The sequence below is a fragment of the Haemaphysalis longicornis genome, unplaced genomic scaffold (assembly GCF_048455015.1).
Source record: "Haemaphysalis longicornis isolate Haplotype H1 unplaced genomic scaffold, Haemaphysalis longicornis Haplotype H1 scaffold_6, whole genome shotgun sequence".
Taxonomy (NCBI): Eukaryota; Metazoa; Arthropoda; class Arachnida; order Ixodida; family Ixodidae; genus Haemaphysalis; species Haemaphysalis longicornis.
The window spans coordinates 88,603,770-88,675,858 of record NW_027526407.1 but is presented as its reverse complement, the minus strand read 5'-3'; the positions used below and the strand labels follow the sequence as shown (position 1 = coordinate 88,675,858).

The window sequence follows — 72,089 nt, the reverse complement described above, 5'->3', positions numbered from 1 at the left end:
CTTTTTTCCGTGCTCCTTTAGTTGCCGTTAAATATGTTGCTAGCTTCATATTGTCTTGCAGTTCGCGTGCCATCGGCTTTATGCTCCTACATTCGTTGTGTACTTGTTCCGATCGCTACTTGCATTCCAAGCCTTGTATTTTGATTCTGGCGTGAAACGTGTTACGTGCGGATCAGTTTTCCAGCGCTTTGCGCCGTGGCTAACGAGGTAGCTGACTTTAATGACGTGATAACTAGAGCAACGCAGTGTCAGCAGCGTCAGTGTGCACGAATCAAGTATCGTCAGGTAGCGCAGGGCATCGTCGAACGCAATCCGTCCTCGCATGTAGCCTGTTCTGCAATTTTTCTCGCGGTGCACTGCAAGAAACGTTACTACCCCGCGAAAGGATCCGTGCACGCTGCATGCAGGGAGCGCAGCTCCACTTTCGTGGGTGGCCTGGTAAATGGGAGAGCCCAGCAGCCGCCCGTCCATGGGCAGCATAGGTACTCAGCTATCGCTGAAACCAGCCGCTAACTGGCTGGCTTCCTGTGCAAGGAGGCTCAAGCTCCAAATGTGCAAGTTTGGGAGAAGTCAAGCCGATAAGATCGCCGTTTGTGCCAAGCTTGACACTTGTGTTAAATAGTGCTTTCAAGTTTGGTGTGCTCAAGGTAAACAAGTGGCTCTTGTTGTTCATCTATGTTTTTCGAATTTGTTGCTTCGAATAATAGTATTGTGCTTTCATGATACGCAAGACTTCAAATGAGCTGCGAATTCTAAGCAATCTGTAGGCAGCCATTATTGAATGCACAGGAAACAACGTTTTGTCTACCTTGAAATTTTCTACATAGGGTACGTGGAACTGCCAGCTAGCAAGTTTAATGAAAGGTTGTTATCTGCTCAATTTTAGTAAAGAGGTAGCAAGGGATAGATAGGATAGCCCTCCCTCCTCACCAGCTGATCGTCTGGCAGCGTCTCATAACTTCGTTCACAATTACCGCATGGATTTTATTTCCCTAACCTTCGCCTTACTGCATTCTGCCTTCTTCAACCCGGTTAGTCAACAAACTTCATCCTGCATCTGTTTGGTTGACTGAAAAGCTCTGATAAGATCTCTGCACACACGACAGCACCTGCATGAAATCGGGGTTCTGATTATGTATTTTGGTACGCTAGTTTACTCGTGTTTGGCTTGGAAGTCAACATAACCAACAACAATACTTTCATGCCCACTCAGTTGGATGGCCAGTAATGGTGAGAGCTTCTCTCGAAGGCTTACAGAGGATTCACGAATTCTGATTGACTGTGACATCAATGTACCCATCCGGAGCACCCTGTGGAATTCAACTTGACGTTAATACTTGTGTTGACAGCTGGTAATTGTCTGCTCTGTGTTTGGGGGAGGGGGGTGAACAGTAAAAGTTTCTAATTGCAAGGAGATATTTCATGTTCTTTTGCTTTTTAACTCAGTGCTGTGTAAAAAAACTGTTTCGGCTAATTGCTTAAGTGACTATGCTTAGTCGTAAGGGCCATAATGCAGTGTCCCATATTTTGTTTGCAACGATGCATACCCAGCAGAGCCGTACGGGCTCCTTGATCACACTTTACGGGTTCCTTGATCACTAGAGTGTGATCAAGGAACTCGTATGGGTTCTGAAATGTCTCTTGTGTTTTTCACCTTGACTTGGTCAGTGACCGCATTTTGTCCTCATCATGATACCTGACCAGATGAACTTTCGTCGAACTCTTGACTACATAGAAAGCACATTCTCTGGTGGTGGTGACTAGCTTGAAAAAAACAGGGCACTGAAACTATTTTTTAAGCTAACAAGCCCAAAAAACAGGTTATGGAGCACATCTACAAGGGAATGGTTCTTGTACAGCTTGGCATTATCCTCTCCCGAGAGTACTTAATACCTTGTGCAGGAACTGGAGCCGAGGACACCTATGTGGACGTGAATGTCTTTATTGGTGTTTGTGAATATTGCAGTACAGCTGAAAGCTGTATGTATCCTGGAAGGCTTCAACAATAAAATGACTCCAGTGAACGTACTTCTGCTTTGGTGTCAATGGGCAGCATGTGAGCATTGATAAGTGCTTCGCTGTTGACATTTTTGTTAGACAAAAACAGGCTTGATCAGGCACTGTAGCAAGTCTTCATGAAAAAACACAGGAAAGAAACTGGACAAAAAAGCTGCGAACACATGGACACTGTTCATCCCAGCACCTTTCCTTGTACTTCAGTACTGTTATTGTCGCTGTATTTTTCCCCAAAATATAAACCAACTCTCCCAGATTCACACCTTCAGACAGAAAGCAAACATGGTGTTTGTCAATGACAAGTGATTCTACCAAAATTCCGTGGCTGTGAAAAAAGTCAGTGAGTAGCTCTACTTTTTCTGCACAGTCTGTGGTATGAAGTTCCTTTTCCAAACAAAACGCAAGGGTTTCTTGACACAATACACAGAAAAAATGCCAAATAAGCAAGTGATGCCTTCTAGCACTACACTACAGTCCTGCAGGAAAGCAAAACAACCAAGTGATCTTTTTGCTTGAGTGCAAAGCTCTGCAGAGAAGCCAAGAAAGATTCCTTTTTTGTTGACACCAAAGCGCTGCTGGAAAGCCAAAACGTGTGGCTTCTGTCACTGCTGATTTGCTCTAAGACGGGCATGTGAATGTATTGCAGTAAGGCATTTGTTGTGTACATGTCCTTCATACCTAGATAAATATGAACCAGGCTGGCTGTGTAGCAAAAACGTCAAGTGAGGTAACAACCAAATGTTTTATGTAAAATGTTAGAATACTGTTTGTTATAAATAGCAATTAATGTTTTAATATGGTTTCGACAGTAGTTAAGTGACCTGTTGGAAATCATAGGCTAAAACTACACAGAAGCAATGTTTCATACAGCTGCAATCGTGTGAAATAGCAAAAGAACGGTTTGGGCCCTAAATTCAGCAGGCATGTTCCAGCTGGGAATGTGTTTGTAGAGCACAACAATAATAAAGGCATGGGAAAAAAGGGTGAGCTTAGTTGAGTTACCCCAAAGTATTGGTAAACAGTTAGAATGCTTACAAAAATTTATAAATAGTTTGGATACCCTGAAACAATAGGGGAAACTTCACTTGCCCTGGTTTTAAGTTTATTAGTACTGAGCTTAATGTGCCCCACACAACACCATTGAAGAATGTTACGCCTGCATGGACACAGCAGCGTTTAAGGTATAACACAGTTTTATTTGAGCAGAGGTAAATAAGAGAATATTCCATAATCAATCCATTTATACGTAAATTACAAAAAGTAGGGTTTTTGAAGTGAAGCTCGGAAGCATGCTAAATGAAAGGGACGAATGGCGAGTTGATGTTGTTACTAATCACAAATTTCAACTCAACCACCTTGCCGGAAACAAACCCCTTCCATGGAGGGAGTGTGTGTAATCGCAAGAATTTTTATAGAAAAGTTTGTGAATGCACTGTACACGTAGGCCAGAAGGTATTTTGACACCCCAGCCGAGGACTCCTAGTCATCAGCGCTCTTTTCTGCTGTTTTGGTGATCAAGGGCTGTTTGTTCAGGAACCGCCCCCTTTTCTCCCTTTGGCCACCATCTTTCTCATTAACTGCATTCATGTGCTTGCTGTGGGAGCTAGCAAACATGAGGACCACCTATAGGCAGGATTACCTCAGGCTCGCACAATTGCTGGAGAGGCTAAACAATGTTTTCAAGATTCCCAACTGTGAGCTTGCGCTTTTTTTTTGCGAAAAAAACAAAGACATCTAGATAGGCCTTTGAGAGCTGTCTGAAATCACAAAAGTGAGTATTATGTGCCCAAACTGGCCAGCTAACCTCTCTAGTCGACCCACACGTTGAATGCCTCGCATAAAAATTAAGAGACTCACTGCATTGGCTTATTGCATGGCATTGTGTGGGTGGGCTTCTGGTTTCCACCTATGAAGCCTGTTGGTTGTGTTAGTGTCCAGTCCTGCTGTCAAACTTCTTTTGAGACTTGCACTGCCCTGGAGTGTACCACTGTGGATTCCTTGGAATTTATGTTGGCCATGAGAAATCCTAGTAAATTGTTACAAGCCCCTGCAGCTGGCTGGCAAGTGGGCATTTGTTTAGCGACCACTGCTTAGGGGCACAGTAGGCAGGCTGTTACAGAGGCTACGAAGAAAAAATACAAGGTTCGTTCATTAAAAAGACTTCTTTGCCCAAAAAACGAATGACATCAATTTTATTGTAAACTTCAAACAAATAAGATAGTACAGAAAATGTGCAGAGCAGTGGAAGTTCCATACACACTTTCCAGCTATTTCTCTATGACATCACAGAATCTTGTTCGTGCAATTGACAGCCACCAACCTAACCCACCGCAAAAAAAGCATAACTGGGCAATTTCAGTGGGGCAATTCCGTTTGATCGTATCACTTGAGTGCTAACGTAAAGTTAACACACAGATAACTGCATTTACAGTGCACGTCCATATGACGTCACTCGTGCCCATATTACATCAATGCAGTTTGAAATTGGGATGTTTTTCACCATTTCTTTTGGTTAAACTCGCACCATTACAGCCTTGACCTTTGCCTATCAATTACATTTGCAGTGTGCTCGCTGCTCATACCCATGGACACAAACCATCCGCTGAGGTTTTCACGTTCCAGGCACATCTTCAGATTCTCTTTGACGTTGACTATTGAGCCTGCGTAGAACCCATGGGTTTTCATATGCTGGAGACATGATGGTCGGCCAAGTGTATACCCTTCCTGTTACCGTCTGTACAGCTTCTTCTCTGACCCTATCGGCTGGGTGTCCTGAATTAAGTCCCTTTGCATGAGGGGAATCGGTAAAATCTGGCCAACATAGCCACATATACAGAGACGTGAAGGTTATGCCAATGCAGCAGCTATGGCATGAAGCGCATAGCTAGTGTACCTTTTGGAGGACCCAGTTTCTAATTTGTCGTAGCATCATGTGTGTACCAATTTGAGGTGCTGAATGCATGATGGAAACTACCCAGCCACAATCTAGGCCACGGGATACGAGACTGCCAATGTTCTCACTATTTCACTTCCTTTGTATCGCAGATGTATTTCTGCTACATTTTACTGTAGTGAAATGGCTCACCACTACAGCTGCAATAATTTCTTCTGAAAAATCTTTTCAAGCTCTGAATACCATGCATTTATGATGCAAGAAGCTCATGATCACCAGACTTTTCCGCGCACAAAACGTATTTCGGGTAAACAATTTTAAGCCACAATTCAATCCACTCGAAAATATATACAAAAAACGCGACAAACTGCCGATTTTCGGGTCTTTTTTGCTAATCTCCTTAAAGGGGAAACTTCTGTGCTGGGTTGTACGCGGTACATGTGTGGGAACACCAATGATTACCTTTTCTAGCTATCCGTGGTTTGCACTTGTAATGTGCACGTGCGACCAGTCAAATATCAGTGGCCGCGTCTAGCCTACGTCCTGAGCACTGTAAGTTCCGCGCTGCTGTCATTTTGAAAACAAACCGCGATTTCAGGCCACCCATTTAGGCATTCTGAACTTGCCGTGGTGCAAACTGTTGATAGCAGATGCCGCCGCGCGGACATGCCGCAGCAGGCTCACATAATCACGCTCGGACGGTGTCTTTTCTTGCGTGGGTTTTTTCGGTGTCTTGAAGACGTGGGTTTTTCGAGCGGGGCCACTCGGCTGCGCGATGTCGTAGATCTAACGCAGGTACCACGGGTACCATCGGCATACAGCAGGCGGTCACAGGTCAGCATTACTCGAGAGCGGATTTCGCTACCGTGTGGAAAGGCTGGCTTGGTCACCGCATACGGCAACGTTCTCGCACATTCTGATAGTGCTTCTAACTCTATCAACTCTGCTTCATCTACGTTGCTGACCCAAGAAATTCAGGCATTCGGGGCTTTCGGCACTTTCGGATACGCCATACCGCCAGCAGCGGCAGCATCGGCGGCTTCCGCAAGAACGAACAAAAAAAATTATTTTATAAAACTTCTAACATATGTGTGGCTTCCTACTGTTTTATTAAAATGTAAAAAAATGTGCTTTTTGTATTCTACTACGCAATATAATAGCAATTGCTGTTAGTATGACGTCACTATGACGTATTTATGACGTCACGCGGGGCAGGAGCCGTTGCGAGGGGGCTAGATCTCGTGCCCCGCGCGGGGTTCCAGACGCTGCCTTTTTTTATATAGTGTAGGGGGAGGGGTGCGGACAACGATGGTGCGGACTACGACGGACGTCAACGCGGGTGGCATCGTGAGTTACTGAAATGCTCTGCATTTAACACAGTTTGTTTTTTATTTGAAAGATTTCGTGCTTCATAGTGCCCCCAGCACTTGTCCGGAAGCAAACGACGTTTTATTCGCTGAGAAATTAACCAATTTAAGTTACAGTTTTGATTCTACCGCCACATCGTGCGTTTTCGCAACGTCTGCCATGGAGTCACAAGGGCGGGTATATTGCGCCATTAGGCTCTGCACCCGACTGCGGAGCTTTGTTTACCGTCAGCTCTCTTAGATGGCGCGACCATAGTGCGCTGGGCCGTTTTCTGCCTTTCAGGGGTGAGACAGCTGCGCATATTGCGCGGTTTTGATACACATTTGTATTCTTGCGCAAGGCTTCTCCCAGAGATTGAAAAAAGCAAAAAGTGCGCCAAACTGCTCCAAAACAGTCTGAGAGCCAATGATTTTAACGCTGTTACCGTGGGGAAAAATGCCTACTGATGGAATAGTTTTCCAGCACACCCCTAAAGTGATGCTGTTTGTAAAGGTTTAATTCATTGATAACTGAATAAAAACCCCGCATAAAATTGTCCTCGAGATAGTTTTTTCGAAAGTCAAAATGTCGGGTTGCACATGTGAGTTTTTAAAGTTGTCCCATCAGAAAAAAATTGCAAAAAGTGTGGTAGAAAATGTACTTATGTGTACTGATGTGGCAAAGTACTGTGCAAGTTGAAGAAAAAACGGCAATTTTCGGAGTGCCGTATCTCCGGAACGATATCACAGGGCGCCACCATCTTGGTGTGGTGAAAATTAGAAAAAATGGCAGATAGAGACATAATGTCTTGTGAAGATGTTTTCTAGTAATTGTGGAGACATAAAGGAAAACCTCTCACAGCAGTTTACGCCAGCGGCATTGTAGCCATCTTGCTATCATCTTATTAAGATGTCATCAAGACGACTCTTATAGCTCTCTTCCTGTTTTACGCCCAGGGGTATATAGAAATGTGGTTATCAGAATAAGAGTGCACATATATAACTTATTTCATCTAAAACAACTTTGATATTGTATAGATGGGACGGCATAACCACATTTTACTGCATTTCGTGTGGCCTGACAAATCTGACTGAGCTAAAGCGTCTAGACACACCTTAAATGCAGCAATAAGCACACTGAGCAACTTTTGCAAGACTAGCAATTTTATTATTCAAAATACACATGACAAGTCAAAATAGAATAAAAGGTGGCCAAAAGATGTGGGAGTAAACAAAAACTTGATATGCATAACAGGCAAAAATTAGAAACAACCCGTTCTATTTGGCTGCCATAGCAATTAATACATGCTTATAAAAAATGACTAGATACTGAATGCCTTTCAGCCTTTCAATGTTATAGCAAAAAAAAGTCAACTGCAAGAACTAAAAAGAATGATCATAAAAAATAGGTTAGGGATCACCGAAAATATATCAAAACATGTGCATTACAGTGAAAACCTATTCAAAGTGGCCGAGTCTTGATGATGTTTGAAGTGCTGGAAATCCAGGTAGGCTGATCCAATGACGGAGGGTTAACCTTCCTGCGATGAGGTAAACACACTAATCTGAGTATACACAGACACGCACCCAAATGAAACACCCGATGGACACATTTTTGTGTAAGGAGACTTTTTTAGACCACAAGGCAGGGCAAAGGTAAATGATTAAGGTAGCTACTATTTTACAGGTAACCAGTGAACTCTTGCTGAAAAAAATTTTAATGAACCATTCTTTTGATACATGGAAGGCCATGGGTAGGGGAAGTCAACAGCGACTGATGATAGGGGAAGGGGGCTAGTGGGTATACATTTAAGAGGCTTCAGAGTGCCACTTATGCAAGATGCCAATAATATGCCCAATATGACAACGTCAGGTTAATAATCCAAATTAGTTGTAGGAAATAGTAAAACGTTGCTTGACAACTATTTTAGGCAATATAAAGCAGCATAAAATCATTTCATCAATTTCCACAATAATAAAGCAAATTTAGAAGAGGGGCAACACAAACACAGGGGGTGTGGAATATTGTCTGCATTCTCTTCCAGGCTACTACCCACAATAGAACATTTTTTTTGTGGTGGACATTTGGCAAAATTGTGCATCTTGCAATGACAAAATATTAGGCTTGTGCGAATAGTGTTATTTTAGTTCGAAGCGAATTCGAAGCAAATAGTCCTGGGCTCGAATGTTTTCGAAGTGAATTCGAATAGTCGCGCAGAAAACCGGGCTAGTTGGTACAGATTCATCTTCGCAGCGCACAAATGACAGGACAAAGGGGAGGAAAGGCAGGATACATCTTCAGCGCTTGTCCAGTGTTTTCCTCCTCTTTGTCCTGTCATTTGTGCGCTGCGAAGATGAATTCGAATAGTTGTCAGGTGTCCGAAGAACAAAACAACAGTTCAAGTTGTTCTATGCAAAAGTTTTTATTTGTGAGGTTGGAACATACAAAGGCATCACAGAGAATCCTGTGATAACATGATAAAAAATCGCGCCAATCCACCCCGTGAATGTGGTTGGAAAGCAAAGCTGTAAACGGCACCCATAACGATTACCCATGCGACGTCACTTAAATTCACTCACATCGCTCTACAAATAGCAAAACCAGAGAGAAGTGAAATGCACTTAACCACACCATTTATTACTTCAAAGAGACATTCTTGTTAAAGTTAAATCAATGCATGAAGCATGAACGGTGTTTGGTTGAGTTGTATTGGTCTAGCACAAGAGTGGAAACTTTTTTTATAAAATTAAAGTAAGCTCCAACCCGGTGTTAGACGATCTGTCTTCTCCGTCTCTGCGCCGCGGACGGAGGCGACGAGATTTGCGGCAGAGAAGGAGCAGGGGGAAGAAATACTTCTGTTCAGATTTCTGAACGGCCCAGAGTGCAGCCCTGGGGAGTGATTCCTTCTTCCGTGGGGCCCATATGCAGTCCACGCGCCTGTGTTCTGTCCACCCACTGAAGCTGGGTAGGTAAAGAGGGCCAGGAGAGCAGCATCTCCCATTGCTCTGGTTGGGTAGTTGACGGAAAGAGAGGAGGGTGCTCAAGGCTAAAGCCGCACACCCCGATTACGGGGCGGAGTGTTCCTACTTCTGAGCAAAATTTACATTCAGCGTCGTAGCGATTCGAATGCGTTAAGTGAAGACGCGTTGGCTGTGGGTAGGAGCCCGGATTGTATAAGCCGTAGGGTAGTTTGTTGTTCTCTGGAAAGGTCAGGGTAAGGCGAAGGTACGGTCTGTCTCAGAATGCGATAATGCTGGGTTATCTCCCTGAACGTGACAAGCGGGTGAATGACCTCGTGCAGCTCCATAGCATGGGAGGTAAAAGCACAGGCTTGTTGGGTGGGCGTATTTGTTGTCCTCCATTGAAGTGTGAGGGGGGTGTCCAGATGAGCTGAATGAAACCATTTGGGGAGTGGTTTTTTAGCACGCGCAGTGCAGGTCAGGACACCCAACCCTACTGGTAATTCCAGTAGGTTTGCTGGGAATCAATGACTACCCTCCGAACCCCTGGTTGAGCGAGAGCCAAGGTGATGGCTGCCTCTTCTGCTGGCGTCATTTCTTGGGTCCTAAGAGAGGTACACGCAAGGAGGTTGGTTCTGAAGGTAGCCACGATAATGGCGTATCGCTGCCCTCGATGTTTGGAGGCGCCTGTGTAGATAACTGCATGATTCCCATCGAGGGTGGTGTTTAGCGCTTGAGCCCGTGCTTTTCGGTGACCCTCGTCATGTGAGGGGTTCATATTTCTAAGCAAAGGGAGCATCTTTAGTTTTACTTGCCAAGAGTCTGGGAGTACGTCAAGCGGAGTGACATTCTGGGCTGCCCAGCCAATCTGGTGAAGCATGCGGTTACCCATCGCAGTTCTGAGTCGGACCTTATGGTTAGAAAGATGGCCTTATATCAGCTCTTCCACGGTGTTGTGGAGCCCCGTGCTAAGCAGCCTCTGTGTGGACGCACTCATAAGAAGACCAATGGCCTGCTCGACCGCCTTTCTAATCATTATATAAAGCGTCTCTATGTCTTCCTTGTCTAGAAGAAGACAGGGGGTTGACGTAAGTAACTCTCGACAGGACAAAAGCTTCAATTATTCGAAAGGTACCGGATTCCTTTAAGCCTCGCTTCTTGGTGGCAACTCGCCTGATCATGTGTATGATTTTTTAATGCTGTTTTTGATGCGCTGCAAGGAGACGTCACTCCTGATGTTAGCCTCGAGATGTAGGCCCAGCTAGGATCTTGATGCTGGGGCTTGGAGTGATGGCCTGGCCATCAAGGATTATTTGAGTGTATTCCTTGGTTTGGCGTGAGGGCGGATGACAAGGAGCTGTGATTGGTTACGTGAACACTGGATGCCACAGGCTTTAGCACATTGGCGTAGTAGAAGTGAGATGTCATGCATTGGTGTGAGCTTCCTTTAATTTTTGTAACTCTTAGCACATGAGTAAGGTGCGCACAGGGCCGCTAGATGGGCGTGACTGGTCGCGTGACGCTTTCACGTGGCATTCAGCGAGAATGCAGGGGGTAAACCCGTAGATGTGCTTGGTTAGTACACCACCTGTCTTCCCAGTCTTCGTGTGGGCTCGTAGCTAAATCGGTAAGACAACGGGCTCTCGCTTTGTGAGTCTATTAGTTCCAGGTTCGATTCCCGGCGTTGCCAGTAAATTCTTTTATTTGTTAGCTGGAGTTTTCTGGTGACACCAACGGTCGCGAAAGAACCCTTGGGGGGTAGAGGTAAAAAGCTTTGCTTTAAAAAAACTTTGCTATAAAATGTGTCGACATTATACCAACGCTGCCTATTTGAAGATGAAACAAGGGTACATATAGACGTTCAGTTTGTTTTAAGGAATAAAGAGTTTTCCCGCCTGAAAGTGGACCAGCTTGAGAAAGCAGCTTGTCTCGATTAAAACGAACAGCGACTGCTTTCGTACGGGTACGCCGTTGCAGCGCAGCGCAAAATGTTTGTGTGGGCGTGTGTGTAGAGAAGGGGAAGCACTCTGCACTACCTCTGCACCAAGCCAGAATTCTTACGCCATATGCATACGTCTCGAACAATTTCAGAGCTTGCCTATTGGCCACTATTGCAAAACGCATCTAACATGCTCAAAATAGGGCAAAATTATTTTATAGAGCACCGCCCAGGCCTAAGCGACGCGCAGGCGGAGATTTGGAAGAATAATTGTGCGGTAAGTCGGCAAGCTTTACGCCAATTCAATCCGTACGCGTGCGAGCGAGTACATGTGATAGCAATCACTTACCCCCTACCTACATGCAGAGCGCCGATATCGATTATAGGCTACTGTTTCGCGATTCCAGTGCTTTGGGGACGTAATGATTTGGAGTAGATGCACCTAGCACTGAAGGTATCAGCCAAAAGATTGCGTGCAAATGCCTCCTACGTGCAAATCACCGAGATTCTAACTGCGCCAGCGCTGCGCTCCTCTCACGACAAAAGCAAACGTGCAGCGAACTTTCGCAAAGGCGTAGCGACGACTTGAGCAATACGTAGCGGTGCGCGTAGTTTGTCAAAGCACGCATCTTGGGATCCAAAGCAAGCGCAATGCCTGAGAGCCTGAGACGCCACAGAAGGACTGCTTTCAAATGGGCGCCGCCATTTTGGCTACAGCTTCAGTGGAAGTGACGTCGGTGACATCACGATGCTGGGGCGCTATTTAGGGGGGGGGGGGTCGGCCTGGTCCCTTACGGGATATGGTTTGGGAATACGCTGCCGGGCGCTTACGGAAAGGGGTGTGGTTTGACCTCTAGCGCGCAAGGGCAAAACTGGTCACCCCGCGAATACTGCTCGAGGTAGCGTAGAGTAAAAACCAAAACCAAAATGCTTAGACGAGCCACGGCATGAGGGAATAAGCGCTTTGTACGACAGATAGTGTCGCCTTGTCGCTGAAACTGACCAAGATCAAGCAGCCGCAACCTTCACTCCCACATGTTCAGCCACACAAGCGTAGATGGCGTCTGTTATTTGTGTGTCAGGGCAATTTAAAACCATCTTGGCTAACCTTCGGTAACTGGAAAGCAGAAATTGTAAACGCAGCAACTCCCTTCTAAAACACCCATTCGGCGTCAAAGTAACGCTATCGCGTCCAACATGTCACTGCAACTATTTCTGATGCAAAAATAACTGTCGGATGGTCTTCTTGATCCTGATCGATAGCAACGTGGTGTTGGAATTGCGCCTAACTTCATTAGCTTGGGCAGACGTTAGTGGGACTTCTTCTGTGGAAATAACAATGGGACACACGGCGTTATCACGCGCATTTGGAGGCTGCTGTGAGCGGCCTCTGATTCTGATGCGCATGCTTCCGTTCCATCACCTATGTGAAGCCCGGCCGCCGGTAATGGCCGCGTTTTTCAGTTTAGGTTCCCAAAACACCAATCTTCACGAGCTGTTTGCGTCGCGCGCATTCACACTTCAAACGCAGTATATTAAGTGCGAATGCACTTTATAAGCGACCCCAAACCATCCACCGCCGGCGGCGGCGGCGTCCGCAGTGCTCCTCTATATTTAAAAACGAAACAGCATCCGGCGCCAGGTTTCGATCCGAGGACTTTGCGGGCCGCAGCCCGACGCTCTACCGAATAAGCCACGGACGCGAAGCTGATATCGGTGTCAGTAACGCGCCTTATATCTTTAACGCATTCAAACTACGTCGTCAGCGGCGTGCGTTGGCGACTCAGCGGCGTTATTGGCGGTGAGCGCGAACACAGGCGGCGCTGCGACGCGCGCCTCCGTGACGTTAGCTTAGGGATTCTCGCATTTGTCGTCTGCTTCACTCAGGATCGCTCTCCCTGCTGTTTCTTTGCGCTCGGTCAACGTATGATGCTTGTCCGCACCAGAACTGGCGTGTGGGTAACTTTTTATCATAATAATAGGCTTAAAATCGCATACACTAGCTCATGGTGTCAATTAAAGTATAGTTTTGGATACCGCTACGGGAGAAACGTTGCCGGCGCCACCCCATTCCTTGCGAAACCGGTCCGGTGCGGAGCGCGAAGAGTCGGAGCTAAGCGTCAGCTTCTCATGTAAGCATTCGAACAAAAGGAACAGTCAGCTGTTAATAACCGAGAACAGTGAAAATGGAAGACCAAAACAAATTCTAGGCTTTCAGGGCTGTCGGCTTTGGCAGAAGGCATCACGATTCCCGGTAATTATATGTAAGGCAAAACAGTTTTTGCAACCTTGCCGAACGCTCGAACGCGTTTTGTCACATCACTTTACGTTCTCAAGGAATGAAAGTTTGCCGACATGCACTATAGACTGCAAAAACTGTAGGTTGAGTTCCAAATAACCCAGTGTGTATATACGCGCGTGCCGATTCTATACCAGGCATCTTACCAGTATGGAGGTTTAGTGAGCAAAACGAGTCACGTCTTCGTTAAATTTATAGTAACACATTTATGTTTGTTAAGACCTGGAGGGATATTTCGGAACATTTTGCACAGCCATATCTTCCCGATATTCGGATATGCGTTATAGGAAAACTGCAGTCAAGAGGAGGAGGAAGAAGAAAGGGAGTAGGGGAAAACTTTGTTTATCAATTAAATCGATCTGGTAAGTGGGCCGGGTCATCAGTACAGGACAAGGGAGTAAAAGTAAGTTTCTTCAAATCATAGAACGCCATCCCGAGTAGAATAGGATTTGTTCTTCGCTCCTGGAAGGGTTTAAAAGCAATAAAGAGCTACTTGGAATTCTTCTTCGGTTTCGAGTCTTGTAATATATGCAGCTATACTATTTATTACGTTAGTTAGCGAGTATATCATGCCTTCAACACCGTAATCATGTCATCATTGTTCGACTTGAGAGTCAGTTCGTTATGATAACGATATAATTACGATAGAAATTCGGAGCACAAAAGCCGCCTTCGAGTACTGTGGACCACGTTGTTTAGGGCGCGATCGCGGTGGCGTAGCACAAACCTTCTCATTGTATTTGCATGTGAATAAACAAAGCACGCTGCGGATATGCACCTTGTTGCACGCAGCCGTAATGAAAGCCAATTTGTGAAGAAGGGAATGTATGCCATACAAAATGAAGGAAATATCCACACGACCTTTGTGAGGCTCCCAAACATCCCGAAACCTCCTAATAAGAAGTTGGTGACGGCGCAGAAAAATTAATGCGTTGGGCAGAAAAAAAAAAGCAAGAAACATTAATCCGATACAAGACAACAACGAAAGAAGCAGAAGAAAGCAGCTTTATTTCCTGCTGTGCGATGAGCGTGTAGAGGCCGCTGCTTGGTACGTAGTATTAGACTGTTGAGTCTTCATAGGAGCATCTCAAAAATACTGCAGGGAAGCCTACGCATTTTGAATACTTAACGAGAAGTTCTGATCGCTGATCCTCGCGAATAAGCAAGAAAGAACGTGTTACACACGATCTTCTGACCGATACTCTGAAGAAAGTTGTTCTCTATCTCTTCGTGTGTTGCAAACTTGTGGGGGATACAGCTTCAAATTATTCAGATGCGTCAGAAGCTGGCAAAATAACTGAGTCGCTAGAAATACGCTTTTTAACGCACTACAGCAACGAAGCGGGGGATTTCTAGCCCAGGCACTGTTGCCCCTCACAAGCGGAGTGTAGCAGACGACAGCGGCGCGAATCCCTAAGCCGACGTCAGAGCCAGGGTTCGCCACTCAAAGATCTCACCGCCAATAGCGGCTTGATAACTGCGTGGTGTACACGTGATACTACAAACCCGATGGAAGAGATGGAAGAGAAGGCGGCGAGGCGGTGGGCTGCGGGGGCCGAGCGCAAGCGCCGCAAGCGGGCCGACAACCGTGCATTCGCACTTTCACATTCTCCCCCTCGGGGAAATGCGGGGAAATTTTTGCATGTCGCACTCTTTTTATTGGCCCTGTTGGATGGCCTTATTTTTACGCCGTCGAAAATTTGAGTGCAGTTGGCCTTTAGGGAAAAGCTTCAGTATAACAAGCAGCGGGACTGCATGCTTTGTTAGGCAAGCGGATGTTGGATTAGCAGCAACGATGTTGTTTTAGCCCACTCCCTCCTCTGCTTCGTTTTAAGTGGATTGTCTTCGTCGTACGCAATCCCCGTAGGCTACTTCTTCACTAAACGTCTAACGGGTAGTCAGCTTCCCGAGCTAGTGCTCTTTGTGATGAAAAAAGGAAAAAAACCTGTGGTTGCCGCATAGTGCAACTTGTCACCGACCACCACCGAGTCAAAATGAAGATGCTGGACCAGGGCACTCTGGCGTTTGAAGTAGAACCCCCGTGCGACTGTAACAAACCTGTACTCCTAAGTTTCGACTCCTGCGATGTGCTGAAGAATGAAGAACGCACGCTCATGACGTAGGACCTAAGGGAAAATTTAGGTATCTTACCTAAAGTATGTGTATGACCTGCAAGAGAACCTGACGGTGAAACCGGTCCGTTATCTACACCGAAAGCCCGTCCATACGAATAATATCGAGAAGATGAACGTGAGAAGGACCATTCAAGTTCTGCCTCCGGCTTTGACCGCTGCCTTATAACACCTAAAAGAACAAGCCAGGCACACATGCAGCCCATTGTTGGCAACTGCAGGCCCCACCATCACATTCATGAGGAACTTCTATCAGGAGTTCATACTTCTGGACATGAGCAATACAACCCGGCACCTGCGCCAAAAGTTCCCCGATGTCCGGCACTACGGCGATGCTGACTATGACAGGCTTGAGTGGCTGGAGGTTACCATGCCTATGTATTTGGAAGATGTTAAAAGAAGTTGCGGCGATCCAAGCGAGTTCCTCACGAAGGAGACGTATGAGGAATTTTCTATCACCACCTACTCTAGTGTTTCCTGCATAAGGTACCTTCTGAAAACCGACAGCTTCCTGTTCGTGCATATACCGAATAGAGAAACGGAGCGAGAGCCCGTTGTCTGACCAATTGAGCTACGAGCACACGCAGATACAGGGGAGACAGACGGTGTATTCACCGAGCACAGCTGTGGGTTTACCCCCTGCGTTCTCGCTGAATGCCACGTGATAGCGTCACGCGACCTCTCGCGCCTCTGTGCGCTCCGTCCACGGCACGTGTGGCGGCCGTGTGCACCAGTGGTTTGGCCAGGTAGACCTCGAAAAGTTTGGACTCGTGTGCAATACCGATACCAAACAACCGACTACCATACGTGGAATGTGCTTTGAGTTAACTTTCACGAATAATATAACTGCGCTGAAAACGCAAAGTCTGAGTGCGTATCACACCGGTCATCACTCCGTTCTGAACATTGTGCTGAAGTGAAATAATAAATAACGTGTTACAGGTACAGTGTAACGTGTGAATAACGCAACCGGGCCGTAGGCACCCGTGGTAGGTGGTGTATAAAGCGTCGCTTTCGAAACGCCCTCCACAGGGTGAATTGGCCCGCACTTTTTTTGGAACGCAGTGCATAACGCAGAAAAGTCTTGCGAAAAGAAATATGCTCGGTTGTGGAATGCAGGCACAGAATTGTTTACAAAATCCCGCTGTCTTGTCAGGACGTTGCATTGACGATCGCCTGCGTGACTACGAGAACTTTCTCAAAGGGTCATGCTAGCAGTCAGCTTGCTGTGCATTGGAAAAAAAAAGAAGAAAGGGCACGCGTGACCCACGAGGCTTTCTGTATCGCACAATGCTGCGACGAGTGTATTCGTATGCCCAGTGTCTCGCGTGAACGGAAAAGGGATCGCATATCTTTCGAATTGATACGGGTTTCCTACCATCATTGTGTGCTTTAATAATTCGTACAGCACCGTCGCCTTCTTCTATTTGTTATTTATTGTTGCGCAGATTTGACTCTTTCGTACAAAGGTTGCGCCCTAATGCAATAAAAAAGATGTGGTTGATAGTCAGTGCACATGTTTGTCTCCTCCTTTCTCGTGTCCCGTCTTCGGGCTGTTGTAATCGCTTAGTTCGTTTTTTTTATTTTGCCACCCTCTGATTGGCTAGGTAGCGCACAAAATAGGCGTCGCTGAAGGAACGACGGGCATTGTGTTGCTGGAACTACGTGCGTCGCCTCCCTTCTTGGGCAAGCCGGCGGTCGTCCAGGCAGCTGGTGGCAGCGGTGGCGACGGAAGGGAGCGTATACGTCGGCGTTGGCCTTGGCGTCGGATTTGGTGAGAGCACGGTTTTATTATTATTATTATTAGAGTACCCTCAGGGCCTTTACGGCGTTACAGAGGGGGTGGGTACAGTGCATGAAAACAGGTAACAGTGTAGGAGTACAGGCAGTATGTAAACACAAGCATATTTCCGGAAACCAGGTTACTGCATTACATGTACAGAAAGTGCATTCTTGAATGATGCCGGATCTTCAATGGACACAATGTGGTGGGGAAGGTGGTTCCATTCCTCAGACATTTTGGGGAGAAATGAATCTGAGAATGCGTTGGTGCGGCCAGATGGAACGTTGTTGCCTTGAATGGATGGCCGATTCGGGATGATATGTACGTGGGCCGTGAGAAAAGATCGCGTCTTATAGATGGGTTATGGCAATAGATTTTGTGAAACAGAGAGTCGTGACATTTTTCTGCGATGGTGCAAGCTTGGTAGAACCAGGTTATTTTTCATTAGTGAAACACTGGAGGTACGGGAGTAGTCGGAAAGTATAAATCGAGCTGACCGGTTTTGTACAGATTCCAGAAGAGAAATTAGGTTTTGTTGTGCAGGGTCCCAGATTGCCGAGGCATACTCTAGTTTAAGGCGAATTAGTGTCCGATAAAGTGTTAACCTGAGGGGGGATGGATCATGAGAGAAATTACGGCGAATATATCTTAAGGAACGGTTTGCGCTGCTGCAGACATAATTAATGTCTGTGTGCCATGTTAAGTCAATGCTGATATGAACACCTAGATACTTGTAGGATGTAACGTATTCGAGAGTGGCTCCGGTAATTTTGTAATTAAAGGGCTGCTGGGGATAACGTTTGCGCGTAATGGTCATGCTTTTGCATTTGTTTGTGTTAAGTATCATGTGCCATTTGCTGCACCATTTAGAGACAGTGTCGAGGTCGGCGTGTAAATTAAAGTTGTCCGTTCGGTCACAAATTTCGCGAAATTACGCAATCATCAGCGAATAATTTTATGGAGGAATTTATACCATTAGGAAGGTCGTTAATAAATATTAAAAATAGCAGAGGACCGAACTCCGAACCCTGTGGTACACCGGATTTAACATCAGTAGGGAGAGAATTGCATTCGTTAGCAGTCACGAATTAGGTGCGATTGGTCAAAAACCATTCTATCCGCTTAACCACATTAGGGTCAATGTTTAGGGTACTGAGCTTAAGAAGTAATAATTCATGAGACACTTTGCCAAAAGCTTTTTGAAAATCTACGAAGATGCAGTCTACAGATGAACCGCGATCCAGAGCTGATGCAACGTCGTGTGTGAATGTTAGAAGCTGAGTTTCGCATGAGTAATTTTTCCGAAAGCCATGTTGAAATGGGCTGAAAAAGGAGTTGGATTCCAGGAATGATAGAAGGTTAGAATAAATGACGTGCTCTAAAAGTTTACAGGAGATAGACGTTAACGATATTAGGCAGTTTTAGCATATCGTTACCGTGTTTGCGTTACCGTTTACCGTGTTGCCGGAAGCGCTGACGACGGTGAAGCCTGTGCCGGTAAGTTGCCGTTCGCGGCAACTCTCGCGCTGCGCAGTCTTCTCCCGCAAACACGGTAAACGGTAACGTAAACACGGTAACGATATGCTAAAACTGCCTATTGGCCGGTAATTTAAAGGAGAGCTTTGGATACCGGATTTGAAAACAGGGACGACCTTCCCCACCTTCCAATCAATTGGCACAGCACATCACTGAAGGGATTGAAAAAAGATGTGTGGCAGGATTAGTGACGAATAAACTTCGGTGTTTTTTAAGAGCTTGGGATTAATTTCGTCTACGCCACAACTGGAAGGTTTAAGGTCATGAATCAGCTTCATCATTCCAACAGGATCTACTACAATAGGATCTATTGGAAAAAAGTTGTAATCGCATAATTGCCGCACAACATCCGCAGGACAATTCGAAAACGACTTGGCGAATACTTGATTCAGAACGCGACAACATTCGTCACTGCGCATGACCTGGTTGTCAGCATATCTAAGAGATATAAGTTCTTTTTTATTAGGTCTAATTGTCTTCCAAAACATTTTTGGGTTACTTTGGAGAAGCGAGGGGAGAGTGTTTGTAAAAAAGACGTCCTTTGCTTTTTTTATGGCTGCACGATAAGCGTCGGAAATATTTTTGTAAGCAAACCAGCGGGATGTCTCATTTTTGCGTTTGGCTACACGAAATGAGCGTTTCTTTAGGCTTTGCAGTCGTTTTAGATCAGATGTGAACCAAGGTGAGCATTGCTTGCCAGAAATAACAACTAAAGGAATATATTTGTTAGTCAAAAATGTAACTTTTTCTTTAAACAAGTACCAACTCTGTTCAACCGTGCGATCAGAAAAGCCTACCATGTAGGCATCGATAAAACATTCGAGTTCTGTATTAATTGAAGCGTAGTCTCCTTTGGCGTAATTTCTCATTGCTTTGCTGTGTGTTAGCCGGCGCGAAACCTCAGCTTCTAAGGTAAATTGAAACAATGAGCGCTTAAACCAGGAAGGAAAATTAGGAGTCGCACAAGATCTGGAACATTTCTCAGGACCAGATCTAGTATGTTAGCGGACGTCGGACCCACTCTGGTTGGTTTGTCAACTAGCTGAGTCAAATTAAAGTCGAGACACATGTTAAAAAATGTAGTACTATCTCCTGATAGATTACTGCAAGCAGAGCAGGGCACTGACCAGTTTATTTTGGGGAAGTTAAAGTCCCCGAGCAAGAACAACGGCGCATGTGGAAATTTCAAGACCAGGTTGTTAAGAACGTCATGTATTTTGTCACAAAAGTCAGATGTAGCATTGGGCGGACGATAACAGGCGCAAAACAGGGCGTTTTGATTATTTTAGTGTATCGAAACCACAGATAATTTCTAAGACTGAATTTGTTATCACCATACTGGAAGTGAGACAATCGGCTGCAGCGTTCAATACACCACCACCAGGTTGATTACAACGATCAGCTCGGTATACAAAGTAATTTTTATCGCAACAAAACAATTCCGAGTTTGCCTACTATGTCTGCAGCGCAGTCATCAAAAAGGGAAAACAAGGCATCGCGCTTGTTAGTGACGCTGCGCACATTTGAAAATAAGACTGACAGGTTCTTGTCGTTATTTTTTGGGCGCGGGTCAGATGTTAGGATGACACGGTATCTGAACCCCCGGACGTATCATCGATCTGCCTTGGCTTGTTCATTTCCAGTTCGCATATGCTATCGGTAGCAGGAGAGTAGACATAGCACTTTTTGTTCAGGTAAAGCTTGTTATAGCGAATGGTAAACTGCTGGCCGCTATCCTTTCCGTACTCGTACAACTTTTTTCTCATGCTCCTCGTTGCCCTGAAAAAATCTTCGTTCACGACCACGTCAGACTCTTTCAGCTTTTTTTTGGAATTCAAGATGCTGTTTCTTCATTTGGATGAGGAGAACTTTACAATAATTGGCCGACATTTACCAGGAATGAACTTGCCTAACCTGTGGGCGCGAGATATTCGGTCGTCGCTAGTAGTCAAGTTAAAGTTCAATACGGAATTTAGAACTGCACAAACCTTTTCTTGTGGTTGTGCCCACGTCTCGGAAGAGCTGTCTGCAAGGCAATGAAATATTAAATTCTCCCTTCGTGAACGATCTTCAAAGTCATCTAGCCGTTGGTTCAGCGCCATTACTTGTGGTTGATAATTTTGCGTGGGCAGCCCTTCGGGGCAGCTGACATGTTTTTCAACTTCCGAAAGCCTATTATCGAGATCCGTAATCTGTTGCTCAAGGGATGATTGCGCCTCTTTCACTTCATTAATAGACTCCATCAGTTCATCGTGCTTTACATATATCTTGTTATGCAATGACTTAATAAGGGAAAGCAGCTCGTTGTAGTGTTTGTCAGGAACATCCTTTGGGGGGCCGGAGTTTGATTCAATATCGCCAGACATGATCAGCAGTTTTACAACATGAACACATTCGCTTGTCACAGCAATCATTACACAAGGGCATGGAAGCAGCAGCAAGCAAACATTGTTTGATCTTTTGCTATAAAGGGAAGGAGCAGAACCCACCCGCACAAGAAAAGCGAAAGGGTTGCTGTAGACTCGCATTGTTGCTGCACTTCCATGCCCACTGAAGGCGATCCTCGGGCGTCAGCTGTCGGGTCCCAGTAGAGCTGCGGTGATGCGTCGGTTACTTTGGATGACGGCGGTGCGCAGAGGGCCGGGGAGTCGTTCCACAAAAACGGTTGCTGCGCTTGGCAGTCCGGAGTGTTTACTGCAGAATGCAATGCCTGGAAGCCTTGTCCGCCGAGTTGCGCAGTTGGCTGCAGTGTCTTAGCCGGGAGCGGAAGAATTTTCCACGAGGCAAGGAAGGTCAAAATCTGCACAACACAAGCGAAAGGGTCGCTGTAGATGAGCATCGTTGCTGCACTTCCATGCCCACTGATATCGGCTTGTTTGACTTCATGTGAGCACTAACGCAATTTGCTTGGTAGTCGAGGATTTTTGACTTTTCTAGATATAAGCAGTACATCTAAGAGCAGAACTTTTGTTATCTGCAGTCATGATGGAGACGTCGGTAACAAAACCCAACCTAATGTTGCTCACCGAAGGGCTAGGTATCACACGGAGAGAGCCCACGCGGGAGACAGACGGTGCACTCACCGAGCACATCTGCGGGTTTACCCCCTGCGTTCTCGCTGAATGCCATGTGATAGCGTCACGCTACCTTTCGCGCCGCTGTGCGCTCCGCTCACGGCACGTGTGGCGGCCGTGTGCGCTCCTTGTGCATGCGCTACGATGCGGTTATATAAATATAAAAGGAATCTCACAACAACGCATGGCATCGCACTTCTATTTCGTCTCTGCCACCGATCCTGTCGCCTCTGTCGGAAGCGACGGAAACAGAAGTGAGATCGTCTAACACCGGGTTTGAGTTTCCTTCATTTTGCAAAAAAAGTGTCCACTCATGTGCTACACCGATACAACTCAACCGACCACCGTTCTTAAATCCTGCATTCATTTAACCTTAACAAAGAACATGCAAGAAAGGGTATGGTTAAGTGCATTTCACTTGTCTCTGGTTTCATCTTTTGTAGAGTCACGTGTGTGAATTCAAGTGACGTTGCATGGGTAATCACTGTGGGTGTCGTTTACAGCTTCGTTTTCAAACCACCTTCATAGGGTGGATTGGCGGGCATTTTTTGCCCACAGGGATCGTTTTTGCTCACGTCGATGAAACCGTTGGGGGGGGGGGGTAGAGGTATACAGCTTTGCTGTAAAAAATGCCTGCAGTATGTGTTGTATTCCACTCCATGCCCATGATTCCACTCCATAGAGCCAGTAATGCGCAACGGCTCCTGGCGTCCCTGGAGGTGGTACCTACATTTATTAATTGGTCCTTTCTACAGTGATGTTTTTGTACCTATAATAGTATATCACGGCTGTGATAGTATTGTTTCGCGTGCAGAGTATGTTATCCCAACTACAAATTCAGGCCGACCGATTACAAGCAACTTCTGAATAGAGTAGTTCCATACGACAAGTCTCAAGCTATGAAAGCTTTGAATATGGGCCGTTTGATTATCCTTGCTCCTTATTTGTTCGTATGCGTGCCAGCACGAATCGCTGCGTAGTTTATGTAACTTTTGCTGTGCTCATTCATACCAGAATTACAGAAGCAATAGGTGCATGCGTCCTCAATTATGGCGCGGCCTTGATAGTTTCCGCGGCACAATACGTTTCCCCATTACATTTAGCACGCGCCTTCTTACAAGTGCAACTCATGGTGCATTAAAGTGAGGCGTCTTAAAGGGACAGACAACCGATTATTGTCGAGTATATATTCTCTATCCCAAACGAAAGGGCATCACCTAAAGAACCTTGACGAGAAACGGTCTTGCTGATAACGCCCTAGAACTTTTTAAATCGAAATTTTTAGATCTGCGAATTTTGAAAATGTTTAGAAATACATATACAATTTAACATTGTACAAATACTTGTGTTGAAAGGTTTTCAATACGTACATAAACGTTTCAGCAGTTACAGTAGCTGCTAGGTTTGCAGGTCGGCTACCGAGTCGGCTTTCTAAGTAGAAAGCCACAACGCATTCACAAGGCCCACCTTCACCTGGAACCATAAAACACACTGGCGACGGGGATGCGTACTGGGATCGCATTTTAGTCGTGTGTATTATTCCCATCCAATCCCGAATTTTAATTTTAAAAAATCTGAGAGCTGACACTATAGCTGATTAGCGATCGCAGTGACATAGTTTGTCTCGGGTGTCTGCTAGTTTCTGCATAGTGTGTCTACTAGTTTCTACCTTTAATTTTATGCGTGGTGAATAAAACTTCATGTAAAGTTCATTTCAATAGCCAACACGCCCCTTCACCAAGTGTGTAATCATTTCCTTAGCCGGTGCAGTATTGCATTCTGGGTCAATTTTCCTGCTTGGAACTTCTGATTATGCTAGGTGGCAAGTTGAAGGTGAACTTGAGTGAGTTTGTGTTGTGGGTGCCCAAGAGTTTTTGTGAGGGTGTAAAGGTGGGCAGTCGAAGGGCCGTTTTGCAGGCTTTCCATTTAAGGAAACACTGGTTCCAGAAACATCTTTTTTTTTTTTGCTTTCCAACCGATTCTGAAAACTTCATAGGCTTGTTCAGTTTTTTTAGCTGATTTCAAATATCTAATTAGTTTTGATGTGAGGCAACTAGTTTCTGTGTTCATTTAAAAGAATTCGTTGGTTGTCTATGAGAACAGTAGAAAAAAAACTATTCAAGATTGCCAGCAAGACATGAATAGATACCAGAAGTTGTGGAGAATGAAACATGGGAAGCAGTTTTTTGTTTTGCAATCACATACAAGTTTACCCCAATTCTAACTTCTAGGTTTGAACTACTACTGCTAACCAATTAAAAATAATGCTAATTAAACAACTACTGAAATGCAAGATCTGCTTCCCTTATCGCATGGTTTACACATTCAGCTTCACAGTGCGAAAGAAGTGATCATTTCTAGTTGCACTGCATGCTGGGATGTACTGTCGGCATCAGATGGAACGCGAACATGAAAATATGGCCCAGAACGTGCAGAACCAGAACGGGCTAGGGCAAAGGCCAGTTCTTCGTCCTCCTTCGGGTGTTTGGTTTGGGTGGAGCAGGGGTCAAGAACTTTGCTCGAGCAGTCGGTGGCGGCTGAAACCATAGCTCCTTGTGGCTGTGTCAATACAAACAACGTGCAGATTTCCTCGAGTTCCTGGACTCGCAGCTCTCTCCGCAGGGGTGGAGATCTTGTCGAAGGCGGTCTTCTCATGTAAAATGCGGAGGCTGTCTAATAGGTGTCTGCTCGCGGTTATCTTGGTGAGGTGATCCAGGTGCGCAGTGTGTTGCACGGCTTGCACCTTGATTTGTTCCTCGAAAGTGTTGCGCGCACCCAACGCGTCATATTTTTCGTTTGGAGCGTGCATGGGTATTCCTAGGGCTTAGTCATGCTCATTTCTTGATGAGGCTGCTTGGTTTGCAGTCATTTTAAAATATTTACGGAATTGTGGAGTTGTTAGGGGTTTGTGTGAGGGAGAGGCTGGAAGATGGGTACTTGTTGTTAAGGGGGGATATGGCGATCCACCCGCCCCAGTTGACTGAATATTGCTTCACTACAGTTCGCAAACTGGGGTCACTTCAAATGTAAGCTGAATAATCTTGCGCAAACGCTGTTGGGTAATGAAATTGTAGGTGTAAAACTATATTATGACCATTGATCTAAATTCCTGCGTAGGCTAAATAAATGGTGGGAAGCGGCAGCGTCCCGCGGTGTCCTACGGCTGCGGGTCGAATATGACAAGCGTTAGGTCGGCGGGGGAGCGGGGGCGATGCTACGATATGAACTAGACATTCTAGCTTCACCGTACTATCAGATCCGTTCGCCCCTAACGAGATCCGCGGCTTGTTTGGTTTTAATAATCAGTATCCTGGAGTAGCTACCTAGCGATGATAAATAAGAGTATCTAAACAAATGGCGTAAACATGCACAAGCAAACCGCGGTATGTACGTGCGTTGCTTAAAATAAGCTGCCGACAGTTTTTACCTACGATTGCCTTTGTGCAGTCGCGCGGGCGCCGGCTGGCAGCTTGTTATGTAGCTTTGTGCTTTACACAAATATTGACGCCCAGGTGCAACATACGACGCGGGGCGCTACGCGTTTCTCGCGCAAGCACGACCATTGCCCAGGTCAGATTAGTTTTTCCAGACTGCTCTCACACTATAGTTTGCGTAAATCCATATCGCGGCCTCTCAACGCCGAAAGTGCACAACAAACGTCTTCGAATCGAGCAGGCATTAATAAAAAAAAGTAAAAGCATTGCACGCACGGCATAGAACTCGCCGGCCAATAAGATGGCTCTAGCGGCGCCGGAGTGCGCGGTGTGCCGGAGCACGACCGGCTTTATAAATAGCGACCTGCGCACGCGCCCTTTTCCTACGGGGCTACGCGGTCCTGTTTTTTCCCGCCGTATACATTTTAGGGTTTGGACAATTTATTAGGCTTTGTTGACATTAACAGAGCGATGACAATGCTGACAACCTGGCAGTTGTCATTAGCATCGCGCCACAAAGGCGGTGCGTTCGGAGAGCTATTTTTCTGCCCTACACTGAAGGTGCGGGGAGTTTCTTTGTGCAGCTGAGCCACCCAGGCTTGGACCACATGATGGAGCGTGTTTATGCTGCTGACTACTGCGCCGGACGACGGGTCGTCTGCAGCTGGCGAGCCTGCTGAAGTGGCGTGGTGCAGCCTGGCCGAGGGAGTCGGCAGTCTCTACTTTGCGGCCACGGGCCATCACGGATGCACCGCCACCTTAGCAACGCTTGCTTGGGCTGGCTGGTGCGATTCTTCACGGATCTACCTGCCTGCAGACATCAGCGGGTGATGACCGCGCCTGCTGGAACACTGCCAGCGGTGGCATTGGACAAGCGGAAGCCGGCGTAGGGAACGGTATGCAGTGACTTACGATTTAATCGACGAACGAACTTTCCGTCGCCTCTAGTCCTGTAGTCAGCTCTCGCCGGCGTACGCAAGAAATTTAGGAGGGAGGGATGTGGGGATCGCGACTTTCACGCGAACCCCTTTCTGGCTAGCTTCCCATCGCGGCTGGCGTTGCACAATGCGCCTCACTCGCGCGACGGGAACCATACGAGAGGGCGCCAGCGACCGGAGTCTTCGTTGTCGCCAGGGTGGAGGCGTTGACCCTTTTCCCCTCTGCCTTACCTGAGAACCAGTTCTTCCTCGCCACTAGCGCCACCAAATGGCGAGGTCTGGTGGGTTGTCGCATAACGAGAGGACGCTCTCTTGTCTTGGGGATGCGGTGGCGCGCGGACGTTTCGGCGGCCAGTCCGGACCTGGGAAACGCGCCACAATGGGACGTGTCCGGGCGAGCTGGGAGAGTGCAACCGCGCTCACACGCGCAGCGCTCCGCTGCTCCGGTATGCCATCGGTGATTCAAACCTTCTCGATCTCTAGCGTTGTTTAATGCCACGCTCCCAGTGTTACCGTTATGGCCTACGAGTAGTCTGTATGCAGTATATTTGATTTGCAATTTGCAATAAATGCTGCCATATGGTGTTTTGCCCTCTCCGCCTCCTGCCTTTGTCTGCCTCCACGAACAACGGACCCGTACGCAGCCGGCGCTCGCAAGGCATGTTTTCTGAGCGCGGATGGCTGCGGGGTGGGAAATAACTAGTGTGTGAAATGTAGAATCCTACTATATATATATGTATATGTATGTGTATATGTATATATCTATATGTATATATATGTATATGTGTATGTATGTATATATATATATATATATAACACCACGTCCGATTCTCAAGACGCAATGTTTGTTCTCCCCAGGACGGATTCCCCGCTTCTTCCTTCACTTCCACTCGGCGGCTGTCCTCCTCGGTTTGGTAGTGGATTGGCCGGTGACCTAGGTCTCAGCTTTTTGCTTGATGTTTTACGTCTCTACACTCGGCCACACTGCAAAGAGGTGCACCACCGAGCTGTTTGCGTGGGCCCCTGGCTCTGTCTCGACAGACCCACGAAAGGCTAAAGAGTCCGTTGCAGGTCTCTTCCCGTTGGTTATGTCTCGTGGTTCGGTTCTCTTTCTTTCTGGCCAGTGCTAGAGCAAAGCTTGTTTCCATTGATGAGGAATTCTTCACTGCATGTTCCAGAAAGATCCTCTCCGGCGTTTCTAAGCGGCGTGTTCTGCTGTCAATGCTGTCCGTTTGTTTGAAGGTATTCCTCCCTCTCATGGTCATTTGGTTCTCGTTTTCATTTATGCGTAAGTCCGTCTTTTGTCCACGTGCTTGCCTTCAAGATTTTTGTTGTCGGTATCGGTAATTGTCGCAAAAGCATCCTTGTCTGTAGCAGGTGTATCCTTATGTTCGTCGTGCTTTTCATCTTTCGTTCGGGCGTTTGATGCTACCTCGCCGCTGGCTTCGGCCTCATCATTTTTAGCTGAAACGATGTCCTGATCCTCAATGGATTCTTCATAAACGTTTGTGGATGAGTTTCCCAAGATGTTGGTATCGGTCATCTTTTTGCCTTCTGGTCGGCACAAGATTCTCTTCCTGGGGTAGTTCATGTTACCCATCGTGGTAAGCGGAATGTGGTCTTTCACCGGCACCTTGGAGTTGTTGCAGGGCTCCATTCCAAGGCTCACGTTATCTTTGTTCAAGGATGTGGGCGTCGTGATGTCTGAAAAGTGGTAGGACCCGTCCTCACTTCGTTCTCTGGGCGGGGTAGGTGTGAGCGCCACCACATGCGGCTGCTGCTCCGCCAGACGTCTTGATTGCAACCGGGAGAGCGAAGAACGGTGAATGGTGCTCCTCACATTCATGTCGTCGAGCTGCTGAGCTGTGCCCTGGGGATGCTGCGGAAGGACCTCGTCGCCAACGAAGCTGTTGACCGACGGGGGACGGTGGCATTCCTGGAACAACTACAACTACAACTACAACTACCTTACGTAGCTGTCTTACTGTGGGTATGGTTGAAAGGCAGCTGCCGCCTTCGTGCCGTCCTGCGGCTGGCACTGCGGCGTAGCTGTCTTACTGTGGGTATGGTTGAAAGACAGCTGCCGCCTTCGTGCCGTCCTGCGGCTGGCACTGCGGCGTAGCTGTCTTACTGTGGGTATGGTTGAAAGACAGCTGCCGCCTTCGTGCCGTCCTGCGGCTGGCACTGCGGCGTAGCTGTCTTACTGTGGGTATGGTTAAAAGACAGCTGCCGCCTTCGTGCCGTCGTGCGGCTGGCACTGCGGCGTAGCTGTCTTACTGTGGGTATGGTTGAAAGACAGCTGCCGCCTTCGTGCCGTCCTGCGGCTGGCACTGCGGCGTAGCTGTCTTACTGTGGGTATGGTTGAAAGACAGCTGCCGCCTTCGTGCCGTCCTGCGGCTGGCACTGCGGCGTAGCTGTCTTACTGTGGGTATGGTTGAAAGACAGCTGCCGCCTTCGTGCCGTCCTGCGGCTGGCACTGCGGCGTAGCTGTCTTACTGTGGGTATGGTTGAAAGACAGCTGCCGCCTTCGTGCCGTCCTGCGGCTGGCACTGCGGCGTAGCTGTCTTACTGTGGGTATGGTTGAAAGACAGCTGCCGCCTTCGTGCCGTCCTGCGGCTGGCACTGCGGCCTAGCTGTCTTACTGTGGGTATGGTTGAAAGACAGCTGCCGCGTTCGTGCCGTCCTGCGGCTGGCACTGCGGCGTAGCTGTCTTACTGTGGGTATGGTTGAAAGACAGCTGCCGCCTTCGTGCCATCCTGCGGCTGGCACTGCGGCGTAGCTGTCTTACTGTGGGTATGGTTGAAAGACAGCTGCCGCCTTCGTGCCATCCTGCGGCTGGCACTGCGGCGTAGCTGTCTTACTGTGGGTATGGTTGAAAGACAGCTGCCGCCTTCGTGCCATCCTGCGGCTGGCACTGCGGCGTAGCTGTCTTACTGTGGGTATGGTTGAAAGACAGCTGCCGCCTTCGTGCCATCCTGCGGCTGGCACTGCGGCGTAGCTGTCTTACTGTGGGTATGGTTGAAAGACAGCTGCCGCCTTCGTGCCGTCCTGCGGCTGGCACTGCGGCGTAGCTGTCTTACTGTGGGTATGGTTGAAAGACAGCTGCCGCCTTCGTGCCGTCCTGCGGCTGGCACTGTGGCGTAGCTGTCTTACTGTGGGTATGGTTGAAAGACAGCTGCCGCCTTCGTGCCGTCCTGCGGCTGGCACTGCGGCGTAGCTGTCTTACTGTGGGTATGGTTGAAAGACAGCTGCCGCCTTCGTGCCGTCCTGCGGCTGGCACTGCGGCGTAGCTGTCTTACTGTGGGTATGGTTGAAAGACAGCTGCCGCCTTCGTGCCGTCCTGCGGCTGGCACTGCGGCGTAGCTGTCTTACTGTGGGTATGGTTGAAAGACAGCTGCCGCCTTCGTGCCGTCCTGCGGCTGGCACTGCGGCGTAGCTGTCTTACTGTGGGTATGGTTGAAAGACAGCTGCCGCCTTCGTGCCATCCTGCGGCTGGCACTGCGGCGTAGCTGTCTTCCGAAGCATAATCGGTCCGCGCGTCATGAGCTGCGCTTTTTTTCTCGACTATTGTGTTTCTATTTGCTTTCGTGTTTGTGTTCCTATTCTTGCCACTGTTAAGCCAGGTTTCCCGTTGTAAATTTGATGTACATAATAAAAACAACTACACAGAGGGACCTGGTGATTTGTTTCTGAATTGTTTTGCAAGTCCCGTAATTGCTTCGCAAAATTGATGCATTTTGTTTATTGTGCCTCGCGGTCCGATTTTTGTTTTATAGATGCATTGTACAGGAAATTATTTAACGAGTGCGCACTAAATAAATGAGTAACGTTAAATAAATTCCTGTTAAAGGGCATGTATAAAGCAGAAATCGGGCAGCGAGGCATCCCATAAAATAGGCATTGGTCATAAAGACTGGCCATAAAGCCAAAAATGTGCATGAGAATTCACGGGGTGCACCCATAGGCATTATCATGGCAACATACTTTGCCAAGATTTGTTCAATATTGGCCTTCCAGAGCTTGGCCATTTGTTGGCTTGTCAACTTTCCCAAGCGCCAGCCAATAATGGCGGCCGAAGTATTGCCAAGCTCGGACACATTGGCCACTGATGATTTGCCATGCTTGGGCTTGGCAATTTCTGCTGCTTGGGAACGTCTTGTACACATTGAGGTTCGTACGTCTTATAGTCATCTTAGTAAAGATGACTTATCAACATCTTACGGAGCTCAAGACGTCGGAGATCTTGCACAATTGTCTTGTAGATATCTCTCTTAAGACATCTTTGATACATAAAAAATAGACGTCTTATAGCTAACTCGCATAGTGCAAGATGTCTAAGACCTTGCAAGACCATGGTGGACATCTATAAGACGTTTTGTGTTCAGTGGGCTTTTAGGCCTCCAAAATTGTGCTGGGCAAGGTAGTGTAATTAAGTTACTGCGTAGTTACTACAATATATTTTACTTATTTCTTGCCTAAATATTTAGCGCGTGGGCAAATTCTATTTTGCAATAGGCAGTTTTAGCATATCGATACCGTGTTTGCGTTACCGTTTACCGTGTTGGTGCACAGCGCGAGAGTTACCGCGAACGGTAACTTACCGGCACAGGCTTCACCGTCACCAGTGGCTTCCGGTAACACGGTAAACGGTGAAGAAAACGTGTTGGAAGGACCCTTTAAACCTAGTAGAGTTAGAGTCAATTGGCGGTGAGATGTTTGAGTGGCGCCCCCTGGCTCTGACGTCGGCTTAGGGACTCGCGCCGCTATCGTCTGCTACCCTCCGCTTGCGAAGGGCAGCAGTGCCTGTGCTAGAAATCGCCCGCTTTGATGCTCTAGTGCATTAAAAAGCGCATTTACAGTAATTCAGTTATTTTCAGTGATTTTTGCCACCTTCTGACACATCTGAATAATTTCAAGCTGTATCCCCTACAAGTTTGCAACGCACGAAAAGAGCGAGAACAACTTTCTTCAGAGCATCGGTGAGAAGATTGTGTGTAACTCGTCCTTTCGAGCTTATTCGCGAGGTTCAGCGCTGGGAGCTCCTCGATAAGTGTTGAAAATGCGTAGGCTTCCCTACCGTACTTTTGATATGCTCTTATGGCGACTCAACAGCCTCACGCTACGTACCAAGCAGCGGGCCCCTACGCACGCATGGCACAGCAGGAAGTAAAGCAGATGTCTTCCTTTTCTTTCGTTATTGTTGACTGGTATCAAATGAATGTTTTGTGTGTGTGTGTGTGTGTGCCCAATGCATTGATTTTTTGCACTGTCACAAACGTCCTATTACTATGTTTGGGCATGTTTGGGAGGCTCACAAAGGTCGTGTGGGTATTTTTTGCAGGCTGTATGGCACACATTCTTTCTTCACAAATTGGCTTTAGTTATGGCTGCGTTCAAGGAGGTGCATATCCACAGCGTGTGTTGTTTATTCACATCCAAATACAATGAGAAGGTTTGTGCTACGCCATCGCGATCGCACCCAAAACAACGTTGTCCACAGTACTCGAAGGCGGCTTTTGTGCTCAGTATTTCTATCGCAACCATCGTTATCACAACGAACTGACTATCAACCCGAACAATTATAACGTGATTTCGGTGTTGAAGGCTTGATATACACGCCAACGAACGCAATAAATAGTATACGCCCGCATATTAGAAGAATCGAAACGGATGAATATTTATAAGATGCTTTTCATTGTTTTCCAACACTTCCAGGTTTAAAGAACAAATCCTGGTCTATTTGGGATGGCATTCTATGAATTGAGGAAAATTACTGCTACTCTGAGCAGCCGGCCTACTAACCACGTCGATTTTTTTGTTAAGCAAAGTTTCCTCTTCCTCCCCCTCCCCCTCTTGAGTGCAGTTTTCCTATAACGCATATCTGAATATTGAGAAGATTTGGCTGTGGAAAATGTACCGGAATATCCGTCCAGGTCTGAGCAAACATAGTGTTACCGTATATTTACCATAGACGTTGCTCGTTTTGCTCAATAAATCTCCATGCTGGTTAGAAGCGTGTTATAAAACCAGCACGTGCCTAGCTATACACACAGTGGGTTATTTGGAACTCAACCTACAGTTTCTGCAGCCTATAGTACATGGCGGCACACTTTCATGCTATGACAACGTAAATTGATGTGATACAATACTTTCGAGCGTTTGGCAAGGTTGCAAAAACTGTTTTACCTTACATATGATAACCGGGAATCGGAATGCCTTCTGGCAAAGCCGACAGCTCCAAAGGGAATTTGTTTTGGTCTTGTATTCTCTCTGTAGTCGGTTACTTGCAGCTGGCTCGAAAGATTGCTTAATACAGAAGCTGACGCCTAACTCCGACTCTTCGAGCTCCGCACAGTACCGGCTTCGCAAGGAACGGGGCGATGCCGTGAATGTTTCTTCCGTAGAGGCATCAAAAACTATACTTTAAATCACGCTTTGAGGTAGTGTATGCGATTTTAAGGCTATCATCATGATAAAAAGTTACGCACACGCAAAATCTCGCGCGGACAACCATCACACGTCAACCGAGCACAAAGAAGCAGCAGGGAGAGCGAGCCCGAGTGAAGCAGACGACAAATACGAGAATCCCTAAGCCGACGTCACGGAGGCGCGCTTCGCAGCGCCGCCCGTGGTCGCGCTCCCCGCCAATAGGCAGTTTTAGCATATCGTTACCGCGTTTACGTTACCGTTTATCGTGTTTGCGGGAGTCCACTGCGCAGCGCGAGAGTTACCGCGAACGGTAACTTACCGGCACAGGCTACACCGTCGCCAGCGGCTTCCGGTAACACAGTAAACGGTAACGCAAACACGGTAACGATATGCTAAAACTGCCTATTGACTCTAACTCTACTAGGTTTAAAGGGTCCTTCCGACACTTAAGCTCTACAGGTGATGGCTATATTGTCAAAGCAACTACAGTTATTGTGAACGCTTCACCCGAAAAGTGAAATATTCCAGCTACTTTAAACAAAAGCAAATAGATATCAGCAAAAAAAATTATGCGTGATTTGCTTTGACACTAATTCATCAGATGTCGCTACTTGCGCCGCGGCGGCCGAAATACGCAAACCGCAAACGGTGTGCTAAATAAAAGAGAGTTTTAGCATAGCGTTACCGTGTTTACGTTACCGTTTACCGTGTTCGCGGGAGTCGACTGCGCAGCGCGAGAGTTACCGCGAACGGTAACTTGCCGGCACAGGCTTCACCGTCGCCAGAGGCTTCCGGTAACAGGATAAACGGTAACGCACACACGGTAACGATATGCTAAAACTGCCTAATACATGCCGTTTTCAGCGGCAAACGGAAACTCCCGCTCCCGGTAACACGGTAAACGGTGACGCAAACACGGTAACGATATGCTAAAACGCTATTACAGACGGATAACTACCTAAATGTGTGGTTTTGCTTTTCCACGCACTGCGTGCCCGCTTATGTATTACCCGTAAAAATACACGCAAGAGAAAACGGCTTGGGGTACGTGTTCTTAACGCCTGGATGAAAAATATGTGCGAACCGTTTCCTCCGAGGAAAAATTTCAGCTTTAGACTTCAATGGCCATTCTTCTACAGACATTTGCATATAAAGTGACCGTTAGCGACGTACACATTAAAATGGATCGTACCACCATAGCTTGGCCCTTTCTCGCTTTCGTAAAATAAGTTTTTTCTGTAGTTAGTTAAGATTTGGTAATAATATTTCGCGATATCTTTTTCCTGCAAATAAAACAGTATACCTGTACTACCCCTAATAAATTAATAGTTGCATTTGTTAAAACCCCAACTTCATTCTTGAGAAGAGCTGCGGGCCCTACAGACTGGCACTGCGACCGCGGAAAGGTTCTATTTTGTTAATTCTCGCTCTTTCTTTTTTTGTGTGCGTTGCATATAAGTGCATTCGTTTATGCAACCGTACGGACTGGCACCATCACCGCTGCCGCGGCGTACGCATGCGAGTAACACGTTCCAGACCGCGCTCGACCAACGCAGAAGCAGACGGAAGGTGTGCTGTACCGGGTCGGACGTAACGCAGCAACCTACGTGTTGTTTTTTAATTGGCGCCGCGTATCGTAAAACGGACCATTGCAAAAAGATTGCAGGTTCATAGGGCGTCTTCACACTTTGGCTCCGCCAGCCGTAACGTTATTTTACGGTGAAATACGTTTGACGTAACTTCAATTTAATTTTCAGGTTACGACGGGCGCAAGTTTCTGACTTTCGGTTACGTCGAACGTAACTCAAAACATGAGGTTAAAATACAGTCGGACGCAACTTTAATTTTAAAAATCGCACGCCTCGGTTCGAGTCACCTGAGTCGAAACTGGGTGCGTTATTCCGGGAAGGGGCTAAATGGGAAAATACGAAACGGGAAGGGCGTTTTGTACCGGGTTGAAGCGGCAGGGAACAAACGAGAAGGTTCAAATGGGAACGGGTTCAAATGGGAACAGGGGAAATGGGAAAGGCGAAGAGCTCTGATTCTCATCGTTTTTTCGCGTTCGTTGTCATCTGCATGCAATTTTCTGCAGCCAGAGCACCGGACTGGAGCTCGCCGGAACATCAAGAGCGCTCGAATAAAAGGGCTCGTTTTGGGGACGCAGGGTGCGCTGACGCTTCGTCAGCTGTTACATCTCGCTCTATCCCGCTTCCGTGTGCTGCCACAACAGAAACCCTGCCTGACGACGCCCCCGTGGGCACGCTACCAGATGGATATTCGGGACAGCCTGGAGCGGTGATCCTTGAAGACAAGCATGATGGAGGTGTTTATGTTGACAGCAGATCGGCGTCAACCTTGTTGACTACAGAAAAAGTTAAGTGGAAGAGGAAGGAAAGCGACCTCATGAGTCAAATTGTGCGACTAAACCGCTGCAACAGCTGAGAGAGGATTCCTTCAGTGCGGACCTTTCGTACATACGGCAAACGGCCGCTGAAAACGTGTCTTCCGCATTATTCTTGCTTGAACAAGTAAGGAATTTTAAGAAAGTAAGGCCGACATGGTCCGAGGAAACAACTTTTCGCTGTGTTGTTCTCAGCCCCATATATCTACAAAGGCATATGAACGTATACGAGGTGAAGCACTTCTGAGGCTGCAATGCAGAAGTGCTCAGTCCGGGCTTATCTGCATCCAAAGTGGCGATATGGGCTTCACAAAACTGGTTGCAGCTCGCCTTAAGACTGAGGCAGAAATCCTAAGCAAGCCACAATCAATGGGTGTAGCCCGAAAGAACCCACTCCCGTTTGACCCCTTCCCGTTTGAACCCATTCCCGAAACGCCCTTCCCGCTTGACCCGTCCCGTGTGCGCCGGTTCCCGAAACGACCTTCCCGTTCAGCTGGTTGGCTGCCTAATAGTCTTACTATGATGTCTTCTCGCTGAACGTCTGAAAGGCCCTTAGAGGTAGTATTCCCGCGACAATTTTAGGTTTCTCTAGTAAAGAAAATTTAGGCTAGAGACGACCCTGCGCTGCTTAAGTTTTTGAAGGTTTGCCCTACTATGCAAACTGAGTACGCCAGAGTGACGGGAATAAACAGAATCAATAAAACGCAAAGCTAAGTTTATATTTTTCGCCACTTCTCATGACTGCGATTTTTTATAGCCAGATGTGGCATATGTATCCAGATATATAGGGTTACTTTATTTTTATACATCTTTTTATCTTTTATAGTTTTCATCTGTTTCTTTTCGACATTGATGTACACTTGCGCTATTATAACGATTACATGTGTTAGTCCGCCAAATACGATTTCATTCAAAGTGAGGGTGTTTTTGCGATTTTTTATTTGTGCTTCCGCGGCGCTTTTCTGGGCTTTTTTATTTTATCATTTTTTGGTTTGTTAGTTTAAGACTTCTGTGTTAATTTAAAAGATTTGTTTATTAATTTGTTAATTGTTACTTTGTTTGTTAGGCTTTGTTAATTTAAAAGATTTGTTAATTGGTATGACGAATTGTAACCAAATGTCATCGTCTCTAGATTCAAAAAGTGAAGCCCACGTTTGAAAAGCAGTCAATTGAGGACTCTGGATGTACTGAGCATGCTATCGCAGCGGCTGTGAACAAACGGAAATAAATGAAAAACAATATGAAAATGTTTTTATAACGTTTCATAAACTGGGTACGTTATTCCGGGAAGGGGCTAAACGGGAAAATGTGAAACGGCAAGGTTCTTTCGCCCCGGGTTGAAATGGGAAGGAACAAACGGGAAGGTTAAAATAGGAACGGGTTCAAACGGGAACGGGCCAAGTGGGAAAGGGCGAAACGGGAAGGTCGTTTTGCGCCGGGTTGAAACGGGACGGAACAAGCGGGAAGGGTGAAATGGGAATGGGTTCAAACGGGAACCTCCCCGCTCCATAGGTGTAATCTGTCACTTGCACGATAAACGACGTACGATGTACGATGCAGTGCTGTGGGTTGGAATCCCAGCTGGGTTGATGGATTTTTCAATTAAATAATTCATTTTTTTATTTACTACAACCTACCCGCCGTTGTCGCTTGAGCTGCGCTTCACGTAGATAGCGCGCTGCGCTCGCGCTCTGCTTCCAGAAAGACTCGTTTCCGCTCCGTCCGATGCGCCGTTCCCACTTAGGGTCGGTAGAAGCGATAGTATAGCTACGTCATCTACAAACTCAGCCAATCTTTCTCCCCTTACTTCTAACTCCTCTCCAGCCTGTATTTCTTTTTTAGCGTATGGCATGCGGTTGCGCCGGCGGAGTTTTCTGCGTACACGGCAGCGCCGGATGTTCCTTTCGCGTGTCCATAAAAAGCTTCGCTTTAACATGTCGTGTATGACCAGCATTTTTTTCTTGCTTTTATTGTAGCAAATCGAGGGTTCAACACGTCAAGTATTCATCTTATTCTCCGTGCGTTTGTTTTTTACATCGAAACTGTATATCGCTAGGATACAGCAGGTCGTCCCCGTGGACGGAGACGAACGATTTTCAGCGGCCGATATATATACTGGGTGTTTCCGGGAAGACGAAGTAATTTTTAAAAATAGGCTTTCAGAGCTAAAATTGTTTTAATTGCGCCAAGTGAACAGGAACCGTGGCGGGAGCTATAAAACGGTTTCAAGTGCAATGCCATACTTAACTAGAAGTTATTAATTAACTTTCTATTTATTCTAGTTAGGTGCTTGGTTGTAATAGGGAAATTGTAAAGGATCATGAGTCCATCCGATATCGATAATTAGATTTTTGAAATTGTAATTGCGTGCAGAGCCACAGCGCTCAGAACCTCAGCTCTCCAGATGCGCACAGCGGGCTCCGTGCGGGAGCTGAGCGCCGCAAAGCCACGCCCACGCGCTCATGGTACTCAGAGCTGTACACGTCACGCGCACGCCGCGCTTTTTCTTCGGCACGAACAGAGGCAAGGGGAGTAGTTTTCATTGAACTTTCTCGCCCGCCCAAATGGGAGTTGGCATTATGCTTGCCGAGTGTGGCCGAGAGCTGCCGCCATTTGCGTGCGGCGGTCACGATTCATCCGCAGATAATATATAAGGAAATACAAGTAAAAGAAACTGAGAACATTGTAATCCGAAAATCCGGCTATTAGATGCTTTTCGCCTGTTCAGATGCCCCTTGCCTCTGTTCGTGCCGAAGACAAAGCGCGGCGTGAGAAAAAATGTGAGTGACGAACGAGCTGATAAGCGTCGCGTCCGCATCATGCGCCGTGATGATGACGTACTTACCTCATACGGAATGTGTCTGAACAAGTGTATGAGCATATTGATCTGATATGTACTACTACATAATTATTTTTGGTCATTTTTTTCTAAAAAACCATACAACAAAATCCATGCATAATCGAATTAATCGATGCCAATTAATCGAGTTGAAATATTAACTGACACCCAACCCTATTAATTACTCCTGAACCATGTAAATTGGTTCAAGAGTCTTCAAGAGCTGTAAATTTTTTGTGCTTTATGTTATGCCGGACGTAACTCAAAACATTGGCCTAAAGTTCCGTTGGACGTAACTTTAGTTTTCAATTTGGGGTTCCGTCAGACGTAACTCTAGAAACCAGCTTAAAGTTCCGTCGGACGTAACTCTAGAAACGGGCTTAAAGTTCCGTCGGACGTAACTCTAGTTTTCGATTTTGGGTTCCGTCGGACGTAACTCTAGACACTGCGTTTTTTTAATGCTTTACGTTCACCGGACGTAACTCAAAACATTGGCCTAAAGTTCCGTCGGACGTAACTCTAGAAACTGGCTTAAAGTTACGTCGGACGTAGCTCTAGTTTTCAATTTTGGGTTCCGTCGGACGTAACTCTAGAAACTGGCTTATAGTTCCGTCGGACGTAACTTTAGTTTTCAATTTTGGTTACGTCAGACGTAACTCTAGAAACTGGCTTAAAGTTACGTCGGACGTAACCCTAGTTTTCAATTCTGGGTTCCGTCGGACGTAACTCTAGAAACTGGCTTAAAGTTCCGTCGGACGTAACTCTAGTTTTCAATTTTGGGTTCCGTCGGACGTAACTCTAGACACTGCGAAAAAATTATGGAAGTTACGTAATAAAAAACATTGACCTTGTGTCCCTGACCATGGCGACTAGAAAAACATAAACTTAAGGAAAGCTAAAAAAAGACTTCCAGCCGACGCCACGGTTCACGTTTCTCCCACAGCCGACGAGCGCTCGAAGATAGTTCAATTGCAAGCGGCTCAGCCAGCATCCGGTGAAACATGATTCATGCACTTGAGGGGCTGGTATTCCGGTCTTTGTGGGCGACATCTTTTACGCGTCCCTCCAAATACGAAGGCGAAAATTAAAAAAAGAGCAAAAAACGGGGAATCGAGAACAACAAACGTGAATACGGACCAAGCGCGTACCACTCTGCGTTTACACAAAAATTATTAATTTAATTGTTATAATCACGTAAATGAAGATACTTGGTCGCACTAAATTTCAAGAAACCAAATAGGGCAAAAATATAATAACTAGAAAATTACAAAAGTTAACTTAATTACCAAATCGAACATGTCCATCACACACATCTCTCCACAGAAAGTAGACAAAATGGGTCTAGGACATTTCGGTGCCGAACGTTTCGGTGGAAGACGTTTCGGTGCGGACATTTCGGAGCACGGACATATCGGTGTACAGACTTTTCGGTGTACGGACATTTCAGTGCACAGACATTTCGGTGCGCGAACATTTTCGTGAACAGAGTTTTCGGCAAACGAATTATCGCGTGCACGTGTGCTTGATTGTCTGAAACAGCCGTTACGCCTTCATTTCCGCGTAGTGTGGGTTATGAAAAACAATCCACTGATGGCATATTTAGATTGATGCCTCGTTCAGAAAACTCCGTTCAGAAAACTCGTGTTATTCAACCAACTGATTACATTCTTTTGCGGATATTCTTAATTTATATTAATCTACCATCGCTCTTTTTTTGCTAAACGCCCATCAGTCGATGTTTAGGATGGTACGTATAATGCATTCTATAACTTTTTTTTTTAAATTAAAGCACATTCCAACTATTCAATGAAAGCAGCTTTTAAAAATGCGCTGTTGCTCCCGTAATGCATAAAATATTACGAATTGTTTTGTATGGGTTGTGCTCATCAGCTGTTGTTAGCAGTTTCCTTTTTTACGGATCGTCGTGTTCGCACGGAGAGTGTAACTCAAAAAAACTGCGACGGCTCGATTGTCTTATACGTAGTAGGATTCCTGGGTCCCATCCCCCCTCACAAGACTTCATCTGTAGAGATAGGTCTTCTACACGAACCTTCATTGCATATTTTCACGCTTACTTTCATCTCATCATAATTGTTCGTCCCAGCAGTCAGCCCCCTTCTTCAAATTTCGATCTCCCCCGGATTTCTTCTCAGTGTATTATTTTCGATTTCCTTTTCAAATATGACAGGCCGAGTGGAGTTCACGGTCTCGGACGCGTCACCGCAAAGACGCAAGAAAAGCTATACATTCTCATGAGCTCACACAATAGTTTTACTATAGCGGCTTGTGCCTTTGCTTTTGTTAAACGTTAATCTCTCTTGTGCTCAATAAAAAGCCACTGAAGAGGCCCCAGAGGACACAATGACCATTCTCGTTGGCCCCTGCGACACCCCCTCGAGGAACAAGCTGGCTCGCTGCACCCTTTCGCGCGTCGCAGTCATACCGACGGTGGCCTATCTTCAGGAATCGCTCCTTCTTCGCCCCCGGTTGCCCCATCGGCAATTAACTCTTCAATCCCCGCACATCGACACTGCGGACATTGTTGGTTGCAGAATTGTCCTCGCCTTCTTGGATTATAATTGGAGGAAAATTTGAATAGTCTAGTGTGGCGAGAGCTGCAGCAGTCGTCTTTCAGTTTTCGGCGCCCACCAGTGCCCCGCGGTGCCACTGCAGGTGCGATCGCTGATTATTTTTAAATAGAACCGTCACCGAATGCAACGACGAGGGTAATACAGAAAATCATTAAAGGGGTATGCACACATGCTTAAAAGCTAGCTTGGTGTCCTTCCTTTCGTTTTCTCGCAACTGTTTGGGTGTCGGGAAGCGTATTCAAAGCGCTTCAGCAACTCTCTGAATAAAGGATTGGGGCTGTTCAGATGAATAATAAAAATAATAAAAAGAACTTGAACGCGAGTAAATGAACCACCGTAATTATTACATCTGCCGTCAAAACGTGGGTTGAGGCAGGGATTCTCCGGATAGGTTTACTTTTCGCTTCCGCGCAGTGCGGCCGACGCACAACTCTCGAATGCTAAAATGGTGTCGTCTGACGAAATGAAACTATTAATGCTACAATGTTAAGGAATGCCTGGGACATTCAGTAAACCGAAATTTCCGCACCGAAACGTCCTGCAGCGAAATGTCCTACATCGAAATGTCCGGATCCGAGACAAAACAATCCCCGCAGGCTGTTAAGTCTGCTGCAGTTTTTTAAAAGCGAAAAGGTTGCAGCAATTAGCAACATCGCATTTGGATTGTTTCTTGGCTTTCGTTTCTTTACCGTTTGGCACGACAATCCATGGAATCCGTTTTCTGTCAGTACAAAATGAAAGCATGTAGAAAGCAAGCTACACCTTGTATGCGTTTCTTTCTTCGCTTTCGCTTGTCTATCTTACGATGCTAATTACGTCAGCCAGAAGACTCGGACTACGGTTACCAATTTTTAAATGAAGGAAGTCAGGATGAGTGGCGGGGGGGGGGGGGGCACTATTTTAGGGATCGGACAAAATCAGTTTCCTTTATTGCTGTATCCAGACAAATCCATTGTTTCTTTATTTTTGCGGCCTCTTGAAATGGTACTTCAGCTGTCTACGTGCTGCTCGCAACACTTTCGCTTGCTCTAGAATAAGTTGTCGCCCTTTGTGCAGAAGTTAAGCTTGCTTTACCTGAAGGATCTGCCCAGACAAGTTCGGACGTGTTCCGTATCATGACGCGCCTTGTTGGGCGTGCGTTGTACAACATGAAAAATGTTAACTGGGGACATTGTATGAACATTCGAGATGGTTGGTAACCCTAACTGAGACACGCCACAGCTTCCTTAGAAAAGGATTCTGCGCGGCTGGTATTCACGTGTTGTAGTCACATAATATCATTTTCAGGTGTGACCCGCCGCGGTGGCTCAGTGGCTATGGCGTTGTGCTGCAGAGCCCACTTAAGGACGCGGGTTCAATCCCGGCAGCGGTGGCCGCTTTTCTGATGGAGGCGAAAAGAGAAAACGCCCGTGTGTCGAGATTTCAGTGCATGTTAAAAACCTCAGGTGATCAAAACTAATCCGGATACCCCCACCACGGCGCGCCTTATAGCCCGTGTTTTTTGATAAAAACGAATGGGCTACGAGGCACTCCTGATTACTTCTGATCATCAGTTCCAGTCCGGATGACCAGCTTCGGTTGGTGGAAAGGGCCGTCACAGCTGGCACCACGAATGGCGTCCTGCATTGAGAACACCATTCCGCAATTTTTTGCTAATAAAAACGTTTATTCGTTTTCTCTCTCACATAGCCCATATATGTGTAGCTTCGGTGCTTTAAACCCCGCAATCAAGCAATCATGCATCCAGTCCCGCAGCACGTCATTAATTACAACTTTTACGTTTCAAATCGTGTGAAGCGCGCACATGCCGCTCAAAGCTATCAATTCCTGGCCAAAAGTGTATGTGTCACGAAGAAAGGAACAACGACAATTTTTGTTCTCAACGTGCGAAGGCTGTGAAGACGTGGGTTCAAACCCGTCAGATCGCACTTGCGTTTTTTATTTGCTCTTACACTGGCGCCCAATTTCTGGAACCGAAAACAACGACAACAAAAGCCGGAAAAGATCGGCGAAAACATCAAATTGCGAAAATGGGCCAGCCTTTCATCTGCGGAAAAATGCATAATTGGCGAAGTTACAAAGCCCAATTGCGATCACAGTGTAAATGTACCTCAATGGCGAAAAGAAATAAAAGAGATTTTTAAAACAATAAAAAAACTCAGCATGTTTGGACACTCAGCCAAATATTGCTGTAAAGAACTCGCAACGAAGGCAGGATACGTAAGAATACTACGCTGTAGTAGACAACCCTCTGAATTTCTGCAAATTTTTTATGGTACCTTTCACCATTTCCTTTGTTTTGTTTTTCTCAAAATGTTCACTGGCTCTCTCTAGTTCTCTCTGTTCACTGTCCTCCAGCGCAGAACCTCTGACATCGGGGACGCTATTTTATTACAGTGGTCAGCTATGACACTGGATAGCTGAAGTGATGCGGATAAATTTCACGTTCGTTAAGTAACAAGTTGCTGACGTTAATGAGTTGTGAATGCTTGAGCCAGGCCCACACTTCCGGAAATCCTAACTGCGCTTTCAATGGCCCGTGTATCTGCACATGTGATTTATTGAAATCTGCGTCCATTCAAGCTTGCGCGCTATTGCGATAATCTGCGATAAGCTAGCTACTGCTACTGCGATAATCAACACTGTTCCCGTGTTGATTATCTTGTTTCATTCCTATATATTAGCGGCGTTCCTCTAATGTACTGGTTTGCTTATCTCTCTGCGAGAATCGGCAGTGTTGCGAGCTAACACGCTGATTTCGGAGACTTGTGTACTCCGGTCGTTCTCTTTCAAACGCATTTATTCTTGTCAGTTTCTCTGCTACCGCATCTTTTGTGTTAGTGTTTTGTTTTTCTTGCAATGTATACTTTTATCCCCGTTGAATGACGATGTTATAAACACGCCGGGAGACCGGCCTTTGTCAAGAATGAAGGAAGTCAAAGACTTTCGGTCATTCCTTTGCTCCTGTCTTCGTCCCCATGCCCCATGCCCCTTTGGAGAAGAGAGGGGAACAAGGTTGTTGGTTGGGCACAGAGAGACCAGGGCCCGTTTGCCCGAACGCGATAAGTGCGGGAATAAGTTCTCAACAACGACTTTAGCGCTGTCTAGGTAATAAATCGTTTGCCCGAAACTGACACAAACGCTCTGGCGACCGGCTTATTTGCTGTGGCCGACTTCGACTTATTGGCGTCTTATTCGTAAGCGGGTACTTAATCGGGAACTTATGCGTACGGGCAAATGGGCCCAGGTAACCGGTTGGTGCCTGGACAGGAACGAATTCACTTGCTGTCATTTTAGAGTTTCTAAGAAAGCGGAGAAAACAAGAAAGATATGTGGCGCTTGTGTGGCGGCGGCGCAAGCCTGGGCGCGTCAAGAGGATTTTGAGTCAAGCCGGTCAAGACGGTGACAATCACGCATTTATCCTTTGTGAACAAGGTCGCGTCGTCGCGGTACGCATGGAAGGTTCGTAGGACCGGTAAGACTGGTGGGGCGCGGACGGGAGAAGAGGGGGAAGGAGAAAGAAGGGAGAACCGCCTTTACGCTGCCGGACATCTGCAAGTGTACACGGATGGATCTGTACAACAGTCGATGGGCAAAGCCGGAGCCGCCTGCACGGCCCTAGAACTCGGCACCAGCCAGGTGTGCAGCCTGCCCTTCCCTGCCTCATCCACCCACGCAGAGCTGGCTGGACTCCACTTGGCTGCAGATCTTCTTCTCAAGCAGGGCACCCAGGCCCGGGGGGCCATCATCCTGACTGACTCACGGTCTGCCCTCCTCCGTCTGCGTGCCGCCGACCAGCCAGCCAGCTCTAGCGGCTACGTTGAGCGGTCGCTGGCGGCCAAGCTTCATGCGGTGGAAGCGCAGGGGTGTCCACTGCGACTTCACTGGCTGCCATCGCACGTGAACATCACGGGCAACGAGGTTGCAGACGCCTTGGCCAAAGGTGCTGCTCGCCAGGCAGGGGTTCCAGCCTCCCGGGATGTGGTGTCATTTGACGCTGCAAGGACTATCCTGGCACGAGTGGTGGAGGCCAAGCATCCAGATGCACGAGTAGTCAGTGGCCAGGCCCCACGGGTCTTGCCCGGACGCATTAGCAGAGACGCCCGGTCGCTCCTTTTTCGCCTGCGGCTCAATTGCTGCAACGTGGGAGCGCGCTTGCACCACCAAGGCCGCCGAGCATCCCCCACCTGCGCCGACTGCCCAGAGCCCGAGACGCTAGAGCACTTGCTGTGCTCTTGCCCGCAGCACGACACCGCAAGGACACAACTCCGGGCCGAACTCCAGCGACTCGGTGCCCCAAGCCACAAGCTAGAAGACTTCCTGTTCCCCACGGGACCGGACGCCATCCGACGGGAGGTCTTCCAGCACCTAGTCAACTTCCTGGTTACAACAGGACTAGCACTGCGTTTGTAGCCATCGAGTCATGGACTAAACGAACGCGATATAGACTATCTCCCACTCTCCTAACGCTCTCCTCTTCCCCCTTCTCTCTTCCTATCCTTTGAAGCCCCAATCCCCTTCCCTGGACTGGGTCGTATGAGGGTGAACTCCCGTTGAGTTCAACAATATCCCCAGGCCTTTTCTCTTCCCTCCTTTGTTAATAAATCACCACCACTTTGGGGAGCACTCCCATAGAAATCTATCCTACATGAGCAGCATAATGACTGGTTCGAGGCAGCCACTACAAATTATCTGTTCATTCATGGTGACTTCCAGTGGAGTGACGCATTCCCTCGTCCTTCCGAAGAATCGCCCTTCAGCGAGCCCCCCTCAAAGAAAAGAAATACCGCGGTGCCGGCGGCGCGCCGCAATTTTTGCTCGGCGGCGGCGGCGGCGTGCGCATTCCGGGAACTTCGGCGGCGGCGCAGTCGGCGCGCCAAAAAGAAGCGACGGCGGCGGCGCGGCGCGGCGGCGCACAGGTCTAGTCTAGCCCCTCCCTGGCTACCCAGCATCAACTTTTGGACAGAGCACAGGCGGCGCGAACTGCATATGGGCTCCAGTGAAGAAGGAACCACTCTCCTGGGCAGCGCTCTAAGCCATTCAGAAATCCGAATAGAAGTATTTTCTCCTCCTTCTCCTTCTCCTCCTCCACCACCTCCTTCGTATCTGCAGCCGATCTCATCGCCTCCGTCCCCGGCGGCAGCGACGGAGAAGTGAGATCTTCTAACACCTGGTTTGAGCTTCCTTTTATTTCATAAAAAAGTTTCCACCGATGCCCTTCACCAATACAACTCAACAAACCACCGTTCATGCATCATGCATTGATTTAACCTTACCAAGAATATATCTTTGAAGTAATAAAGGGTGTGGTTAAGTGCATTTCACTTCCCTCTGGTTTCCGTAATCTAGAGTGACGTGAGTGAATTTAAGTGAAGTCGCATGGGTAATCGTTTTGGGTGCCGGTTACAGCTTTGCTTTCCAACCGCATTCACAGGGTGGATTGGCGCGATTTTTTTTGCGGACGAGTAATATCTTTGGCCTTATACTCCCCTTTCACTTTCTTGAACAACATCTTTGCCACACCGACGGCAACATTGCCAGGGAAATCGGCCAAGTGAAGCCGCCAGTTTTATTGATAAAACTGTCGTGCATCTTGTAAGCACAAGATTTTTGTAACGCAGATTCCGGAGTGAGTGAAGTGATTGCCCTTTTCACTGTTCTTGAATGCGCCGATTCATATGGCAGCAGTTCTTTCTGAGCGTGTGGATTGTACCACGAACAAACATGGTCCACATGAAACCACATGTTGATGTCTAGAAACTGCAGTTCATTGTCAGCAAGTATTTCGTGGGTAAAGGCTAGGCTTTTTCGGTGTGGATTAAAAAGGTTTGAAATTTTTCCTACCGTGGCAAGGTGCGTTTTCGGGGTTTGTTTAAAGAAAGTAATGCACCTTGCCACGGTGCATTGTCACACTTGCTGATTCACGCCACACACAAAAAAATACAGTGGAATACGGGAGAAACAAACGTCAGCTTCAAGTATGTATTTCTGGGCAAACTAAACGCCGTTTGTGAACTAACAAAACCAAACTACGAAAGATGTAATATTTCACTAATTTTGTTATGCAGCCTTCTCACGTTGGACATATGCCCTGTTTCTGTTCGAGCTGGTAATTGCCTGGCATGCGTTCCGGTGCAAGGGCCTTTTGCACGTTATATATTCTCAAGGTAATCAGCTCTTGCCGTTTAGCCAGCCATATGCGATTTTTGACGTCGAGCGTTTCTTGACCAGCTTTGGTGCTTTGCAAACGGAACCACTCAGTCGAAAAAGCTCTTTTTAGCGGTTAGCTCCTTGCACCATCGCCACAACATTTGACAATAACACACAAGGAAGATTTTCGCGGTCCCCTTGAAGTTTCTGCAGGTTTTAGCTCACACTATTTTGACCCAAGAAAATGTTGAAGTGGCGGAGTGTTATAAAAGACAACTACCCGTACCGAGGGGATCTAAAACAAATTGAAAAGTGTTACGTGCATGCAGAAAATCGCACACCTTGAAAGGATGTACCAACCACAACAAACCAACGGCTGCTAGACAAAGCCACAACCCCATGAGCGTTTATACACCGAGAAATTTAAATTTATATAAGGAAGTGTAACTTTTGAACGAAGTTTAGTTCTTCTCGGATAAGATAACAATTGATTGTAGTACAAGCTCACTGTAATCGCATAAACTAGAACCGTTCCTGCCCTGACAAAACATTGAATGGGGCAGTTCGCTCCCGAAACAAACCAACGCGGTTCCCGAAAAATGTCACAACATTTAGGCAATTCCCCCAGCATCAATTTAGCTTAAATATTGCACTAACAACAACTCACTGCAGACAGCCGATGTACAACTGATTCGCTTGGAACTCAGTTCCCGCGGCCTTTCATCGCGGCCTCCGGAATCCTAGCGTTTTCGCCTGCCTCGCCAGGGGAAACCGGCATGCAAACAAAGTGATGTCACCAGGTGTTGTCACGTGACATTGTGACGTCAGCGGTTAAATCTGCGCCGAAAATGCTCTCCCGAGTCACTTGTTGATGATGATGGTGAAAGCATTGCTTGTGTTTGTTACGTTAGGACAGGTTAGTTTATCAACAGCGAAGTAGTGACAATACTAATAGGGCCGTCACACAGCACTCTAAGGGCATCGTTAGTAACATTTTTTTTTTAAAAAGGGAGGCTAACTAAAGTATTGGGAATTGGACACTGTGCTAATGGCAAATAAAAAGGTATTTTCTCGCAGGGAAAGGGAGAACTGCCCCTGTAGGTATGGCGTCGTCCTAATGCCAGAAAATTATAGGTCAATTTTTGAGCGTGTCATCTTGAAGTTCTGAGATTTTCCGCCTTTCCGCTACCGTTAGCCGTGTTACTAAACCCACCCGCTTGATACACGACGTTTTTCTTGAATGTAGGTAATTCAGTGGCGTACCACTATCATTATCATTGCTACTGTCATCTTCGTCTTCCTTAGTGAAACCTTCTCGCGCTCGGAGAACACCGGCTTCTACATGGCATCGTCGCCCTCTGCGAAAAAGCCCGCGTCTCCAGGCGACCCAAAATCTTCGTCACCCGGCCGAGTGATCCGCTCGCCGCCGAAGAGCGGGGTGACGACTCCCAAGTCAGCGGCAACGTCTCCCAAGCAGCCAGCTTCCCCAAAGCACCATGGAAGCCACGGCGCTCGTTCGCCGACTGTGGAGAAGGCACCGAAGACTGCGGATCACGACGATCCCCATCACGTAAATTTATCCAAAAAGCCCAAGAAACATCCAGAGAAAGGGAAGGGTCTTCCTTCGAAGATACCCCGGTCCTCGTCGAAGCCCTCAGGTGCCAGTTCCAAGGGAGGCGAGGATGAAGCCGGAGCCTCGCCTTCTCCTCCCGCGAGTGCTGGGCTGTCAAGTGCATTACCACCGCCTTTTTCGTTCGATGACCTCCCACTGCCCACGGTAAGCCAGATGATGTGCTATTTCTTCTGTTAAGGTCGCGGGTTCGATTCCCGGCTGCGGCGGCCGCTTTTCTGATGGAGGCGAAAAGCAAAAACGCCCGTGTGTACGAGATTTCGGCGCACGTTAAAGATCCCCAGGTGGTCAAAATTAATCCGGAGCCCTCCACTACGGCGCGCCTCATCGCCTGCGTTGCGTCGGCGCGTTAAACCCTACAATCAATCAAATCAATCAATCAATCTTTCTTCTGCTAGCGGGGCTGGCTAGGCGAAATATCTGTCCGCATTGAAGCGTGGGTCCGTTTTGTACTCCTGCTCACCCTTACCGCGCTTGAAGTTCCTGCCACGGTATTTTCTAGTTGTCAACTGCGGAAGGCATTGAACAAACTTACAAATCACTTTTTGTCCACGTGAGGGGCCGTGGTTTCAGAACTCTGCCGCGAAGTTTGCACTTCTGATAGCTCTTCTTGGTGTCTCATGGGTCATGTGACACCAGAAAACTATGACGGGGAAGAACCATCCCGTATCCAGACTGCTATGTAGTTCGGCTGTAGTTTGCTTTCGTGAAACTACACTATAGACTGAGGTGTAGTGCAGATATTGGGTAAATACTTATCTTAGATAGGAGTGTAGTCGTACGAAAGTGATTTAGGTTCCTGTAGTATCCGGGGTTTTCGCATCTGGGAGTTTCGGGGATCGCCATTGTGGTGTCGCGTCGGCGACGGCCCCGAAGGGCGAAGCAGGAGACAAACGCCCGGTGAAAAAGTCAAGCCAAAAGAGAGTAATTTATTCAGTGACGTCATATATATACCCCGGGGTTAGCCCCCTGGTGGTAGAATCCCCGAAACTCCGAGATGCGAAAACCCGAGATACTACATTCTAAGTACAAAAAATTTAAGGGAAGGAGTATGTAGTATCTGGGGTTTTTGCATCTCGGTGTTTCGGTGGTTCTACCACCAGGGGGCTAACCTCAAGCTATATATATGACGTCACTGAATAAATTATTCTCTTTTGGCTTGACTCTTTCACCGGGCGTTTGTCTCCTGCTTCGCCCTCCGGGGCCATCGCCGACGCGACACTACAATGGCGTCGCGTCGGCGACGGCCCCGAAGGGCGAAGCAGGAGACAACCGCCCAGTGAAAGAGTCAAGCAAAAAGAGAATAATTTATTCAGTGACGTCTTATATATAGCCTGGGGTTAGCCCCCTGGTGGTAGAACTACCGAAACGCCGGGATGCGAAAACCCCGGATACTACATACGCCATTGTGGTGTTGCGTCGGCGACGGCCCCGAAGGGCGAAGCAGGAGACAAACGCCCGGTGAAAGAGTCAAGCCAAAAGAGAACAATTTATTCAGTGACGTCATATATATAGCCTGGGGTTAGCCCCCTGGTGGTAGAATCCCCGAAACTCCCAGATGCGAAAACCCCGGATACTACAGTTCCCCGAAAATTGTGAGAGTTATGTTGACATACACTTGTTCGTATTGTAAAACGATGGGATACCTGTCGAGTGAACAAATGAGACGCCTCGCCAATGAACGCACAAAAGTCGGTGAACCCATATCTCATTTGTGTTTTCCTAGTATTTCACAACAGCGGGCAGTCGAAATCTTAAGTGATCAGTGATGTATTTTTTTCTGTGCGTGTTTCTACTGGCCGTCGCCGTGTTTCTCCGCCCTGTCTGCAAATAATGGACCGTAAAGACAAAATAATACGATGTTTGAAATAAATAGCAGGTTTTAACTTACCATACAGTTGAAAATCGCTACAACGAACACTGATATGGCGTATTTTCGGCTATGGCGAACTTAGTATGAACTTTCGTTGGTCATGCTTTATAACCGTGATGCTCATTATTCATATAAAAAAACCAATCCTGAGAGCTGCGCGTGATATTGGCTATAACGAAGATATATCTGGTCCGTGCGAGGCTTAATGATCAAAAGCTAGCGTAAAAAAAAGCAAAGTAGAAGTACAAAAGTCCACTTCATTCCTGAACACCCTGGAAAACCTTTTCTGCACAGCGCTAAGAAAAGTCACCTCAGCAAGATCACATCCTTCGTCACATAAATAAGAACACAGTCTGTTGTGTCAAAGAACTTCGTTCTGTAGTAATTTTACGTTCTCGTGTTCCGGTCAATTTTGCTTGAATTGCCGAAGGAGACAGGTAAGGATTATATCGTTTGTAGTAAGGTGAAAGCCTAGAATAATGTGATTTTGTATCTAGAATTTTTCCGCTAGCCACATTGCCCATTTTTAAAGCCGATTTGTACATCTATTATTCCAACGAATATCGGATATAACGAATTGATATCTGTCCCCGACACTGCTTTGTTATAACGAGATTCTATTGTACTCCTCTCAGGCCCCGACATAGTTGTTTTATTCGAAAGAGGAAGAAGCATCGGCAGAAATATCGGCGAATAAGAAGTATCGGCCAACTGGTTGGCTTTGTACGTAATTCATAAATCGTGTACAAATGTGCGTCAGACTTCGTTCCGCGAGAAAACATTAAGACTTAAAGCAGTTTTAAAAGTGATTCTAACCATGCCCATCATGAGTGGAAGAGCGCGCACCTAATCTACCTTTCGTTAATCGTTAATAACCCTCGGAAACCATTTTTGCTGAAATCTCCTCTCCAAAGGGCCATGATATGGGTCTGTTAGCCCAATGACCTTGCGGTGAAGAATGGCACACTGCTTCCAGCCAAGGCACGTCAGAGCAGCTGTGTCCCTTTTAAAGCTACAGTTATCGCCAGCACAGAGCGGCACTGCTGGATTTGCTCGTCGGACCAGACACGCCTTCCGTTTTAGATGCGACGCTGAGAGGAGCATCGCTTGCCGGCGGCCCTGTCCTTCCTGCGTCGTTGTCGTCCGCGTCCGCACAGCTGCGTCTCTCCTCCGCTCGCCCCTCTCCTCTCGCCGTGATAGCGCGCCCTCTCCCCCAACATCTGTGGCGCGCGCGGTACGGCGCGTTCTCTCACTCCGCCGGTGGGCGGCGCTGTGCGCATGTGCAGCGTAGAGTTCCTGTATATCAGGTAGGAGAGCTATATACAGGAACTCTAGTGCAGCGCCCTCTCTCTCCGCGGTCTCCTCAACCTTCGGGCGCGCTGCGCATACAAGCGGAGGGCCGCCCTCCGGGGCCAGTCTCTCAGTCGACGGTCGTCCGCGCTACGTTTGCTCTCTCTCTCTCTCTCTCGCATTACCCGACGATTGCTCACGCAATTCGAGTAATCGACCCAACGGAAACGCACAATAAAACCCCCTTCAGCGTTGCATCACACCAGGGTTCACGCGAGGGGAGGTAGGCGCAATTTTTTCGAAAAGCATTCATGGCTGCAACTGAAGGAAAATCGTCCAACAATCGCTGCATGGCCTCAATGTCGTAAATCGGGCCGTCGAAGAATGTTGACACTGGGAAAGAGAGAAAAATCTTTTGAACAAGTTTCCAAGCAATCTGATGGGCATAGAGCCATAAATTTTGCTTAGATATTTTGCAACCCCCTAATATAAGTACTGGGTGTGTTGGGTTCAGCAAACATATAGATTTCAAAAAAGGTTTAAGAACGTGTTGCAGGGTGCCTTTAAGGCACACACACGATTATCTAGTATCGGTTGCTGAGAGTGCTCTTACCTTCGAATGCAACGGCGCGCATATTGCCAAGCACCCGTGAAGCACGCAGCCGTGGAACAGGTGCCGAATCATTTCGCCAGAACCTTCACAATGGTTGAATCCCCTCGCGTATGACGCGAGGATCCCACTGGCGATCGGGAAGTATCCGTTGGGGCTATGTACGAATATGGCCATCACCCACGGTCAACTCTACCCTCTTAAAGGTTCTTTCTCAATGGGAATTGAGGATGAATTTTCTTCCACAAAGCTGTTTATGACTATGGGGCGTGCACTTTACTGAGAAGCAGCATATGTCTAACACTCCCAATGTTCGTTCCGGTGAAGCCAATTTACTCGGCGCCGCTGCGGCGCTCCTGCTCGCCACCGGCGATACCGGATTCACAACTGTTATTGCCTTCGCCACCACCGATGCCTCTTTCAAAACCTGCACAATCTGCAGAAAAACAGGGGTAGCGCCCTTATCAGGCATTACCTGATCAACTAACCCGCTTTGAATGCCGATTGGAGCCCATAATTCTTTTTCAGTGTGAAAGGCTTTCTGCGCGACATTTTCACCCGTGTATTTCACGCCTAAGCACACGCCCATCCCCGGTTGCCGGTTTTTGCGTCCACTGGTTGGGGGTGGAAGCAGGGTGGCGTGCATGGGCAGCTAGTCTTCATGCCATTACCGATGCCATGCGTTATGGGCTGACGGTAAATTTAAGCGTCGAAGTCTCGCGCCTCAATGCGGCCTGCCAGCTGTCCTCACTGGTCCAGTGGTTGGGGTTTGGTTTGGTGTGTTACATAGGTGTGTTAGACAATAAGGTGCCTACGACGCGGGACGGATACGTACGGCCACATGTTTGTCCTGTAAAATAAAGCTCGAGTCCTTCCAGGTTTTAACTCCCTATGGAGAGATGCGTGTCGTTCGCTCGGAGAAAGAACAGCGGGAACCAAAGGAGCGTCTGCCGAAACCGAAGCGCCAATGTGTGCGAAAACAACAAAGCTGCTGCCGCTGCCTGTTCTACCTCTAGTATCAGCTCGACGAGTAGCTGGGAATCCCTCCCGGATGAACAGCAACGTCAACCTAGGGCAATATTTTTCTTCAGCTTGAACGGCTTTCAGAGTGACAATTTTGGCGGTGCCTTTCACTTCTAAGCACGCGCACATAACTGGTTGCCGGTCTATCAGGCCCGAGATTGGAGTGGAGGTATAGTAAAATAGAATACTTTGGTAGTGGAAAAAGCGGCTACCTACAGTTGGCGTCAACCGCACGAGGTGGCGCTCGCGTGCTCAGCCCGAGCGCATTTTTTTTGCCTGGCGAAGCAACGGGCAGGCGTGCGTCTTGGGCACTCTTCGATGGCTGCAATTATTTTAGATGCGACTGCATCTCATTCACTCGCCTTGTCCCTCCATACGGAGTTGTTGTCCGTCGACACCCCTCCCTCTACACTATAAAAAAATAACAGTTAGCGGTTCCCGGTTTCGATCCACGACCCTGTGGGCGGAACGCGAGGTACATGGTGCTCTTCCCACTGCGCCACAATACCGAGACAGAATCAAATGCTACGAACGCACCTTATATCCTTGACTCATTCAAACTACGTCAAGAAGCTACTGATACAACGCATGATGGGGCAATGATTAACACTTGCAATAAAAGAAAAGAAGCTCCCACTTACAGCAACAAAGACGGAGTAAAGGTCGTTGCGACAGCGAAGCCCCAAGCATGCCACCTAGAGAGATTGACCAAGATTGGCCAATAAAACATAATAATAATCATAAAACATAATAATCATACGCGTTCCCGACACGTTTCACGCGATTTCAGAATCAATCCAACGGAAACACCAAGTGAACTCCACGATGCGTCGCATCTACACAGGGTTCCCCTCTCGGGGAGGTGGGCGCAATTTTTTTCGTGTAAATGCATCCCAGGTGTGGCGAATGCGCTCTGTAATCGCGTTGAATGTGGTAGTAATATAGAAAGGTCCTTATTCTAGTCACCTCACTTAGAGGAAATGTAACGATGATGTTGTGTCATTCTTCATCACGTGCATATGGCCAACCGAGAAGACCGCACACGGTACGGCTTAGGGATCTGGGCTAGCGTGTGATCCTTATTTACATCGCTGTTCGCTGATTTTTCTATCGTGTTGTGTCAACTGAGGAAACAGCGGCATGCTTCATGCTGGCAGCATACATCATTGGTTCTGTTTATTCTTTCTATCAAGTTCGGCATACAGAGGAAACAGCGGCGTACTTTAAGCAGCCGGCATACGCAAACGTTTCCGTTTTCTTTTTCCTAATTTTATATACGCAGAACATCCGTCTTTAAAATGTCAGTGAACTCATCGAAAAGTATGCGAGTACAGGATTCGCAACCGCCAGTCACACGGCTTCATTTTTCTGCGTGATCATTACAAAACTGTACACTTCTAGGCGCACTCAACACCCATAAATGTAAAATAATCGCAGTGTCTAGTGTTACGTCCGACGTAACCCAAAGTCAATAATCAAACTTATGTCCGACGTAATTTCACCCACAAATGTGAAGTTACGTCCGACCCGCACGGCGGACGTGAGCAGTGCGGAGGGAAATTGGCGTTAAGCGTATTCAACAGACAAAAATTAAGTCACACCCGAATAAAGGAGAAATTAAAGTTAACATTTTGTTTAACGGAATGAAAATTAAAGTTACAATTCACTTAAGGGAAAGTATAACAATGGCTCCAATCCACGCTGCGAAGGCGGTTGCAAAGCAAAGTTTTAAACGACACCCACAACAATTGCCCATCAACGGAGACCTGTAATGAGGACCCTTCCTGGAAACCGACCAGCTCTTCAGTCGAATAAAGATTTTTCCTCCCGCTCCTCCTACTTGTTTTTTAAAGACGATAGTCTTTCCTGGGCTACTTAAACCCAGAAATTTTTGTCTGTCTGTGACTCGATTCAGCCACCCGGCCAAAGCAAAACAACGCCTGCGCAATAGTCTTATATAGTCACAGCTAAATCTACCCGTCTATGTCTGGTGTAATGTTCTTACTTGTCAACATTGTTGAAGAAGAACAAGACATTACGCAAATATGAGACAACAAATCAATACAGAAGTGATATTTGCAGTGTTCCTTTATAAAAAAATCAAACATGCTTGAATTTGCGAAATTAAATACTTCATAAACTGCAGAAAAAGAATTCACTCCGCCGTCGCCTGCTGTCGCCAGCGCCACTATAGCTTCTGGCGCCATTTTAAGAAATCAACCGGCAACAGTTACGCAAGGTTCCACTAGATAGGTTCCACGTTCTGCTTGCAACGCACGTGGAGTAGGGAAACGCGGTTCTGTAAACGTTGAACTAGGGTGCCTCGATTAACGCGCGTCTTCGCCGTACGGCAGCGTTCGCATCGAGACACCCGGTTTGGAGCAGTGGAACGCGTGAAATTTAAAATGATTTAAGCAAACATTTGGCGTCTTTACCTTGGGAGGAGCGCGACGCAAGAGGAACAACATGAGAGGTGAGCGGGAAAGCGAAGGGAGGCATTTACTTCACAAAAGCCGATAAAGACTATCGTCTTTTGACGGCATTTGCAACGAAAGGAACAGATACGCGGCCAATTTTTTTAAACGTGAGTCGTCCCATAGACACGAGCGCTCTTGGGCGCTTGTTGGTTCGTTCGTTCGTTCGTTCGTTTGTTCCTTCATTTGCGTGCTTTCTTGCTTATATTCAGATGCTTCCGAGGATGGCGAACGCTGAATGCCGAGCACCAGGCAACGCGCCGTACCGTTCGCGTCGTCGTAGCCACTAATTTCCACAGAACTACAGCCCACGCTTTGCGCCAAGGGATATGCCACGACTGCAACTCTAGCATCAGGGAAAAATTCCATGGTGTGGCTGAGTTGGCGCCATAGTTCAAATTCTATGTCTCTCCTGTTTCGCTGGTCATCCACTTTCATGGAGGGTAATAGTTAATGATTTTTGAGCGAAGCTTATGTGGCAAGCGCTCGATGTATCTTTGGCTTCCGAGAAGAGAATCTCGAGAGACCCCACGTGTCTTTGAAGCGCTAGGCATTCTTCAGGGCGCTGCGTTGGAAAACGAACGTCTCTGTGGTCATACTGTCAAGTCGTCATCGTTACGCCACGTGGTCACAACCATATTGGCACGCTGTAGAATACACGATTTGGACGTCAATCTTATACGTCTCATCACTTGGATACGCAGTTCGAGCACATTAGTAAATTGCGGGCACAATTTTTACGATTTACGCCTCAAGGTTCCCCGGCTCATCACATTGGCATGCACTTTGTGTCGATTCATTACAAACGAACACACCTCTAGAGACTGGTAGAGACAAACTAAAAAAGGATCAACATTTGGGCGAGTTGGTACTGGTTATGTATCATCTTGACGAAACAGCAACTGGTTATGTATCATCGCACTAAAAAACAAGAAAGATTCACATGTCACCAGACACTGTTCCGAGCATGGGTGTTTTCCGCTTTTTCATGACACCACCATCCTTTCGGTTCACACTAATGAGATCACTAGGGAAGTTATCGAAGCATTTCACATTAGAAAAAGAGGCGATATCTGCACAAGTGAGCCGTCGATAGCATTACATGAAAAAAAATTCTTATTTCTAGATAAGTCCGTGACTTAGAGTTTGGTGTTACTTTGTAGTGATAATCTCGATGTGCGTCATGTTGTGAGCGCACGTGGGTTTTGGGGGACATAGTATATATATGCGTGTTGCAGTTTATTAAAAAATAGTTATGAGTACAGCGTCGTCCTGTCGTCTTTCTCTCCTAGTGTCCCCCTTTTTTTACGCTGTTTCGTTAAGATGAGACAAACTAAAAGCGTGTGCATTTGTTTGTTGCTTCCTTACGAATTACCACCGTCTCAACTAAACACAAATAAAATTTGCCCCTGCCTTGCGCCTAAATTTTTTAACACCTCTGTTTCACAGGTTAACGAAAGCTTCGCTGGCCATCCTCCTTCACAGCATTGAAGGGCTAGTAATTTTTAACTGCGGAGCTGCTGTAGGTCGACCCTTCTCTTCAGTCAGCTGTATGTCGAGCGTCACGCTGGGGTAGGAGCAATCTGACGGATCCGCCGGTGACTTCACAGAAATCGGTTTCATACTCACCGATAGAAAGCGCAGTGGTCTCACGAACTTGGTCCTCTCCCTTCCGCGCCTCCCTCCGGTTATGTTTATAAGCCGATTCCTTTGCGCCAACGGTACAATTTGCCAAGGTGATGCTTTGTAATGTCTGAATAGTCTTGACACCTTCCCCAGCAGTGTCGCGTGGAAGATTGCGTAAGGTGACGTGATTATTTGGTGTATTTGTAAACGCGTTTATTCCTAATACAGTCATTCGCAAGAGTGCGCATTGTCTCGTCCGCTTTCTTCGTCTTCTTGTAGTGTCCGCGTTGAACGTCCAAGTATGATATACCAGCTTGCCAAAACCTATACCTTGTTAAAGGAGCCATGAAGACAAAATACAAGTTCGGTTTATTAGAAAGATTGCGTAGTCCCGATAACAATGATACCAATATCATCGCAATCTTCTAAAAAATAACGGAGATATTGAAGAAAACGTGTGAAGCAGTCGCGACCCCCTAGCCAATTTCCCGCAACTTTTCTATGACGTCACGGAACCTTGTTTGTGCGATGGGCGGCCGCCTAACTGGCCTGTCGCGACGACACATGACTGGACGTCTGTAATGGGGCCTCTAGTTCCATTTGACAGCATTACTTGAATGCTAATGTGCAGTTCACGCACTGAAAATTATGTTTTATTGTTTGCCCGTATGACGTCATTCTTGCTCATAACACGTCACTGTGGCGCTAACTTTGAAAGTTTTTAAATACTTCTTGCTTTTTTTCGTTACAAAAACATCTTTTGGGGCTGTAATGGACCTGAGTGAGATACTGAATCCTAGTTCTTTCAAATTACACGAACTTGTATTTTCTCTTCACGGCTCCTTTAACTACAATTTGCGCGGTGATGGCGCTGCCGTACTCAGACAGGCTCACGTTGATGTTCGAACCGACACAAGAGACGGTTTAACCCCGGGTGCGACTGGGTTTAATTTTGTCGCCCTCACTTTTCCTCGCAGCACAACGAGCCATCAGCACCGCCCCCGAAGTCGAACGCGTTCCGGTACCTGCTAGTCCTAGTGGGAGCAGTGGCCCTGATGGGGCTGCTGTTTCTGGTCAGCCACTTTGTTTTGTTCAAGAGCAAGCAGCCAGCCCCCGCCGCCGTGTGCACCAGCCCCGATTGCGAAAAAGACGCTGTCTTCGTAGCGGAGCACATCAACCGCAGCGCAGACCCCTGTCACGACTTCGAGGCCTTCGCCTGCTCAATGTGGTCGAAGGCTGGCGAGGTCTACGGCTACGGCGAGGGCATCATGAGACTGCAGATCGCCGCCTGGTTCAGCGGATTCGAGGTGACGGAGTGGTTCATTGCACCGGGCACACGTGGAAGTGGGAAACATTTTGTTGGCGGGTAACGAGTTTGCGGCTAAGGCGTTGTGTGGCTGAGCCCTAGCACGTGGGCTTGGCTGCATGGGCTGCTCTTCTGATTGAGGCGAAAAGCGAAAACACCCGCGTGTCGAGATGTCGGAGCAGCTTACAGATCTCCACGTGGTCGAAATAATCCGGAGCCCTCCACTACGGAGCGGCGGATAGCCCAACTGTAGCTTCGTGTGTTAACGCCTATGAATCGAATCTGAACAAGTGCGGTACAGCTTTGCTACACAAATTACACGGCTAAGTTTGCTCCGCATTTATTCTTTGCAAACACCGGCTCTAAACTTGTAACAGTCATAGCAAAATGACTGAATTATTTTGTTTTGTGAATTAGCCTAAATGTTCAATCAAGTAAAGTGAAAGAAAATAAAGTACGATTTGGCCAACTGAGCGCTCCATTCAATGTAGAGTTGAGCACGTCAGTGGAGGCCGTACAAGACATGACGTACGGTGCTAGTGCAGCTAACGTTTTTGGGCGAAACAGTTGAATATAGAAAACAGTTACGGCCCACTATGATCTCGCACTTTACGTCATTCATTTGTGTGCCTAGTTTCTTTTTGTTGTGTTTGTTGCTGTATGTTTGAATGGACGTCCTGTACATTTGCAAACGCCGCTGACCATATGACGTTAGGCGCTTTGTGCATCGAAAAGAATACTTCGCAGAAGTGGTTGAGGGTGTAACCAGCGCACTTGCAATAAAGCAAAATAACAACGAGTTACTAATCCAATTGGTGATTCCGTATATATCAAACTTAGCTTCGCAAAACCGGCCGTTGCATGCATATGATATAAATAACGGCGAAACAAATTTCAGACAAGAAAAGAAAGAACTGCCGGAGAATACGGTATGTTTTAAACAGGAACTAAAATTCTCTGTAGAAATATAATCTTCATGCCGAAAGTGTCTTCAGAAAACATTGTCACGTCATCCCGCGTTCCAGAAAACGCATCGCAACTCGTGGGAATCGGTCGGCACCGCGTGAAGCAGTGTCATAAGAGCCAAACTTTGGCGATAAATTCGATAAAACAACCTTGTCATATTATGGCTGACTCAATCGGGCGTTACTGAGAGATGTTGCGTTGTTTGTTTTCCACTGCAACGCAGGCTGTCCTCAACGAAGCCCTAGATAGTATCGAGCCGGTGAACCGCCTGAAAAAGATGTACGATCTATGTATGACCACGGACGTAGACACAACCACCGTTCAGAACAGCATCAAAGAGCTGAAGCAGTTCATGCGGGAACGCGGTCTCGGTTGGCCGCACCTTCCGGCAAAGAAAGAGAGGCCCCTGGGCGTACTCCTGGACTTGGCCTACCACTGGCGCCTCGGTCTGTGGTTCGACGCGTCGGACTTGAGGCCGGCGTCTGCGGCTAGTGGGATGCGAGTCGGTCCGCGGGTTCTCCTAATCGAACCGGGAGCGTTTGTCGGCGCATGGGCCGCCCAGCACTACAGTGTCCTCAATCAAAGCTACACTGCTTACTGGAGGGCTCTGGAACGACAGTTCAGGGATTCGGAAGACGACCCGCCACGTACTGACAACATCGAAGAAATAACAAAAAGGGAAACTGAAATCCTAAATGCGCTTCTGAAAGTGATGCTGTCGAATACGAGGAAACCGGCGGAGTTTCCAGTCGGCGACATCGAACGCTTCACTCCTAATATTTCGGAAGCTGTGTGGAGCGAAGAGCTCAACAAAAAGGTCGTCTCGTTGGAGATTACGACACTTACAAATCAGTCTTTCGATAACATCACTGTCACCGATACGGCCATTCTTTACACTCTCAACAATCTCCTCACCACATACAACCAGAAAGAGGTCCTCGACCACCTCTCCTGGTTCTTCGTGCAGGTGTTCGCGTCCTTAGCGGACCGCGGAAACTTGATATACAAGTTTGGAAACAAGGTCTTGGCTGACGCGCGCAGGCACTTGTACTGCGCTACAGAGGTGGAGGCTTCGAATCAATTCCTCATCGCCGCCATTCACACCAGGCTTCGCATCCCGATCGGCGCTCGAAAAACATTCGACGAACAACTCCAGACGATCAAACAGGCGGCCCTCGACAACATTGCCCTCCATTCTACATGGGCAGACGGGGACTCGCGAAAGAAGGTCGCTGACAAGGTTCGGAAAGAAAAAACTGCAATCTGGCCACCGGATGAACTGCTGGAGACCTCTGTGCTAAAAGAAATGTACGCAGATATTTCGCTCTCCAGATCCACTTTCATCGAGTACTGGTTCGACGCCTACAGGCGCATTCGGACTCTGCTTGGAGATCCCAGGTATTATCCAGTTCTGCTCTTCAAGTTGATATAGGTTTGGCTTGGAATACAGAAGTGCAGAAACTACGACATGCGCGCCTTTGAATATTTGGCGGAAAGTTTTTTTTAAGGGTCACGAAATAGTTGACGCGCTAGCTTTATGCGTGCATCGAAGCAGACGAGTACGTGAAGTAGCCGAAGTAGGAACCGCTCTATTACTCCATGAGCATTCTTTCTGGGTACCCAAACACAAGTGTGATGCCTTGCCTTGACAAAATTGCGGATTTTTTAAACCTAGGGCATCTCCTCGTTATACGAGCTTCAATTTATATTTCTCTAAAAAACTAGAAAATATAACAAATGGATACAAAAAAATTGGCTCCAATACACGCTATCAAGGTGGTCGGAAAGAAGGGCTTTGAACGACACCCACAACAACTGCCCATGCGACCCACTTGAATTCCCACACGCGGCTCTACAAAAACTGAAAACAGGGAATCTGCCAACAGTTACTTGGAATTTGCGGGCGCGGTGTCCCGAACGCAGCAGCGTCGTGCACGGCCGGCCTAGAGCGGTGAATTCGGCCGCCGTAGCACGGCCATGCGCCGGCAGAAATAAAACGGACAGGAGCGTCTTTCCAATCGTGAGACCGCAGAACACAGCCATCCTGATAAACTACCTCGTTGATACACAACCGCGCGACACAAGCATAGACACCTTAAGAATTCGGCAGGCGAGCTTGGTGACTCCCATTTATACCGATTTATAACTAGTCGGTTTAGCAAGTTTGCGAGTAGCCAGAAAGCTGAGGAAACTTTTATAATGGCCATTTGTCAGGACCATTTGGTCTTTCCAGCTTTTGCAATACCGATTAAAACAAAGCCGAATTGGTATTTATCAATTTAGAAAACGGAGTCACATTTGTGCGCAGCAGTGCGCAAAAGGTAGCGTTTCTCTACCGGCCAGGTGTCAGTATGTGGTCTCTACATTTTGTTCTCCCGCTCTTCCAACCAATCCTTAAGGTATCTGCTGCATGACCGCTTAATTCCGTCGGGTCCGGGTTACCCAGAAAGTGTTCTCGAACAAGTTAAGATCAAGCATGCGAATAAGCGAGAAATGAACGCGAAGCTGCGTCAAAACACGCCAGAAACAATTGGCGCGAACGAAGTCGACAAAGCCGACGGAAGGGTCCCGCCGACGCGCCCGCCGGAGACCACGCTCCGCGGCGCGGGCAACGCTGGGTAATAGCAGGAAATATCTGCGCCGTCTACACTGCGCTCCGTTTATGAAAAGCGCCATTTCCTTCCTCAGCCGCGTTGCGAGTTTCTCCGACGAAACCTTTAGCTGCTAGAAGTATAAAGCTCTGTTTTAAAAAAAAGTACCCGCGTATCTGCTCCTTTCTTCTCCAAATGTCGAAATAAATGCCCACGTCCCTCTTGCGTCGCGCTCCTCCCAAGGTAAACACGCTAAAGGCTTGCTCAAGTCAGTTTAAATTTACCGCGTTCCACTGCTCTAGGGCGGGTGCCTCGATGCCAGCGCTGCCGTTCGGCGGAGACGCACGTGAATCGAGGCGCCCTACTTCAATGTTTAAGAACCGCGTTGCCCTAGTCCACGTGCGTTCCAAGCAGAACGTGGAACCTATCTTGGGGAACTTTTCGCAACTGTTGCCGCTTGAATTCTTAAAATTACGCCAGAAGATATTGTGGCGTGGGCAACAGCAGGAGACAGTGTGAATTTTGTTCTGCAGTAAAAATACTATTTCAATTCTAAAAAATTTAGCATCTATGAATATTTGTATAAAAGAACACTGTAAATATCCCTTGCATATTAATTTTCTGTCTTATATTTGTGTAATGTCTTGTTCTTGTTCAACAATGTTGACAAGTATGAACATATAAACTGGACTTAGACGTTTAGATTTCGCTTTAAATATATGACTGGGGTAGAACTGCCAGGGAGGCAAGGGAGTAGGCCGCTGTCGAGGAAAGCAGATATATTTACATTATGTACAGAGAACCGTTCACTGCACAGCCATCTTGTCACCTTGCCATGTCGTCGTCTTATTCCGGGTACGTTCCGTTGAGCTCACTGTCTGCTTCGTCGTTGTCTTCACTGGAAGATCCAACATACTTCCGCCAGGCAAGGACTCGCGTAAACGGGAATAACTACATCGATGGAAATACGACGAGCCTACGTTGGGGAATACCGTATGTCCGGGTACTGGGGCGATTATGAGCGGTGAGAATTCCGTTCGTGTCCGACCGGTATTTGATGTCCTTTTTTTCTGATCTTTGGCCTTCTCTTCCTTCTGCACTTGGATTTTCCTCTCACTTTCGGTCTATGTTTCTCGGCAACAACGACGTTTGGTGATGAGTCACAGGGCGATATTTTCCTGTAGGCCAGAGTGGGCGCTGACTTTAGGTGTAGCTAGTGTCACTAGATAAGATACAGAGTACCGTCACTGAGACAAGCAAGGCGGCCATTTTGTTGTTATCAGTGTTGCCAGATTGCCGCTTCAGCGGCCTCACCGCTCACTTGGACGAGGTTAGTGTGACTAGATAAGGTTACAGAGTATCGGCACTCTTTTCTCCTATTGTTCCGTGCCGCCGCCGTGATCATTGGTCAGTTCGCATCACGTGACAATTGTTTACACTGCGACACTTTATGGGCGCCGCCATTTTGTTTCTCGTGCATTTTCAGTCGGTACACTGTGGTAGACGAAGCTTGTCCTCCCTGTTCAACGGCTGCGCGCGATTGACGTCGTTCCAAAAACGTATCGAAGATAACGCGTGTTGCAGCCTTTCAGCAGCAGAAGTGCGTACTAAGATGTCGTCTTGCTGCATCTACGGCAGTGTTGTTAACAAACGACCCATTAGAAGTTAGCGGCGAGGCCGCAGAAGCGGCAATCTCGCAACATTGATAAACACCAAAATGGCCGCCGTTGCTGACTTGTGTGCCTGAGTGCCGCTACTCTGATACCTTATCCAGTGACACTAGGTGTAGCTTCATTGATTCCTTGAGTTTGTACCTGACATCATGGTTGGAAACTTGAATGTCTGCATCTTCCGCAGTGTAAACAGTCGCGGTAGCACGTTCTGCCATTTTCTTTTGATTTTCGAACACTTTGAGTTGCCTTGTTAATCACGGAGGTCATCCTTGCGACGGCAGCATTTTCATCTGGTTCGTTTCCTGGAGAAGCGGACGCGTAGTCTGTAGCCGTGTTTCTCAAACCGATGTGAAGCTGTACAGCGCCTGAGAGGTTCGAGTCTTTACTAGCAGCGCGTTCAAGCCGTTCGTATCTTTCGGCCCTGTCATGATGTGGGTGTTGCTGCCGCACGTCTGTCTCGTTCATACGCATTACGACGTACGCACTACCGCCGAACCTTTACGAGACATAGTTGGGCTTCCCTCGCGTGGATGACTTCATGTTATCGTCTGTTGGATTTGTCTCGATAATTTCGCTTAGCCCATCCCTATCTTGCTCCGCATATTTCCTCTCATGAAGTACCTTTCGCATAGGGTCTGCAGGAAGGCCCATGGCTGCATACTCACACGCATGGGTACACTCAATATCTTAGGGTATATAGATATTACTGGCGGAAACTTCGAAAACTACTTCACCATCAAGGACGTTTTTTTTTTTGTCCTGATCTGGCCGAACGAAATTTCGCGCACCCCTTATGACCTGCTTTCTGCTCCTGATGTGCCGTTTTCGGCATTGTCGTGTCTTCAGTCCTGAGGAAGGGATGCCCAGAAGCTTGGCGTACCTTAACCACTGTGTTAGTCGAATCGCAATTCATGTTGGTGCAGGTTTGCCTGTACATTCTGGGGGTAGATGACTTGTTACTGGATTACCCATCGATGTCGTTGAAGTCGTCGGCTTCATGTAGGTTCCGGTCTCCTCCTCAAGCCTTTTACTCCCGGTTGTACGACTCGACTTATAATTTCGTAGGTGTTGCCTTCCTTCTACTTTTACGAGATGTGGGTCGTGAGGGGCATGTACTTTTCGTCCGTAAAGTCTTTGTTTGTGGCAGCGGATAATTAGGTACACTTCTTTAACGGACTCTACGGCATCGTTGCGTTGTTCCCTGAATTGCGGTTGCGCAAGCATGGGCATCCAGCTCTTCCCTGATAGCAGAAAGTCGGTCGGCACTGTGCTGGACCCTCGCTATCGAAACACCGGCCTCGACGTCTTTTGTGTCCTCAAGAGTGGGCGTCATTTGAGCGATAAGCTTCCGATTTAAATCAAGAAGGCTTCTCTGAGCAATCTGCAGCCAGTTCATCTGTCTCGACACCTCATCTTCGCTAAGGGGTGAGCAATGCGGTGGAAGAGTAGATTTCCGCTCCACGTCTCACCTTGTCGTGTCGCTTGACGTCACTGTTTTCGGCACCATGAGGTAGAACGGCCAAGGAGGCAAGGAAGGGGGCCGTCGTCGATTGAAAGCAGATATATTTACATTATGTACAAAAAAAAAAACTTGAATGCACAGCAATCTAGTCACCTTACCTAGTCGTCTTCTTCTTCCGGATACGTCCCGTTGAGATCGCTACCTGCTTCGTCCTTGTCTTCACTTGACGATCCAACAAGACTATTGCGCAGACTTCGTTTCACTTTGGCCGGGTGGCTCTATTGAGTCAGACAGACAGACACCAAAATGTTTGGGTTTAAGTAGCCAAAGAAAGACTATCGTCTGAAGAAAAACGAGATTCAAAAAGTTGGAATGCAGCAACTCGAGAACTCAAACCTGCGAAGCAGCACTTCCGAAACAGTTCCGCAACGCCCACTGGAACGCAACCGACTAAAAAACAACGATGCCTGTAAATCCTATAGTCAGACGTTGCATACGACCCAGAAGTTTTTATACCGAAGTTTTAAACAGGTTACAAAAATCTCTTCAATCGCAGCTGTCGCAACGTAAGGCAAGTAAAAAAATTCGGTTGGCTTTTAGTTACACAATACTGGCTAATGCAAAACAATATGACAAAAAAGAAACAAGAATACCCCATTGTTATACCATATTTGCTATTAAGTTGATGAGGGACTCGTGATCCCTAATGGCAGTGTTTGATACAAGGAGGCGGTGGTTCCATTCCAGTTGGTTCTACTCGACTAAGTCTCGTGTATAAAAGACTACAAAATTAAAGCCGTTCCACTCAATGTTCAAGCTGTCGGAAGTGCAGAGAAGTGGCTCGCCATAATGGGCTGTAGCGCCGTTTTACGCTCACTACCACCCAACGGAAGTGAAATTTCCCGCTATTTTTTAGTTTGCTATCGTAAAACCAACCCGACGAGCGCTCCTAACTAAACGAACGCAGGCGCTGCCAGTTAGCTACGTATATTTTGCCTGTAATGCACCTAAAGGTTTATTTGCGCTAAGCATGACAAGCCCCAGCGGTTCACGAGTTTCGAACTCTTATGACTATATAAACTGCTTGGCTGTCGAAGCCTCCGGGTTCCACCGCGACAACAGCGGCTACAACGGAACGCCCTCTGGCTCTACGTAGGTCCAGTGAGGAAGCTACGACGACAAGCGGAGTGCCTAAGTGTTCTGCACTTAAAAATGCATTTGTTCTTGACAATGGCGTTCCAAAATTATTTACATTATCCAAGCGAAACAAGATGAATTGCGATAGAAGGAAGTAAAATCATGTTCACCTCGCTGTTCTTTACAGGTACGCGGAGGCTATGGCGATGGCACGCAACTTCGTGCTGCCATATTTCGACTACGACTACATCTCCAACCACGTGCGTCTGGCTCTGGGGACTGTGGCCGCGCCCCTGTACCGCGCAGGCAGCACTTACGCCATGCTGTACGGCGGCATCGGCTTCTCGTACGCTGCGCAGCTTGTCAGGGCGTTTGACGAAGGCGGACTGACCATCAGCCCGGACGGCCGCATCAACGCGTCGTGGGTGCCGGCGGCGTGGCACACAGGTCACGCGAAAAAGAGCAAGTGCACTAGCCCTCTCTCGCCGTTCCCAGAAATTCCGGCCCTACAAATTTCCCACGCTGCGTTTCAGCGAGCGGTGGCCAACCTCAGTGAGCCACCGAAGCCTCTGATGCTAGACTACAGTGAGGAGCAGGTCTTCTTTATAGCGGCCTGTTTTACTCTCTGCGATGTCGAGAAAAACCGGTACGGTACCTACAGCGGCCGCTGCAACAAAATGGTGCAAAATGTTCCAGCGTTTGCAGCAGCCTTCTCGTGCCTTGATGGCTCGAAAATGAAGCCGGCGAGGCCCTGCCCGTACTTTGACTGAATAAACTGTGTTTTCTATCGTTTTACGTGCGTTTTATGCAGCTTTAACGATATACAGGGAGATCAATATTAGGTTGACAAGATTTTTTTTAAGTAGGCGCTTGAATTTACGCGAAGACCACTTGGACAGGGAGGTTTTGCGCCCAGGGGGACACATGATCCGGGGAAATTAATGATTTACGTGGCTAAACTAACTACAATTGAATAATTCGCTTTTAAGTGGCTGCAGTAAAAAGCCACGTTTGTACTTAAAGGTGGGCGAAATCGTGTTTCTACGCAGTTTCATTTGGCAGAATTCTTCCAGCGCATCCGTACTCCGAGATATTGAAGTGCGAAGTTCCATTTCCGTTCGCATGATTACGCATGCAAAACAGAGAGGACCGCCGCAAGGCTCATCCCTTTTGTAACATATACAGTCAAACCCGGCTATAACGAACCCGGATAGAGCGAATTATGCTATATATCGAACAAAAAAAATTCAGTTACGGAAATACATGGGAAACATATTCCTTATAACGAAGTTCACATCCGATATATCGAACTCCGCGCGCCTAGAATGGCCGCCGAAATGCATGGTCTCGGAGCGGCGATTGAAATGTGGATTGGCCGCGACCACGGAGCAAGAGCCGCGACTGGGACATCGCGCCTTGCACGGAGCGACGTGACGGCCGACACTTTCCGTAACTATTTCCGACGCGTGGGACTTACGACGAAACCCGCCCAGTCAGCGAGCCCGGACCAAGACAGCAGCATCGGTGAACTGTGGGAAGAGCTCGCCAACGTTGCCGATGATGTCGCGAGTGAAAGCCGTTCGATGCATATAGTGAAGCGCTTTCGGCAGTCGATGTGCTCCGCCAGTGCTTCCTCGATTTCGGAGAACGCAGACTCATACTGCTCCAAACAATGTTTCGTGTAGAGAATGCTATGCTAGTTGTAGCCGCCAAAACGAAAGTGAAAACAAAAATCACCGCTTTCTTTTGCAAAGTAGGCAGTTTAGGCGGAAAGAAGCTTTATTAATTGCAATAAATAGATTATTTTGGGTATGGTTAATGGCTACTTTGCTGTGTTCGTTTCTGCATGCGGGGCTGGTGGAGTTGAGGAGGGGGGGGGGCTACCGCGAAATGCGAACTCGTAACAATAAGCTCGTTATAGGCGGGTTCGGCTATATCGAACTATTGGATATATCGAACAAATCGCGGTGCATATTGCAGTTCGCTATAAACGGGTTTGACTGTATGCCTGCTGTGTACAGTGTTTCTCTTGACAATTGGGCGGAAACATACGCCAAAGTGATAACTGGCACCCCGTCAGTCTTGGTTGGCGTTATCTCAATCTGCAGTACTCGCAACAGCTATCGAAACGAGAAAAAAAATTGCCCCCACCTCCCCGAAGGGAATCGTGAGGAAGTGCGAATGCATTTCTTGCGCCGAGAGTACACGGCGTAGTAATTCTGCCATCGCCTTGAGAGGCGCAGTACCGGCGAGGGGGAGCTGTCAGGCGAGGGGAGAGGCGCGCGCGGAGGGTGAGTGCAAACCTAACGGGGGGAGAGGCGCGCCAGCTGCAGAGCATGTGACGTCACGGCGCGAGGAGAGGGGGAGCAGACGCAAAGGCGCCAGCGCGCGGACGTGGGAGTGTGACGTCACGGCGCGAGGAGCGGTGCGGGAGCCGGCGCGGGCGCGCGCAGCCACGGCGCGGGAGGCGGAGCGCGCGCGGGTCACGTGGGGTGTGACGTCGCTGCGCCGTTGCTACAGACGCTCCTCTCCGCTCCTCGCGCCGTTGCTAGGGGAGAGGAGGAGGAGCAATGCGGACGGCGGAAGGTTCGGGGTCGCTTATAAAGTGCATCGCACTTAAAAAAAGGGACTATACTTTGCCCGGTTCTCGCTGCCTTGCACGTAGTCGCCGCAATTTTGTGTGGCTAAATAAAGTTGTTCTCTCTCTCTCTCTCTCTCTCTCTCTCTCTCTCTCTCTCTGCCTTGCATGCGTAATCATGCGAACAGCAATTGAACTTCGCAGTTCTATACCTCGGAGTACGGATGCGCTAGAAGAATTCTGCCAATTGAAACTGCGTAGAAACACGATTACGGCCAACTTTTCAATACAGACGTGCCGGCTTACTGCAGCCACTAAAAGTTTATTATTCAACTGTAGTTAGTTAAGCCACGGAAATCATTAATAACCACGTAATTATGTCTCCCCCTGGGAGCATAACATCACTGCAGAGGTGCTCGTCACGTAAATTTGAGCCTCTAATTAAAAAAAATCCTGTCGATTTATTTTGGATCTCCATGTACACGACTCCGAACTGTTTAGCAGCACGATCAGTTAACGACAATTTGTCGTGCTTTTGGATTGGGCACATTTTAGGCGAACATCTACAAGCTTTTCAATGAAGCAACATACACTATCTGCGTTTATGACAGTGAAATCGCCTGTACAAGCATTTTCGGATTTTCGTAAATGGTAAAATTATGGTACCGGAATGCTTCTAAGGCAACGCTTTTGCACACCAGTGTCTCTCGGTGCATTTTGTGTGGTGTGCTGTTTCTGCGCTACGATAACCCGTCAAATTGCCCGCTGTCTTTCCAGCTCGGTTTTTGCGTGTTTCACAGCCTGGTGCTTTTCCAGAAACACCTTATCAATGCGACAGCGTGCTTGGCTCATTGAGGAAAAAATCCGCGCTTGGCGTCACCGCCAGAAGCAGCGAAAGCAAAATTTCGTTTCGGGATGGTACAGGCCCCGCGGCCCCGCTACGAAGCAGGACGTGAATGAAACGTTGTGACAGACCCTTCTCCGCACCAAAACTGACCAGAATGATACCAATCCACAATTACGGACAGAAGTAATGCTTGCAGTCGAGGAGAGAGTATATTTAGAGTTAAAAATATCGCTGTTCTGGAAAGAAAATCCGGGAAGCTTGCAGTTTTGCTCAAGACTAGAATGGCGAATCTGCTGTAGGTCCGGACACATAGTTAGGTTTCAGTATCATTGTTTATTTACACAGTTGCGGTGATAGTAATCATCGTCGTATGCATCGAAATGGTCGTTGTCGTCTTCACGGCGAGTGGTAGCTGCAAAGTAATCCTCGGCATTGTAGACTTCCTCCAGCCCTTCGTTATCGACGCGAGCCAGCGGTGGTGGGATCTGCAAGTCGTCTCGGGAAGGATTGGGCACACTTGTCGCCAAGTCTCCAATTATCCACAATGTCGTCTAGAGAATGCCGTGTACACGGTGGCCTCTCGAAGCAGAGTGTCTTTTCACCTTTAGCGTTAGCGCTGGAGCTTTTTTTACTTGCGCGGTAGCGCTTGAACATGTTTTGTTTTTCCTAAAGCGACTGCGCGATCCGGTGACTCGGCTGTCGCCGCTAGGTAGGCGCTCATGAGCGCTCGGCATTTTCTCGCTGATCGGCGTTTTTGCTGCCAGGCTTGTTTTTTATGAACCCACGCCAGAAGCATTCAAAGCGACCCAGTAGATGGCGCCTGGGGCGCACGAGAGGCCCGGGATGGTTCCTATCTAGGTGAGGATGCCGCGCTAGAAACTCCCGCGCTGCTCTCGGGTTTCGAGCTCGGGTTTCAATCAGATAGTATTGCCTTCGCGTGTACACCTCTAATGCGTAGATATCCTCGGAGTTTTTGTACGTGATGGATGCAGTGTGCAAATACATTACATAAAACAGTAAATGCGTATGTAACACATTTATCGTGAACCGATGTGGTTAAGAAGTTATAAAGCATGCAGAAACAACACGCATAACCATATTTGCGGAGTAAAAGCTCGTAAATTCGAACTCGAAGAGGACCATAAATTTATTCCAATTAGGCGGAGTTCGAGTTGGCGGGTAGGCACCAGCATGAATAGACATCGTGCCACACTGCACAGGCAAAACTCAAGCAAGCCACGGACTCGATATCGAGAATTAGGCGCTACTACACGCTTGTCGCGCACGCCACGTGATCGCAGGCCCAGAACAGCCGATGGCATGCGCTGGAGCACTGACGTCGGTGGCACGCCACCCGCGGAAATAAGCTGTCGCAGTAGCGTAGGGCATGCGCTACGCTGTTGCTTTTTTGTTTCGTTGTTTTTTAGATGCGACAGCATCTCATTCACTCGCCTTGTGCATGCATCCGGCGTCGGCGTTGTTGTCGGCGTCCACCCCTCCCCCATTCTCCTCGCCGCGTGAGCTGCGCTCTCCGCCGCTCACCCCTCTCCTCTCCGATAGCGAACACTCTCTCGCGAGGGCCATTGGATTGGATTCGAATGGATTGGCTTGGCTTGGCTTCGATTGGATTGGATTGGATTGGATTGAATTTTGATTTGGATTGGATTAAAGTGGATTGTGTTGCGTCATACCCGCGACAGACGCACTGGCGCCGGCGCGTCCCCTCACCGTTATGCGCGCTATAAAACGCGGTGCCTGCACCGCTCCGCTCCATCGTTCCAGCGCCGTTTCTCCGCTGTCCTACGCTGCAACGTGAACCCCCTATGCGTCGCATCTACACAGGGGTTCCCGCGAGGGGAAGTGGTTTAACTTCTTTAGTAAACGTGGTTTGGTTTGGATTTGCCACATATTGTAATCACTCTTGGTCGACGTCTTCTGCAAGAAGCGATGGAAAGTAGCGGCTCCCAGTTCGAATTAACCGTTCTGGGTACCGACGCATTCGAATTATCAGGAGTTTTTTCCCATTTATATTTACAGGGCTGTGCCCGTACATGGGCGTCAGTACGAATTAAGCGTAAGTTCGACTTAGCCGAGTTGAAGTAACGAGCTTTTACTGTAGTAAATTATTAGTATCCGTCACCATGGCCAGTGGCAAGGGAAGTGGGCAGCCGAACTAAAAAACGCGGGTTCCATCCCGACCGCAGTGGTCCTATCATATAAAGGCGATACAACTAGAACGACC

At 47.6% G+C, this 72,089-nt stretch overlaps 1 protein-coding gene across 1 annotated transcript; it reads left to right on the top strand.

Annotated features, from left to right (window-relative positions):
- The first annotated feature begins 25,623 nt into the window (after positions 1-25,623).
- Positions 25,624-67,192, top strand: LOC144143130 (neprilysin-2-like). Its single transcript, XM_077674936.1, has 4 exons — positions 25,624-26,309; positions 58,265-58,594; positions 59,783-60,957; positions 66,610-67,192. Exons 2-4 carry the CDS (start codon positions 58,343-58,345, stop codon positions 67,190-67,192), a joined length of 2,010 nt encoding a protein of 669 aa, XP_077531062.1. The 5' UTR covers positions 25,624-26,309; positions 58,265-58,342.
- Positions 67,193-72,089: the final 4,897 nt, after the last annotated feature.

What these genes read in the sequence shown, in the direction of transcription:
- LOC144143130 (XM_077674936.1), top strand. Translation starts at nt 58,343, where the DNA reads ATGGGGCTGCTGTTTCTGGTCAGCCACTTTGTTTTGTTCAAGAGCAAG. An exon ending in CCTGGTTCAGCGGATTCGAG is followed by an intron (nt 58,595 to 59,782) that starts GTGACGGAGTGG and finishes ACTGCAACGCAG; the next exon opens with GCTGTCCTCAACGAAGCCCT. An exon ending in ACTCTGCTTGGAGATCCCAG is followed by an intron (nt 60,958 to 66,609) that starts GTATTATCCAGT and finishes TGTTCTTTACAG; the next exon opens with GTACGCGGAGGCTATGGCGA.